Genomic DNA, 72,089 nt, shown 5'->3' with positions numbered 1-72,089 from the left:
ATGTTGGGATTAATTTTAACCTTTACGGGTTGTATTTTGTGGCCTTGTGTTTTCCTTTTATGGTATGGGTAAGTGATAAAGGTATGGTTGAGTAGCTACTCATCAGTTTTTGCCAGAATGTTCTTTGTCCGGAGGCTCTTTGTGGTGAACTCACATCTCTGGTCCGTGGAGTTCTGTATCAGGAAGCACATAGCTGGCCCCTGACTTAGTTCTGTTTGACTGTGTTTCATCTGTACAGTTCTCATGTCCCTCCCTATATCACCACAGCCTGACCCTGTCTGATACACCTCTGCAGTTGTTCCTTGGTGGTAAACTATTTGTATTCTTTCACATGGTTTGTAATTATTGCTATGCATTTATTTTTAAACTATGAATAAATTTGGTACTTATTTTGTGTTTTCACTTATAAAGCCAGATGCCACTTAAGTGACTTTTCAGTGTTTTTATTTTTTCCTGTAATGCCCTACTGCATTGTTGCCAGTTCGACTCTGCAAATTACACATCTCCTGTCAACTTACGTATTTGGCGAAAACCAGTTCACTGCTCTATTCAAACAAGCAGGAAGCTATGGAGAGACATTTTTACATTTTCTAATATCGGAACAAAATATTTTCTGGAATTCAGCCATTCATTTTATCTGCGTAATGTGTGTTGTCACTTTACTGATACTCTTTTTTTGAAATATAAATGCTTTCAGTTTATCTGTTGATTATTTAGCAACTCAAGTCAAAGGAATGCAAATTCCCAGTACTAAAATTATGAGTTGGACTGACAGATTCCTTCACTCATTCTTTATTCAATTTTATTCACATGGCAATAATTATCCCCCAAGCCGTATTTCTCTAATTATTATTTAAATGTTGTTTCAGTGAAAGGATACTTGCATTTAAATCATTTATGCATACTATTCAAATCAAATTATTTCAGCCCAAGTGATTATACCATGAGCAATAAATCACACTTGGAAGAGAAATGACACAAAAAATATGTCAGGACAGATTCAAACACTTTATAAAATATTGAAAGAAAGATTATGCCCTTCACTTAGTCATTTACTCAAAATTCACTAAGAATTTAAACTAGAGTTACTTTAACAAATGCAAAGCCATCTGTATTTTTCCTTCATGATGTCCCATTTTTTTATTCATACAAACCAATTTGTAAGTAAATATATTTTAATTTAAATAGGAAAAAAACCCTGAAAATTGAAAATTATCTTATATGACCCCCCCAGTACAAAACTATTTTAAATGAATTTCAATCACTGTAAATTATGTTTTGAATAACTCTAATAGAATAGCCTGGCAAAAACAATAAATATAATATAATATTCGAAAATAAATATATACACAGCCATTTAAATTTTTTAAGAGGTGATAGTAAAATAACTGTAATAGAAATTATTGAAAATATAAGTTAAATAGTATCCCTACATTAAGAACCCACATACCACAGATTGTGATTGTTGCTTACTTAGTATATAAATATGATGCTTAGAAAAGGAAAATATTAATATACTTTTTCGCTGTAAATCATTTAATAACTGTTTCTGCATTTAGTTTGAAAATGGTTAGTATTTACAAAATTTTCCAAAAATATCTACTTGGAAAATTTTAGCACAGTATGAAAATATCACACTGACGTGATCATTATTGTACTTCCTATGATTTTCAAAATGAAATTTAGAATGCATTGTTTGCTAATTTCCTGATGGAATTTCCATCAGTAAAAATTAACATTATGTCTCGGAGAGGCTGGTTGCTACTTATTTTGGGAATCAGTGTAAAGGGATTTGGCGAATTTCTAATATGAACTAATGGTGCTTTTTCTATGCATCTCACTAGAGTCATGAAGGGAGCTCAAAGTAAAATAAAGGGTAAATAACAGAACAAAATACAGACGGCTCATTGAAATTAAGGACTGGCTCCCCCCCACACACACACAATTTTAAGTGCTTGTAAATAGAAAAATGGACATCTAAATTTAATGATCTTATAGTCAATACAATAAAAGGCCTATCCACAAAATATCCAGCCATGCACTACAACAAATGGAGACATTTATTGAAGACTTCATTGACATTATTCAGTTGGGTCTCTAGCCCTAGTATATTGCTTAGAACTATGTTTGTTTTACCAATTTATAATGCAGTGGTCCCTCTCTATACCGCGGATCACTTATCACGGCCTCACTGTATCGCGGGATTTAAAAAATATTATATTTAATTATTTATCGCGGATTTTTCACTATATCGGGCGATTTTGCGGTATTGTATACGTATGTTGTTAAAGTTACGTAGGTTTAAGAGTGTAGAGTAAATGTAAGGCTCCTACTTCGCGGGGCGGTCTGCAACGTCGTCGGCCGTCGTCGGCCGCCGTCGGCAGCCGTCCGTCTCGAGAGACGATGGCGTAGCTTCCTGAGAGTCTATCTGCACCGCCGAGAATGGCTGTGCAGTCCGATTCGGGAGTGACAATCCCTGCCGCACTTGGTACAGGTGAAGGCAGATGGCTGTTGTTGCTGCTGTTGATGCTGCTTCCGCCTCGATCTTTTCTGGGCCGCCTCCTCGTTGCGCGCAGCCTCCGCGCGTGACGTACCTTGCCTGACCGCGAGCCTCCAGGCTAGGCGGTCGTCTGCTTGAACTTCCCATGTGTTGAGATTGATGGAGCATTGTGTCATGTCCTTTTTGCAGATGTCTTTGAACCGCAGTTTTGGGCGCCCTGTCATCCTCTTGCCTTCTGCTAGCTCGCCGTAGAGGAGGTCTTTGGGGATACGGCCTGCATCCATTCTTTTGACATGGCCGAGCCACCTGAGGCGTCTCTCGCTAAGAACTGCACGCAAACTGCTCATATTGGCTCGCTTCAGCACCTCGGTGTTGGGGACCTTATCCTGCCAGGCGACATGCAGGACGCGTCGCAGGCACCTCATGTGGAAGCTGTTGAGTTTCCTTTCGTGCCTTGCGTAGGTGGTCCACGTCTCACTGCCATAGAGTAGAGTGCTGAGTACGCAGGCTTGGTAGATGCGCAGTCTGGTTTTCTCAGTGAGGCTGGAATTGTTCCACGCTCGCCGGTTCAGTCTGGCCATAACTGTGGCTGCCCTGGCGATTCTCCGGTTGACCTCCAAGTCGACTGACAGAGAGCTCGAGATGGTGGACCCGAGGTAAGTGAAGTCGTTGACAACCTCCAGGGTGTATCCGTCGATGGTGATGCATGGGGGAGTCCCCGTACCTTGAGCCATAACATTCGTCTTCGTCAGGCTGATGGCTAGTCCGAACTCCTTGCATGCGTGGGAAAGGCAAGTGACTAGCTGCTGGAGTCCCTCTTCGGAGTGTGATGTCAAAGCTGCGTCGTCGGCGAAGAGCATCTCACGGATGAGCACCTCTTTGACTTTGGTCTTGGCTCGTAGACGGGCCAGGTTGTAGAGCTTGCCATCGGATCTGGTGTGAATGAAGACACCCTCGCTGCAGTCCTTAAAGGCGTATTGGAGGAGCATGGAGAAGAAGATTCCGAACAGCGTAGGCGCGAGGACGCAGCCCTGCTTTACTCCGCTGCTGACTGGGAAGGCCTCAGAGGTTGCGCCGTTGTAGGACACCGTGCTGTGCATGTTGTCGTGAAAGGACATGACCACAGCAAGCAGATGTGGTGGACAGCCAATCTTCCGTAGCAAGCTGAAGAGTCCGCTTCGACTGACCAGATCAAACGCCTTCGTGAGGTCGATAAAGGCGAGGTAGAGTGGTTTATGCTGCTCGTGACACTTCTCCTGCAGCTGGCGTAGGGAGAAGATCATGTCCACTGTTGATCGGCCAGCTCTGAAGCCACACTGGGACTCTGGGTAGACGCGGGAAGCAAGGGTCTGCAGGCGGGCAAGAGCGACCCGGGCGAATACTTTGCCGACGACGCTGAGGAGAGAGATGCCCCGGTAGTTGTTGCAGTCGCTGCGGTCTCCTTTGTTCTTGTACATGGTGATAATGTTGGCGTCTCTCATATCCTGGGGGATGTAACCCTCCTTCCAGCAGAGACAGAGTAGATGGTGGAGCGGCTGTAGCAGGACTGGTTTCCCGCTCTTTAGGATTTCTGGAGGGATTCCGTCGCTTCCTGGTGCTTTCCCGCAAGCGAGGCGGTCGATGGCTTTGCCGAGCTCTGCCGCAGTAGGTGGGGTGTCTAGCTCCTCCATGACTGGTAGGTCTGGGATGGCGTTAAGAGCAGTGTCTGTTACGGTGTTCTTCGTTGCGTACAGCTCGAGGTAGTGCTCGGTCCACCGCCGCATTTGCTGTTCCTGGTCAGTGATGACCTCACCTGTCTTGGACTTAAGGGGGGCGATCTTGGAGGGGATTGGGCCTGTTGCCTTCTTGATACCCTCATACATTCCTCGTGCGTTGCCTATATCAGCGGCTTCCTGAATGCTTCTGCACAGGTTTAGCCAATAGGTGTTGGCACAGTGGCGGGCGGTCTTCTGGACTTTGTTCCTGGCAGCCCGTAGAGCTTGAAGTGTACTGGGAGTGGGCGTGACCTTGTAAGCCAGTAGGGCCTTCCTCTTAGCCTCGATCACGGGTTCCATTTGTTCCCAGTGAGCCTCGTACCAGTCAGCGTTCTTCCGCTCTTTCTTCCCGTAAGCAATAATGGCGGAGTTGTATATGGCGTCGCGGAGACGTGGCCAATTGGATTCGATAATGTCATCTGCCGCCACTCCCTCGCCGAGTGCATCTTCCATCTTGTTGATGAATTGCTGGGTCTTAACTGGGTTGCTGGCACAACTGGTGTTGATGCGTGGGCGACCCTTCATCTTGGAGTGGTGCAACCTCTTCGGCATTATGCGCACCTTGCTTACCACGAGGGCATGGTCCGTGTCGCAGTCTGCACTGTGGTAGCTGCGGGTGAGGAGGGTGCTGCCAATATCCGTTCTTCTGGTGATGACGAGGTCAAGCTGGTGCCAATGGCGGGAGCGGGGGTGCCTCCATGACACCTGGTGGATCTCTTTGCACTTGAAGAATGTGTTTGTCACGCACAGGCCATGGTGACACAAAAGCTCAAGCAGTCGCTGACCATTCTCATTGATCTTTCCTCTCCCAAAGTTTCCAAGGCAGGTGGGCCAGGCCATGTGGTCGGCTCCTACTCTTGCGTTGAAGTCTCCAAGGAGATAGAGAGCGTTACTTCTGGGAATCTTGGATAACGCTTCGTCCAGTGCATGGTAGAACTGTTCTTTCTCTTCGGTGGTGGCGCAGAGGGTTGGGGCATACGCGCTAAGAATGCTGACTGGGCCGAAAGTTGTTGACAATCGGAGGGTCTGCAACGTAATACCTGCGATAAGTGAGGGGATACTGTATTTGTTAGGTAAATAAACAAACTTGAATTCATGTTTCCTAGTTTTTAAAAAAGAAAAAAGAAAAAAAATGAGGAGGTTCCCTAAATAGATATTGTGACAGGTAATTTCTCACTAATCCATTCATCTTGGGCATGCAGGAGACAGTACAGTACTTCCCATACTTGTCCCTAATTGCAGTCCCCTGGGAATTCTTTACTTGCTGTGTGACTTGGGGGTTGTGGGTGGAAAGGGTTTACCTCATAGACTGGGTCACAGCACAGTTTTTACTGTATGTCATAGGATGTCATTGCTTTTTTGCCAACTGGACGTATTTGATCTAGTGGAGAATTTAGAAGGAGACACCAGGGATGATGGGACCACAGATGCAGAGAGCCTGATCTCTGCATCCTTCTCACAGGAGATCAGTATTGTAGACACACTTCGACTGTGTGAAACTGGGATGGAAATGACAAGTAGACTTCTTGTGCTCAACCACTATGATTTGTTACTAGTCTTAGCAGCAGCTAGGAATTATTGTCCTGGCTAATAAATATGCAATCATTTAGAAAGTTTTTCTGATTAAGGTTGTTCAAATTAAGTGACAAATATTTAATAATGCTATTTTATCTATTCTGTGAGTCATCAATGTATAAAAAAAGATGTATTAATATATATGAGTTTTGTTTCTTAGATTTCAAATGCTAAAGCAGTTCCTGAAAGCATTAAAAATAAAAGATTTTACAGATTTTTCAAAGCTGGTTGCCAATTACAGATAATATAAAATTAAAGCATAGAAAATAACCATTATACTTTCAGTATTTTGGCTTAAATGTCATTACAATCTTGGCATGCTCTTGCCTGTCTAAAATGAGGATTAATAACATATGAATGTGACCATCATTAATGCATTTCAGAAACCCATACAGAGTGATTAAAGCAACTGGAATCACCCTTGATCATATTTCTGACCACTTACCAGAAGTGTCTTTATACTGTCATTAGTTGAGCCGCTTTCTCCTTTATGATTTTCTATGCCCTTGTTAAGTAATTGCTTCAGAACCAGATCAATGGGAATTTATAAAAAGAATTAAGATCAAACTCTGCTCAAGTATCCTTTGCAATGTGGAACTGTCCTCTTTGACATTAGCATTGAAGTTAAGATACATATATGTTCACCACTGCCCCGCCCCCCCCCCCCCCCCCAGTTCCCTCTACTGGGCAAAAGAATTGCAAGGCTTTAAGACTTTTTACAGGATTCAACGTAACCACCAGATAAAGAAAGAAAAGACTATTATGACATCTCAAACTCCACCAGTTCAAGGCATTTTCTCAGATAGATTTTCCAGTGTTTTATGGTTGATGTGCCTGAAGAAAATGTTCTGTGTGACGAGAAAAAGTTAATAAATCTAGTAGCAGTTTCTTTTGCAAGCTGTCAAGGTGAAAGGCAGAACTTAAAAAACGTGAACGGCTGCCGATCGAATATCTAGTACAATTTCTTCAGAATTAGTAGTCAATATAGTCAATTATATTTTTCGATATAACAGTTATTGGCTGAGAATTTAGGGTGAGCAGGTAAACACTGGAGGTTGTGCAGTCACTGTGTTAAACGCAATTATGTTCTAGTAAGTATAGTCTGCAAATAAGAAAATATAAGAACAATGTGTAAATGTTATAAATGTGTATTATGATCAATTGAAGAATGTCAATAATTCATGAAAAATATTTGAGTTTTTAAATTTAATGCCCCATGAATTTCTTTAGTTAAAAAGGTGGGTGTTTGTATAGATTGCATAGATTGATATAATCTTTCATTTGCATGTTCCACATTGAGTTATTTTATTTTTAATATTTTTTATAAGCTCACTTCTTTGAAACAAATTGCTGTGGTTTTCATAAGCCAACCAAAACCACCAACAAGTTTTCCTCATTAGACAAAGCTGCGTCTTGACCTCTGCAGTGTATCCACATTGGCTCAGTCGGAGCATGGAATGTTCCAGGAAGCTGTCAATTATATTGTGCTTTGAAAAGGTCAGATATTTGATTAACAAACAAATTGTCAAAATTGTTTTGGAAACATGATTTTTTGCCACTGTATATGCATAGTTTAAAAACGCTAAAAAGTCGTTCTATAACAAGGGTCTTGTCTACCTTTGATTGATGTGTCTAGAGTGCATGACAAATTGCAAATACTTGAAAACCAACTATTCGAGTGAATGAATGAATCTGCCCAATCCTATTCCCACTACTTAGCAACATAAGCAAGTTATCCCTATTTACTTGGGCTACTGAAATAACCTTCTAAAATATCTCATTGCATTTAGTTTGGTCTTTTACTAATTCATTTCTCATTTGCATTTAATTTCAAAAAAATAACATTGTATATAGAGTAAATTATTATAGTCACATCTCCTGTTTAAAATATGTCCTTGTTTTCCCCTGTATTAAATAGAGAGGCAATATATATTTCATTATAATTCCACTGTAATTATTAATGTATAAAGATACCCAACACGATGTACAAAATCCTACATTACAGGCTCCCAAATCATGTTTCTCTGCATACTTCCTACACCATGAGGCGAGAGTCACACAAAACTTATTTCCATTCGCACGCCTTGTTTTCTATGCTTGAACCACAACTTCAGCCTTTAACATGAATAATGCTTATAACATAAATCATCCTTGAAGTATATTTTTTATGTCCTTAATGAGGCTTTCTTGATGAAATAAAATGTGTTATCTTATTATATGAGCATTGATAACTAACAATATAATAATTTATTTAACATACTTTCCCCTCAAGATTGTAAGCTCTCTGAAGACAGGTCAGGGCTCACCAACACAGCATAGTGGTCCAATGAGCAATCGATACATATTTTTAGTAAATAAGTAAATTAATAATCAAAAATAACATCCACAATATGTTGGGAGACCTTTAAAAGCTAATTGAATGATTCATTCACTTATTTAATAAATACATAAGATATTTAACCATAAAATAATCATCGTAAATTATCATACTAATATGTTAATATTTAGAAATACCTACTATATGTTAGGCACTGTTCTAGGTGCATGAAATGCAACAAAGGAAAAGAAAAACAGACAAAAGTCCTGGTTCTTGGAGAGCTCATACTCAGGTCAGGATTATACATAATAAACAGAATAAATTATAACATATACAGTGTGTTGAAAGACAAGTATGAAGAAGAAAAAATACATAGAGAAAGTGACAGGTGTTGAGTCATGTTCATGAGCTGGAAAAAGTGGGGCCAATTCTATTGAGGATAAGAACATGCATAACTGGGAGGTGTTATGGCCTTGAACTAAATGGTTCTTCCTCTTACTCATTGAGGACACTCATTGTTGAGCCTCATTGGAGACTATATGGTGTCTTCTTCCCACTATTAATGTGGCTTTATATATTTCCCTTTCCCTTAACCTTGAGAAGTTCACCATGAACCCCTGAAAGGTGATGTAAGATTTCATGCAATGGATACCTCTGAGGCAGGTGTAAGAGTTATTTAGGGTAACTCTGCTAAGCTCCCATAATATCCCTGTTAGTTTTTGCTGGATGCTGCATATTTGATAGAGATGCATGAAAAATAATATACTGGGCTCATTTTACCCAGATAATTTGATTTGCTAAGTTGTACCTAGAAGATACAATGTGTGGAGAAAATAATTAGGTTAAGAATCAGAGGATATGCTCTCATTTCAGCTGTTCAACTTTTTGCAATGTAGCATCCTTTCTGAGTCTTGATTTCTGCTGTGTTAGATTGCCCTAACTAGTCCTGCCTATCCCACACAACAATTGTGAGCATCCAAAGAGGCTATGTGTTTTAAACTCAGTAACCAATTATGAAGTACTACATAAGTGTAAAGTGATGCTTATTAAACCCTTTAAGGATACATAACTAAACTATATTTATGGAAAATAGGCAATAGGAAGTATGTCTCTGAACTCATGCCTATACATCTAATTTTTTCCTTGAGGGTTTCTCTTAGCCTATTTGTAGTAAGTTAGGATTAATGACGTGAATTCTATGCATATGTAATGTGCCCCTTTGATTTTGTATTAGTCCTTATTTTACGTTGCCAATCTATTGATTTTATTAAACTGAGAGATACTTGAGATAAAAATCAAATAATATGTTTTTATTCCTCCACAGAAATTTTCACATTCATGTTCTAAAAAAAGGCTAGAATGAGCAAAATTAACAATAACTTTTTGTGTTAAATTAAGTGAATTATAAACACCTTGCATTTCGCCCAGGTATTAGTGAAAGAATGCATGAGTTTGTCATCTCTGGGGATGTTTAATGTTTGTCAGATTCAGGTTATTACTTGAAACTTTCCAGCGATTAGACAATACAGATTTTATTCTTTAAAACATTATTACATTTCCTAGAAGCTGCATTTTAGAGAAGGAAAATAATACCTGAAGATTTACTGGAACACCAATATTTCCTTATATTGAATTCTGAAATTGTTTCTATAAGATGCATATGTTTAGTCAATATCTCATTGCCAGTGTAGTTTTCAAGATTCTGTAGAATTTCATACCTATTCACTCGATCGTTATATCGTTAGCTTGACTCTGAGACCATAGAAACTACCGGAGTTCCTGTTATCCTGTCTTCCTACTGTGTGTTTGTAAAGCTCTGTTAAGTGTGAAAGCACATTGTTTACTATCAATCTGATTTATAGTTTTGGATGTCTTACTACTAAGTAAGAACTAAGTGGCACAATTATTTTAAATAGAATGATTTCATATAAAAGTATATAAATAATATGTTAACATAATTTTCCTTCACTCAAGAAAATTCTACTATTGTTTGCACTTTGTGCCTGGGGATTTTCTTCCCCTCTATTAGAAGGTTCATATTGACCATCCTGAACTTAGCATGATAGCATCAATCCCAACCCGCACCATTCTCCCAAGAGGAAAAGGCAAAGTAAATAATTTTCCCGATTGGGTTATTTCTGTTCAAACAGAAAGTACATATCTATTGAAGTTCTGCTCAACACTGACAATGATTAATATTTATTAAAGCAACCGACTGAGTTTGGGAGAGCTCCTATCAGGCTGACTGCCGCAAGGTGGTCATATCGGTTTAATTAACTCGTCCTTTGGTTCTTTTCGTGAACATTGTAGGAGCTGTATTACATGACAGCCCTTCCACCCTGTGCTCAATAGTCACTCGAATGTGTCCCTCCCTGCGCTCTCGTTGGCTGGTGCCCTTGCTCATGCCATCTCCTCCGGGGCGAATGCTATCATTTTACAGCTTGTGAAAGCTGGTGATGCGCTCGAATGTGGTAGGGTAGCATAGTGGGTTAGTGCTTGGATGGCCGTCAGGGACTGCGGCAGCTTGGGTCCCAGCTTCGCTGAGAATTCGGCGTTGCTGTTGGGCGAGTCACCCCGCCTCTCTCAGGCCTGGTTCCCTCCTACGGTGACAGAGTAAGATGGAAACTAACTCTATGGGCCCAATGGCCTCGAATGTCTTACGTTGTGAAAAGGAGGCCTCTCAGCAAAGACAAAGCATTAAAAGGTCTGCTCTAAGGCCACGGGAAACTCTTCCCTTTCATGTTGAAGTGTTGGCTGTTGTTATCTTTCCTCCTTTTAGCTTTTCATTTAAATACCAGTGCAGATAGTCTCCTTTTTGTTAACCTTCTTACAGCATTTTCTAAAGGAATTAGTACTTTGTTCACCTACTTTTCCACAGCATTTATAGTGTGCAGTCTTGACACTTAATGCAATGAGTCAGAATAAGTTTTATTTTTTTTATTTCTTCTCATATGAGCGCTTCTATTAAGTTATTCATTACGTTATTTATTTCCATTTTTTACTGAATTTAGTACAGAGCTTTAATGTGTTTATGGTAACATATTAAAAGGTTTGTTGAAAAATAAATTAAAAATAAACACCTGTCTGAAGGATTTGTCAAGTGAATAATTTAGTTCTTAAGTACAATCCATGTTTTGTTTCATTTGTTCATTTAATGAGTAATTAACCGTATGTACAACACTGCTTTAAGTATACAAAACTATAAAGAAGCTTAATTTCAACTTCAGATCTGTTCTCAAAACATATTTCAAATTTGTATTTTTATTAATTTAATTCTTTGTCATGTAGGTAATTTTACATGTATTTTTTTTTTTTCATTCAAGATTCATAAACTGTGTTTGACAGGACAAATATTGCTAGTCCTAATTTTTATTTTTTATATTTCTAAAAACTTGTTACTTGTATATTTTTCCATTCCCATTTAGTCCACCTGCAGTCCCCTCTAGGTTGTCCTAACTTTAGAAATGAACGCGATCGTTCAGAGAAGTTAAATGACAGGTCAGAGTAGAAACCTGAGGAAGATACTGAGGGCCCAGAGCAACGCGTTCTGGGTATTCACTGCCCTCGTCCCACTTGGCCAGCTGTGCCCCAGTATGAACCACGTGTGCACAACTCACACACCACTTTTACTAAGTTCAGCCGAAATGATGCCGTGCTTCTTACTGTGACATTGCCTCAAATGCGGGGCTCCTTGAAGGAAGTTAAAAATGCAAAGAACTGGGGACTCCGAGTTCAAGTTGTGATTTTGATAATGGCAGTTCTTATGATTCCTATTTCATGACTTTTAAAGTGCCCTTGTATGTATTTTAATGTAAAATCTAGCAATCCCTCAAGGAGGTAGAACCAATTTTCAGCTATATCATTGAACTGTGCTTTTATCAGATAACTTTGGCTCTCCTTCTGATTCCTATTTTGAGAACGGTATAATTTCTGCAAATATTTTCTTGTAGAGATGCATGAATCTTCATGGAGATCAACAAAAATATTAGATACATCAGTGATCTGAGCTTTTTTTCATATAACTTCTGAGCCAATTTAGAGGAGAGATTTTTTTATTGCATTCAAATGAAAAGTAAATATATATTATTTTGTATTAGAAAAATAGCAAGGCCAATGTTTTTGAAATTTATCAAACATTTTGATTTTTATTTACATAAATTTTTCCTTCATCCCTGAGCAGATTTGTTACTGGAAAATGTAAGTAATTTTTCTCAACAAAAGAACTAAAAATTGAATCCTTTCTTCTCAACCAAATATATGTATAATTTTGATGAAACACAATAAGAACTAGCCCTTTTTCTCCTGTACTCCTGTTGAGTTTTAGTTTTTTTTTTTTTTTTTCTGATATAGAATACTTGCATTTAAAAAAAAAGGTAATAGCAGCAAGGAGATATAAGTATATTAAGTGTGTCTCATTTAAAATTATATCCATGTAAATATAGATAATAAATATTGCCTTCTTTGGCCAGTACAATGACACAGGGGAACAATTTTTAACATAATTACTGTTGAGTTCAATTTTTCCAACTGTTTTAGACATAAATAGGCATGCTGATTTCAAAACTGCAGTTAGTTTTCTTCTATCATGTCAAGGTTTTTCTGTATGGCTTATCTTAATGCGACAACTCTAGGCTGGATTGAGCCTGGATTGAAGGAAGCACGAGTGCTCTCCTATTGGCTGAGAGCAAACCTTCCTCGAGTGGGGAGGGCCTTGGAGACCAGCGACAGGTTCATACTTGTCTAGTCTATTCAGTTACACATGAGACAGTGTGGTGAGAGGTTGTGTGCCGCTCTATATAGTGAATCGTATTCCAAAGTATATATAGTCCAAGTTCTTGTCTGTATACAAGCAGTTAGCAGAATTTACTCTTTTATTTAGATACATACTTATTTCCTTTCCTTCAGATCACGTGTGCTTCTGCTATTTCTCATCATAAGTGCCTAAACAACCCTGATTTGTTTTGTTATATCTGTGGCAGTTTCACCATTCCCAGTCATTTGTCAGGCAAGCCTATTTTTCATAATTTAAAGTAAAACTTGGTGATCAAGATAAGTCTTGGGCCCCTCACAAGGTGTGCAAGCAGTGTGTTGAGAGTTCACAGATGTGGATGAAGGGAACACGTGATAAAATTGTCATTTGGTATACCTATGGTTTGGCGAGAGCCCAGAGATCATTCAAGTGACTGTTACTTTTGTATAGTGAAAACGTCAGGATATAACAAGAAAAATAAATGTAAGATAGAGTATCCTAGTCTACCATCAGCTATACGCCCAGTGCCTCATGCAGCTAAAATCCCAGTGCCAGTTTTCATTGAACTATCCTCTTTCAAAAAACAGGAGTATGGTGAAGAACTAAGTGACAGCAATGATGAAGATTTTGAAATTGAAGATGACTCAGTTGATAAAGGATTTGATCAGCCTGAGTTGAATGGTTTGGCATGAGATTTGGGACTATCCATAAAGGCTTCAGAACTCCTAGCATCAAGATTGTACGAGAAAAACTTGCTTGAAAAAGGAGCAAAGGTATCCTACTTTTGATCAAGAGAAAGTGCATTTCTGTAGTACTTTCGAAGTGATGGTGGCTTTGTGTATTGCCATAACATACATGGTTTAATGGAGGAATCGGGAATTCCAATCTATAACGCAACTGAATGACGACTGTTCATGGATAGCTCAAAGCAGAGCTTGAAGTGTGTCCTCCTCCACAATGGCAGTTTATTTGGTGCAGTCACAATTGGCCATTCGTTTTGTTTTTATGAAGAATATGAAGACATAAAGAGAGTAATTGATCTGTTGCAATATCACAAGCACGATTGCATCATCTGTGTTCACCTTAAAATGGTCTGCTTCCTTCTTGGTCAGCAATGTGGATACACCAAGTATCCTTGTTCTCTGTGTATGTGGGACAGCGGAGCGCCTGAGAAGCATAGGGTGGAGTCGAATTGGCCTCCAAGATCTGACCTCAAACCTGGTGATCCAGACATTCTACATGAGCCATTTGTTGACAGAAAGAACATTATATTCCCACCTCTGCACATAAAACTGGGTCTCATGAAGCAATTTGTTCAAGCTTTGCCAACTGAAGGAGACTGTTTCAAGTATCTCATTTTGGCATTTCCCAGTCTGACATTTGAAAAGATAAAATACCTTAATATATATATGTTCGGTAGCAGAACTTTACTACTTGTTCACAAGTTGACTTACAGTAACAATATATAGCCTTTATATGAATAAAATAACTCTAAACAAACAGTATATTCAGGTAATGTTTTCTTTATTTTGTTTTGTATGTATATTTTGTATGATTTTTGAGACAAAGGGAGGGTATCCTATACCTTAAAAAGTTGACATGATAGAGAAAAAATGTCATCATTTTTGGATTCAGATACCAAAAATTAGTCAAAAACAAGTGTCGGATCTAACTCAATGAAAATTTTGTTCCCAGGTGTAATAGATGATGTATTTGTGAAATCTACTGATAAAATTTACTTATATATAGGAAATATTATAAAATATCTACATTATGTTACAGATGAGTTTCCAAAAACCAGAAAACAAACAAGGCCAAAAAGCAAACAAACAAAAATACAATAACTGAAAAACAAAAGGAAGCACAATCCCAAAGTCAAGGCTGTATTGGAGTCAAATAACAAAGCTAGCATTAGCCTCGATGCAGCAAGCTTGCTTCTGGTATAATACAGCTATGTAAGTTTCCATTGGATAGATCTTCTTGCTGATAACAACTATAAATTTAGAACAAACACACAGAAACTACACACATTAAATACCTGAATATATGGAAGAGCAACTAAGAGCAGATACAGTTGACAGTTGAACAACGTGGGGGTCAGGAACACCAACCCCTGCAGTCAAAATACACATAGAATTTAAATCATCTTTCTGTAGATACGCATTCCCAAGCAGGGATGAAATCCACAGTTAGTTGAATCCGAGGATTTGAAACCCTGGAATTGGATTGGGGTAGATTGTCAGTTTATTGAAAACAATATCTGCATATGTGGACCCATGCAGTTCAAATCTGTCTTGTTCAAACATCACCTGTGCTTAAAATAAAGAAATGACTGGGGATCAATTTTCATAACTGCTAACCCTGGTCATCAATGTAGGACTAGCTAGATCTTTGAGTGATAAGCCACCATCTTCGTGATTTAAAGACCACCACCCCAGAATGCCACAAACCAGAGCTATTGGGTAGTATGCAGGGCCTACAAGGAAAAGTCATACATAGAAGGGGAACCCCATATTCTAAGAATAACCTCTGATTGAATTGCTCACTGAATACTAAATTATGTACAGGGTGGGGCAGAAGTAAGTTTACAGTTGTCTTGATAGAAAATAATACAATGATTAATACACAATAATGCAAGAATAAACTCTTTTGCACACTATAAACCTACTTTTGCCTCTCCCTGTGTGGGGCAGACTCTAAGTAACACAGCTAAGAATAAAAGAATTGAACCCAGGGCGGACCTGTCCCTCAAAATACAGAGATTATACTTCATGACAAATAAGTTTACTACCTCAGAAAAAAACAAGAATTTAATAAAAACCCAATATTCTTTGGAGTAATATAACAGTTCACAATGTGTATGTATGTCAAATTATCACAATGTATAATTTTAATATCTTGCAATGTTATCAGTTATACTTTAATAAAGCTGAGTAAAGAAATATGAGAGAATATCAAATGAACTCTTGTGATAAATATATTATTTTTGGGGGTCCATAAGTTTTTTTAAGCATTCTTATTGAGCATTTATCATGGATAAGGAGAAAAAATACAAATATATAATTTCTGTATAATAAACAGCAAAATAGTTTCTTTCAAAACTTATAATGTTAAGCTATCAGATGTTTCATTTTACTTAATTTATCTTCGGTTTAATCTTTTGCCACATTTTGCTATGTCAATAACAAAATGACAGTTTCAAAGTTTTCAGTGGGTCATTTTGTTAGGAAAGATGTAAAATAATATGGCTTAGGTTATATGTAGAAAACTCAAATGGTAATAAATATGCTTTCATTACTAGATAAGCACCATAATTCCTGTTACCTGAGCAAGAGAATATTAATATCCAAAGTTTTAATTATTAAAACTTAAATATGTTTATTCTTGGGAAGTAGGTGTTTTTCTTACAGCAAAAGAATAAATGAGATTTTGAGCTGGGCCTAATAAACATTTAATAATGATTATATTAGACTTGATTTTCCTTTGAGTATTCTCTCGATGTGTACAATGTAAAACAGGTGCCAGATTATTGTATAGATATCAGAGTTTAATAATTTTTATGAGCTTGACATTATTCATCTAGAATCAAGCCGCTTGCATTGCTATTGCTTTGAAAAACTTAATTAGGAGTTAGGGAATTTGAAACACAAGTAATAAAATATGGTTCATGCATAATGAGAAATTACTTAGATGCATTATATTGAAATTTGAATATTATACATTCAATGCTTTGTGATTTAAAAATAATTTATTAGAACAGGGAGAGGTAAAGGTGGCCAAGGAAAACCAAACCAACTAAAAACTTTCGCCTCAAGAAGTTTTACTAACTAGACAATTTGATCTTCTATTTTGTCTGTTGAAATCCCTAGAATAGGAACTGGATCTGCTACATTACCTCTGTCCCTGACATGTGAGGAGACAGTGAGAAGATGGCTGTTTGCAAGTATGCAAAGAGCGCTCTGTAGACATTGGGCCTGCTGCTGCCTTGACCTTGTACTTCCAGGGCTCCAGAAATGGGAGAAATCAAACGATTGTTTCAGCCACCCAGCCTATGGCAATTTGTTACGGCTGTCCCAAGTGACTAAGACAAACACTTGCTCTAAAGTGGACACTGCATTTATTACACCAGGAGTTAGATTATTATGCACACTCAGCCATTGTAGAACAACAATTGCACCTTAAGTGCATTAGGGGCTTAATTAGATTTCAAGTAGGCAATTATTTCTCAACCTTTTCTTGGTGTATAAAACATGTCCCAGACAATAGCAGAATTGATGGAAGATCTGAACATGAATTTTGACAGTATTAGTTGACTGCTTACTAAAGACTAAGGTCATCAGGAATAGATTTTTTGCCTATACCACTATGACACATATGAGGGGGACCCCCCCAAAATATGAATTTATTTGTAACATATTGTATATTTATTCTTACAGGTTTAAATTTCAGTAACATCCATAGTACTCTCCATTTGATGCAATACACCCGTCAAGATGTTTTTTCCACTGTTCCAAACAGTTTGTGAAATTGTCAGTTTTGGTATCTCTTAGTGTTTCTGCTGTTTTGTTTCATATCTTCCACATCGGCAAAGGATTTCCCTTTGAGAACTTTTTCTTAAATCTGGGGAGACAAAAAATGTCTCTTGGGGTGAGGTTGGGTTAATGGGGTGGTCAAAAACTGCTGGAACATTCAGCACAGTGTGGGCAGGTATCCTCGTAAATCACCCATCATGAAATGGGCAAACACTTTGAAAGAGTCTTCAAAAAAAATTAACTGAAGCTGAATGCAGCCTCTCACAACAACACCAGCTGGTACACAGATATAGATGGGTTCCTAGAAAACCCACCTAGCAGAATAAGTCTGTGCTACTAGGGGCTCACCCTCCAGAAGACAATTTCAGGGTTTTTTTGGGGTCCCCCTAAAAAAAAACAAGTAAGATAATAAAATTTATATACATAATTTGTGCAAAGGAATTTTAAAAATTAGCTACCTGCCTCAATTTAGTTAAAAAAGCCTTAATATCTTGGAAAAAGTTTTTGCCTTTCTATTACATTTTTGTGGGGAAATAGTTCAAAAATAAAGGAATTTCTATATTAAAGTTTTGATCACAAAGAAAAATCAATTTCTTCAATAATATTAGGAACTTTGATATTGAAAAAGTCATTAAGTCATGATTATGAATTTTATGTCTTATTCAGTCATGTATCCTATATATATGTGTAAATGTGCAAACAATATAATATATATTTATATAAATTATAATAATTTTAAAACTTTCCAAATTTATTATAGTAATTGCATAATTAAATATTATGCTTCTTTTTATTTCCTTTGTAATATTTAAGAGGCTAATGTTACTAAGATTTGAGTTAAATGAAAGTAATAAGTAGTCACAGGACATTAATGAAAAGCATCATCAATCTGAAAGATGTGTATTTGAATTTTGTCCTCTCAATCACATTGAATTAGTGTTCATTTATGAGTTCTAAATATCAAGAAATGCACATAATTTCTTTTGCCTCTATAATTATTTTCCAACTCAAATTATGCTAAAATAATTGATTGAGTGTCATTGTAAAATAAAAAAAACAATGAGTCAAATATTCAACAGACCAGGTTATCATAATGAAAAGACTATTTTTTCCTGTTAAGCTAAATTGCTTAATTCTGCTAACTTATTAAGTTAAAATCTGAGGCAGAATTACATTAGTAATATGATTTACACTTAACCATTTTTAAAAATATTATTATTCTCACTGTGTTTTTATATGGGTTAGAGAAGATTGAAGCTGTACATGTGTACTGACAATCAGTATCAAGTGTAAATTTATATTATATTTTTGAACATACTGAAGTCTGTCCAGAAAGTATCCAGACATGTACTATGAAAAATAGAGGCTTTTACTGAAGAAGATACAAGATACAGGAAACATTGTACAAAAGACAATAATGCCTCAGTCATCTTCAAAGGATGCACCTTAGGACCTCACACAGTTCTCTCAATTGCCATTAGCTGCCCCATCATTTTTTCCTGAATCATATCAACAGTCTGAAATCTCTTCCCTTTCAAAGGTGATTGTAGCTTTGGGAAAAGCCAGAAGTCACAGGGCATCAAATCTGCCTCTAAGGGGGCTGAGTCACTTGGGTGATTTGATGTTTCAGCAAAAACCTCTGCAGGAGATGTGATGTATAAGCAGGTACTTTGTTGTGATGAAGCTGCCAGTCACTCGTTGTTCATAGCTGCAACCTTCTGAATCATCCGAATAGCTTCTGTGGGGGAGTGTTTAAGCTTAATGGAAATTTCGATGCAGATTTATTGCTCTACTTGCTCAGTAATTTTTAATGCAATGGCCACACAGTACACATGCTCACTCAAAAGCATGTACAGCCCTACTGACTAGTGAAGTCATCATTGTTCACACATGTGCATTTGAGTCCACTCTCCTGGGCTGCCATGTTACATCAGTGTTGTGCAAATTGTTCTCATTATATTAACAATGGTTGGACTTTTTCCAGACAGACCTCATATTTTCTTTCTTATTAATACAAAGGTTTAATTTATACAATTCAGTACTAAGTCTTATAAAGCTTACTTGAGGGTTACTGAAAAGCATTTCACTAATAAGCATGCCAAAACATGTTACCTTTATAGAACAGCGTGATGGATCTTGATAACACTGGTTAACTGTTCTTAGTGATTTTTAAAGAGGCAAGAACAACAGCTATTTACTGATTGAATAAGCACATTTTAATTACTTTCTCTTCATCTCATTGTTAAGGAGCAATTTCCACCCTCGTGTATAAGGGTGACCAGATACGTGACTACATGACGCACAACAGTGGACAGATGAGATTGACATCAGATTCCTACTCACCTGTACTCCCAGCTCAGGTGAAGAAAACACTGTCTGCTAATAAGGCTGTAAGGGTTTGACCTGAGAACAGAGTAAACCAGGGGCTGTGAGGTGGAGACTTTGTAGTATCAAGGCTGTGGGGCCTCATGTTTCCCATGGAACATTGTAATTAACTTGTCTGAACAATCCCATAGGTTGTGTACTTGTGGGGAAGCAGGACTGGCATCCAGCTCCTTAGATAAGGAGGGTTGTTTTTCTAGGGGACATGACCCATGATAGCAAGGTAGGCAGATCTCCTTGCAGTTAGGCCATGTGATGCCGTCATGATTTTACTAAATGTCAGAGCAGCACATAATATTGACCTTGATTTTAGGCCTTGCGCCACAGAAAGCCAGATATATAAACTGGGTTAATGTTACTTCATGCAGAGATAAGCAGGATTTTAGTTTCTAGTTTTGGTTAGAATTTTCACTGACCACAGACCAAAAACATACAGCATTTTATTGAAATATTGCTCACATGAAGGGAGTTTATTCCCACATATTAAAATAATTCATAACTGATTTTTTTTGCCCTTAAACTTTATAAATCCTAATGAAGCACTCCTGAGTGTACCGAATATTGCTCTCTGACAGCTGTTCAAAGCTGTCCATCAAGGCGAAGATTATACACAAGCTAAAATAATAATCCCGGATGCACAGTAGTTATCAAAACAAATTTTATATAAGCACTGAAGGAGAGGTTCCTAATGTTCACAACTGTTCTCTGAACTGTGGTCAATGAATAAAAGTACTCGTGAAATTGCTGACCGTCTAGTGGAAGTGGACAGAAATAAAAGCTTTATGTCATTTCCAGCGCACTCAGAAACACCGTGGGAACAGAAGTTTGCGTATTTCAAATTGGGATGGTGCAAGAGGATTCAGGGCTGTAGTATGAAGTCTTTGTGCTTGTTACGTGATAAAACAATGTCACAACAATAAATAGGTATTGGAAATGCATGAGTAAAAGCCACTAGGAATAGTGCTGAAACATTTAGTTCAATTTTATTTTTGTTGTACTCAGAAGGTGAGGACTCTTTAGGCAAAATGGATTGCTGTTTTGATGAATTAACATTTACGAGGTTAGATAATGGGCAAATGTATCTAGTGTTTCCTCACTTATCACGGGTATTATGTTCTAGACCCCCCCATGAAGTAGGAACCTTACATTTATTCTACACTCTTAAACCTACATAATTTTAACAACATACATATACAGTACCGCAAAATCCCGCGATATAGCAAAAAATCTGTGATAAATAATTAAATATAATATCTTTAAAAATCCCGTGATACTGTGAGGCTGCGGTAAGTGAACCACAATACAGAGAGGGACTACTGTAACAAAAAATTAGTATATTCATTGGGAAATTAATTTGGTGATATAGAGTACTCTAATAAATCTCACATGATGAGAGGAACGCAAAACATATATGGCATTATTATCTCTATGGAAGGGGCAGAGTACATGACAAGCTACTTAAAGTCATACACTAGCTCAGACATTGAATAATTACCTTCCATAGAAATGCTAGATATGTAATTAGCTTTAAGTCATTTGTCATAATTTTTTAATTCACTCAACCAGTCGTTCCTTCTACAACTAATTCATGAGTGGCATACTATATGCATAAACATCCTGCTGAAAAATATTTGCAAACATAATAAAGATAGCTGCCATAGGCCTAAAATGTGCAATATAACATGGAATTCTGATTGTAGTTCGCGAGTCAGACATTCTGTGCTTGTAGGCGTGGTTTAGGATTACTCGCTATTTCTGTCTCTCTAAGCAGACAAATAGAGTTGTCTATGATAATGAAATGTTCTAAATCTGTTCTGTCCATTAGTTTAGAGCATTTGAAATGTTACTAGTACGAATGAAATTTAATTTTGTTTAATTTTAACAAATTTAATTTTAAATTGCTTCATGTGGCTAATGGCTGCCATCTTGGACTGGGTTGTAGAACTACTGTATTAATAAATATCAAACATCGATAAGCAGTTACTATAGGGCTTAGCACCGAGTAATTCAAAGTGAAGTAGTTACTAGGATCCATGGTGATGATGATGATATAGATATCTTGGGAAAGTGATTGAATGGTTTCAAAATGAGAAGAAAAGTTCCTACAAAACCATATTGATCATAAAGTTCAGTGAAGGTGACTGATTTCTGAGTAACCATAGATAAATATTATTACTCTGATGCCGTAGTAATGGTATTAAAATATAACATACATGTAACAAGCATTAAACAAACTCCCATATCTAGACACAATCTCTGAGTTGCCTCAAGTTCTGACCAACATGAAATCAGATACAAGTAGCTGAGGCAGATTATGACAGCCACAGGTAGGAGTCCTAAAGGCTCTTTCCCCTTTCAGAGAAAAAAAAAACTATCTACAGAAACACTGTAAGTAAAGTAACAGAGTCACTCACCTCTGTCAAGTCTTACTCCTGCAGACGCAATGATTCAGACTTCTCCCATCTCGTGAATATGTTCAATAATTACTCAGAATGGGTCACAGTGTGGCGCCCTGTGGCATGTGCTAGTTTTTCAACATTTGGAAATTACTTATCTTTGGTAATGATACTGTTTCTTAGAGTAAAAATATCCCATGAGGTAAACAGATATTCAAAAAAGTATGATGTCTAGACAGGCTCAGACTCTGGAGCCAGACCGTGTGGTTTACGTTCCAACTCCATAGTTGCTACCTCATACTATCTGAAGTACATGAGATCTCTACTTTCCTATTTATAAACCAGAGTTTCCAGTAGTCCTAAATTCTAGTATTGTTATGGGCATTAGAAAAGTTACCTCTTATAAAGCCAGTCTAAATATTTGCTATTGTTGTCATTTTGGTACAATCACAAAGGACTGAGTTTCTAGATTCACATGATACATAAGCTTTATTCAGTCCCGAGCTTTACTAATAATTAGCAAAGTACAGTAAAAGGGAACCACAGCAAAGCCACATCAGTAATCAAGGAGCCCTGAAATTGGCATATGCAACTTCCTAAAATGACTCTCCTCCTTAGGACATGGTTTGGGTTCACAGAGGTGAGCACCAAGTCTGCATTGTCCGGGTTAGCACGGGGAGCCTGTTAGGCTTGGAGTTTCTGGTCTTTAATGTAGTGTAGTTATTGCTAGAAAGATACATGATTGTCTTCTATTCTCCAACTCAGCTATGGCTCTTAGTCCATAAACTACAGGATTATTTATAATTAACAATCCTGATAGACAAGTATGCCTTGCAAAAAAGGTTATGGAGGTATGTAGTCAGTTCACAACAAAACTTGGAAGATGTCCTTTCCATTTCATTCTTAGATATATATCTAGCAGAATTCTATGCCAAGTTTCCCTGAAACATTCAAATGCACAACAGCCTCAAACAGACAATGCATTGAATGTCTACCAATAATTGAATAGATAAATGAGATATGGTATATTCTTTTAATAGAATGCTAATGCGGCATGGAAAATGAACTATAGCAATATATGTCTTCAGTGGAAGAATACCATAAATATGAATTAAAGAATAAAGAGACAAAAGTATATTTCCTGTATAGTTCATTTTATAAACAAACTGGAAACAGGCCAAATACAATTCTAATGAACAGAAATGCATATTCAGATAGATGTGATCACTTAAACCAAGATAGAACTTTTCTTCAGGGAGAGTGATGGAATTATGTTTGGTGGGAGGAAATAGAATGCTCTGGAATTATCAAAGTGTTCCGCTTCTTAGATCAGGTGATACTGGTATGGGAGGGTATTTTTCATAATTTTGGGAGTGCATGATTTCAAGTAATTTGTTAAATTGATCTTTTACATTTTCTAAGTTTCTCTACATGGATTTTACTTCTCAAAAAAAAAGAACCACAGATATTAGAGTAAATTTACAAAAGTAAACAAGAGAGGAGACTTTTCACAAAAATGGATGTATATTACATGGTCAGCTGGGTATGATTTTCAGTCACATATCTCTGATTGGTGTGGAAGGTTGTTTTTGAAATATTGCTTGGCTTAATGGATAAAGGTTTGCATTAGAGAAAATATGCATGTAAGCTGTCTGCATTAGTGCGGTGATTGGTTTTGATCCAATAGCCATTATTGCTTTTGTAGTTTGACAGTAGCCTATAATAACATATTTAGAGAGAGGTTCTGATTGGTCGTTATTTCAGAATTTTCCAATTACTTGTCTGTAAAGAAAGGTCTCCCCCTTATAGGAAGTCAGTGGGCATCCCTGTTGCCTCGCCACATACCCCCACATCATCGTTCTGCAGCCTCGTGGTGTGAGTGCCTTTAATCCCATCTCCTACCGCCAGGAAGGGCCATGATCGGTACTCCCTCTTGCAGCGTGGTTGCTCCAGAATCTGACCTTAAATTCTTCTAACTGGAATCAAACCACTAATGGCTAGAAAAATGAAGTTTTCTGTTCTTCCCAGTGTGGGGAAAGAATGCGAGATCTTAAGTTGCAGCATCGATTTTACTTCTGAAAGGCAAGGCAGCCGGTGGGTGAAGATGGTGCCCGCAAGAGTGCGGAGGCGAGAGCAGGTCGACGACACTGAGCGGTCACGTGGTCTGAATTAATCTGGGCCCGTGAGTGCTTTGTGAGAGAGAGAGGACTGTCCCTGTAGACTTTGCAGTTGACATGGATGCGATGCAAGTACCGAACGCCCCTCTGCCACTTGTCAGTGTGAGCTGGACATTCTGATGTTTGCCCCTGATCACAATGAATCCAATGTAGTGAAGACCTAGATACTGACCAAAGCAGCGTTCATTATGTTTTCATATATTTTAAACTTTAGATTTGCGGATCTTTTGGTTATTTGAGAAATAATCAAATTGTCAATATGCAAACAGTGTCTTTTATTCACAGTGGTGTAGAATACATGATAAGTAAACAAAGGCTAATCTAAAAACTGTTTGCTGTAGGAGAAATTCAGTTCTGTAACCTGCAGATTTTAACTTGTTTTGTTTTTAAGTTATATTGGAATTTTTTTGGGGGGGGGAAGTCTCTGAAAATTAAATATAAAATCCTTGATAATTCCAAATGAATATAAAAGTTTCCTATAAAACTAAATGATATGTAGCCTCTGTGCTATTGTTTATTGCAACTTTATAAAATGGTGTCTGTATTATGTAAAACATAAATGCATTATTTATGGCTGCAATATAACCATATTTTCCTGCCTTAAATCCATTTCCCACATTCCCTCACAGCTCCACCCCCATTCATATGCCTCAGGAGAAGACTTTCTCATCTGAACTCACAATTTCTATAAAAATCTGCTCAGGAAATATTAGAGATTGCCTTCTGGGACAATGCTTCACAAGAGTGTTTTGCGATTGTGTCATTAAATCCCAGTCCTTAAAACTTGGCCATCCAGGGAAGCCAGAGATCAAGAAAGTAAATAACTCTGGCATAACCTTGTTCCAAAATGCAGGTAAGTAAATAATGGAAGCTAAACTATTAAGAAATGACTAAAATATTTCAGCAGAGTATGTGCCTCCATCTGAATTGAAAAATTAATTCCAGGATTTGTTAGATGTGTTAATTGGTTCAGATCACAATTAACATATGAAAAGGAAAGGAAAAGACACTGAAAGGAGACTGTGAATTAAAGCAGCAAAAGAAGTAATAGAAATCAACCTTACATGTGACAGCCTGTCACCTCCCTGAAATTGGGTTGTGTAGCAAAAAGGCAGCCGTGGCAAAGCACCATGACACTGATATTCAAGAGCAGCACCAATGTTGCTCACAAAGACATTTCCTTTGCAAATATTCACGTCATTAATCTTCTTTCAAGAATCACCGAGGTATAAACATGAGGCAGACTTGCATCTGTGCACAAAGAATGTATGAAAAAATGAGTGCACTGCACTTTATGTTACTGTCTGTTTCTGTTCACACGCATCACAACCGGTAGGTGGGGTAAGAGAGCCCCGCCAGGTGTACCGAAGGCTCGGTTTACCTACCCTAGGCTAGAGTCACAATGGGTCTTAAGAAATATGGCCCTTGACGGTGGTGACCCCAGAATGAACATCACGACCAGCAGTCGTGTGCAGACCCTTAACTACAGTCTTTCAGAGCAGGGAGGAAGTGAAGGAACGTATCTCTTTGTTACCTACCATCCATGTAAATGGTGGTGTTTGCCTAAGGCTGGATGTTGAAATAATTGAGACATGTATTTCAAATACAGAGCTTGGCTAATAAACATAAAGGTAATTTGTAATCAGAAAGCATGTAAATATAATGTAATATATTAGACTATTTTAAAAGCTCTATAATCAATTAAATGGATACAAAAATAATATAGAGGGAGTAACACTCATTCATGATATAAAACCCTTGTAAACTAGGAAGAGAAGAGCTACTTCAGCATCATGGAGTGTAGAGCACACATCATTCGTAGCGTAAAACTTGAGAAGCACATTAAAATTAAAAAGAAGGAAAGGATGTCCAGTATCACATTTTTATTGAATATATTACTGGCCCTAGATTATATAAGAAAGCAATGAAAATAAATGAAATATATTAATTGTAAAGTTAGTCACTTAAAGAGAAAACAATTGTGAACATATATAATCTAATGGAATCTGGAAGCAGTAATATTAATCAGAAATTTTAGCAAGGTTGCCAGATATAAGCTCAAAATCCAGAAATCAATACCATTTTTATACAACAGCAACAACCAATTTAAAAATATAATAGCAGCAAAAATTAAAAGTTACCTAAGTAATAAACTTAATAAAAGATATTTTTAAGATGCTTATGAAGAAAAGTATAAAATGTTATTAAATGATACTAAAAAAGACCTAAACACATGAAGAAAGCGTACCTCTTTCGTAGATGAAAATCCTTTGTATTTATAGATGTTATCCTGTGACAGATGATCTACATATTCTTGTTGCTGGTGTAAAAATAGTCTGCTGTCATCTAATCATCATGGTTTTATAGACAATTTATTGACTTTTTCTCTGCAAGCTTTTAAGGATTTTCTTTTTGCTTTTGATGTTTTATAGCTTTATTACCAAGTACCTAGTTATGGGTTTGTTGGTTATAGTCTTCTGAACTCAAAAGAAACTTGAAACTGAGAACTTATTTCTTCAATTCTGAAAGGTTTTAGTCATTATGTCTTTGTAAACTGTGATTCTTGTTTTATCACTGAGTCTGAAATTACTATGTTGTTCTTTGTGAAATATTTTTATTTTTCTTATCTTCCTCTGAACCATCTGCTTATTCTGAATCAGCTTGGACTTCATGGACCTTTTACATAATTAATTATTTTTTTTCACAAAAGTATTTTATATTTTTACATTGCCAGTGTTTTCTTTTATATATATATAATCTTTTCATTGCTATTTATTTGAGACCGAGAAAGAGCTCAATGGATGAATTTATCAAATTATTTCAACGGGAAGTCCCTCATTTGCATATTAAAGTCAGTGGAGAAAATTGCATAAAGGACATGTTTACTGAGTTTGAAACTGGTAAAAATTTATAGCAGCTATTACATATATTGGCGATAAAGTTCAAATTTTAAAATTATTCACACATTTTATTATTGGGCTGAAAATAAATGTTTACCAGAGATAGCTATAGTTTTGATATTATTAATATAACTAAAAATTTGGCAACCTATTCAACATTTAATCAATAAGACATCTCAGTGTATTAGTTGTTTAAAACATAATGTAGCTTAGTTACATGTGATTGCTAATTTCTTATAATTTACCAGAAATTATGCCAGGCTCCAAAAAATACAGTAGTGAGTAAAACAGACTGGCAGAAGAATATTAAACAAATGAACTGATAAACAGAAGTAAAAATCATGATAAAAGCTACAGATATAAAACAGGGTTATGACTGGGAGGAGGAGACTAGTGAAGGCTAGGATATGGGGCAACCACGTGCCCTTTGAACCAGGACTGAACCCATGAGAAGGTGCTCACTTGTAAGGAGTGCTGCTATGTACCTAGGCAAAAGAAACAATTTTTTCAAAGGTGCTGAGTTAAAAAAATATATATTGTCTTCTAGAAATTAGTGGATACAGGCATCAAAGAGAGAAGCGGCAAGAAATAAATTTGAAAGATGATAAGGTTCAGATCCCCAAAGGACTTTATGGGCTTTGAGTTTGGATCATAACTGAAGTTGAAAGGGGAGCTAAAACACACATTCAAGCAAAGTTAATGATCCTGTTCACAAAATACATTTGTTAATATAGTGTCTGCACTTATTGATGGCAAAATAGCATTAGCCTGGGCGTATTGTGGTAGAAACAATAACAAATATACTCCCTAGACCCACCCATTAAATTTGGACTTTGTTGCCATCAGCTGGCTACTAGAACTCGAGCTCTTGTGGATCCCTTTCTGGTCTCTTACTTCAAAACATTTAATGTTGTTTGGCTGAAAAAAAAAATAAAAATAGGACTTAAAATTCCTTGAAGTACATGGCTTATTCTGTCTAGAACCAACTAGTCCAGCGTTGATGGTTCATTTTCTGTGCCAGCTTGGTGGGGCATGGTGCTCAGACATGTGGGCAAGCATTACTCTGGATGCTTCTGTGAGGGCATTGTTGAGTGAGGTGAACTACTAAATCGGTAGGCTTTGATCGACAGTGTGGTGATTGCCAGGGGACAGGGGGCTGTGGAGGAGGGTACTGGGTGACGCGAGCTGGGTGGTGAATGCACAGTGCAGTGTACAGATGGTGTGCTGTGCAGTTGTGCACCTAGAGCCTGTATCATTTTTGTTGACCAATGTCACCCCAATAAACTTAATCAGAAGAAAAATAAAAAAGTAGACTTTGAGTAAAGCACATCGCTCTTCATAATGTGGGTGAGACTCATTCAATCAGTTGAAGTCCTTAACAGAACAAGTCTGACCTTTCCAGAACAGGAAGGAATTCTGCCAGTAGGCAGCCTTCAGACTTGATTGCAACATTGATCTTTCTAGCCCCCCCACCCTACAGGTTTTGGGCTTGCTAGACTCCATCATCACGTGAGCCGATTTGTTAAAAATAAATCTCTCTCTACATTTATACATATATCCTACTGGATCTATTTCTCTGGAGAATTCTGGCTTATACACCCGGTGGCCTTTTGTCTCTGCATATTGACTCTTTCATTGGTGCTACTGGCAACAGTGCTGTGTATTCTGGTGTTTGTGTTCACAGTTAAATTCTGCTGCCTTCATCCTCTATGAGGAGAGGAACAATCTTCTAGAATAATCTGTTCATGTTCGTTGTTTGCCCCTTTATGAATTTAAATTCATCCCTTAGAAGATCGACAATACTTTACCTTCCTCAAATGCATTGGGGGACCTTGACTGAGAGGCCCTTAGCAACCAAGCTCTCACACTGCTCTGTCTGAGGCCTTCCCATGTGCGCGTCTGTAACAACAAGTCCCTTCATTCATGCTGTCACTGGAGAGTCAGCCTCACTGGGCAAGGTTTGAAGCCTGTGTTCTATTTTTAAAAAAGTGATAATGTTCAATTTACAGGACTGTTGTTGGAACAACTCTTGTTTTTTTGCGTTGATTATTAAATTATAATATAATATTTAAATTATAGGATTTTTATCAAAGCAAGGTCTGCCACCAGAGGAAACTTTTACTCAGTATGATATTACTAATATTATACCAGATATTACTCTAGTAAAATTTGATTTTTATAAGGCTATTCATTAAAGATTAATTTGAGTATCACTTTAATATTTCTTCCTAATAAACACTTGAGACTAATGAATTATTTCCATTTTTAGTTACATGGGAGGGTATAACTCAGTAATATAATTGTTTTTATATTTTAAACTGAATACATTTTTGGACTACATATTTTTGTTTATTAATCCTACCTTTGTCATAGTATGCACTTTTATAAAACACCAGTTAATGTAAAAAACATTACCTGCATATTTCATATTTATGTTTCCCTGTTTGTTTAATAACTGATATCTGGCCTTTTTCCAAAATGGAGAAAGGTCAGTTTGAAAAATGCATAAAATATAACAGTGAAAGCTATTGGTCCAGCTAAAACAAAAATGAAATGATAAAATAAGACAAAACAACCTGAACTTAATAACAGACCCTACAAACTTGCAGAGTTTGCCCACACATTGTGCCTCAGTTTACTAACAGAGCAAAAATATAAGCAGTCTTCATTTCAGAAAAAAAATTACTTGCAGAGGGGAAAAGGCTCCATTCTCGCACACTGAAACTGAGGCTTAGGGAAATACATACCCAGTTATGAATAAAGACTTCTTCTGTCACTTAATTTCAGAAATGTGAAATAAAGTTCCAAAAGGCATGTAATGTTGTAGATTCTTTCTAGCAGCACCTCCTCTTTCACTTTTTATATTGATATGGTACTGAGTTTCATAAAATAATAAGGTCCATAAACTTAAACATTGTTTCGGATGCTGCTATTCCCATTAGCTAATCAGAAGATGGTGTGTGTGTGTGTGTGTGTGTGTGTGCGCGTGTGTGCGTGTGTGTGTGTGTGTGTGTATTTTGAGTGTACTTAATAATGATTCAAATATTTCTCAATTTCATTAGAATTCATGAGCTTATATCCTAATATTACTTGACAAAATTTTTGCAATGTGTTTATTATATTTATGAGAAATATAATCTCCAGGAATAATAAATATGTTGATACAAATATTTTTCTATTGAATAATTACAATTATTTATGTCAAGTAAATATCATAAAAAGAGTAACATTTCCTAGGGAGTAAATACAAGGATACTCAAGAATGCCATTTTCTGTGCAAGGCATCTCTATGTAGTTAAATATTATTATATTCAGGGAGCACATATTGAGAACCTAGACTGGGAGCTTTTATGGTGCCTCTACTGCTAGATGATATGCTCCATGAGTGTTTTCCTAGCTTCTCTTTCTTGTTCACTGTTCTATTCTTTCCACTTACAAGAGTGTGTGGCACTATTAATGCTTGACAAATATTTCCTAACTGAAATTTTGTAAAGAATGATTAAATTCTGAGAATTCAGACAAAACAGTGTCATTAAAATGTTGTACTCAAAAATAAAATGTTGTACTCTAAGAAGATAGTATTTTAGGTAGTTGAGCATCCTTCACAGGATACAAAAATGTAATGACATCTGTTAAATTGGAACAGGAAGTCTTGAACACCTGCTTAAAACACCACAAACATAAGTTAAAAGGGAAAATATTGAGAGAAAGATACCATGAATATATAGATGTGTAACTATTTCCTGAAAAGACTAACATCATAAGGTAAGCTTATACCTATTAGCATTTATTGGGATTTCTATTGCCTTTTCTAGCTGTGCTTAACAGATTTCATTAGACACTAATGCTATACAGACTTTCAAAAAGCAGCCTATTCATAATGATTACCAGAATATGAAACAATAGTTCAAGAAACAGCTCCTTCCCCTGAGCTTGCTCCTAATGACAAGCTTGTCATGTAGACACATCTGAAGATATTTGGTTGATTCTGTATCTCTGAGGCAGAGGTGGTGATTATGATGCTTCTGATATATCTAAAAATAAATGGCAGTTCAAGCCTCTTGCAGACTCTGATGGGTTGTTTTTGGTCTTCTTGTACTGAGAAGGTGGATCTTCAGGATCAATAGAGAACACCTAGAAAAATTGTTTAGTGCAATCGTCTTCATACTGAAACTTACACTCTGGATAATTTTCTCTTTATTATGTCTGTCTTACATGAGACTTATAAATGATAGTCTGGAGTTAGACATACAATAGCAGTTGTATGCTACATTTATATGAAAGATTGTATTATTTCAGCTGAGGGACCTAATTATATCAATTAACAAAAACTTCAGTAGAGGATAGAACATATCTGTAATAAGGCATATCAACACATATAAGGCTTAAATTATTTTATCTTATTTTAATTACCAGAATAAAATTCATATTGGATCTGTTTATAATAAGATACTATTAGACATATAATAAGATGCAACACAAACAATAAAATAATACCGGAAAGCAAACTGATCAACCCATCAACCAATGACTGCGTGTTAATAAACAAGATTTACTCCTGTTGATGGAGGCGCAAAGCATTAACATCTAAAGAGTGAGCAAGTCATGGTACAATATAACCTTTCTTTTGGGTTGAACTATCAATGTAGGGATGCTGAAGCATTTTTATGTTCCCAATCCATAGTGAATGCTAGACCTGCTTCTCAAAGCCATTCCTGGTCTGGTCAATTTTCTTGGGATTAGGAAACATATGCGTCGCATCATATCTTTCAATCAGTAATTCAGAATGAATTTATTTCCAGGATTAGTAACATCTAAAAACAATAATGAATCTTCCCTCACTTGTTAAAAGTGATTAAACCACTGACTTGCTGGGGGGAAAACTATACTAAGAGAATTACTGAACAAAAGACCCAGGTGCTAGGACAATTAATGAACAAAAGTTATTTGCATCCCCTGAAATGCAGCAGTGCATAGAGCAGCATAATTGCCTTCTGCGTTTCCAAGGAACTTGAAAATGATTTCCCCACATTTACAACTCTTATCGAGGATGCAATTATTGGATTAAAAATAAGTGAAATGACAGCTACCCAGTGGCAGGTACGCTCTGCCCTCAACTGTTCTGTTATAGCGATTTTCATCTTCTAATTTGAAGGAAAAGTGTTCATTGTACTGGTAATTTTGTAAAGAAACAACATTAGAAAGAGTTCCTAAAATTTTAATCTCAATTTCAAAATTATATAAAGAAGTTATAAAAATGATGTTCAAATATGCAAATTTCCAATGCCCTGCACATTATAAAATATATATTTTAAAAAATCCATATATGCCTGGAAGTTAGAGGAGACTATTTCTGTTTTAGTTATTATTCAAAGGTATATTTTGGGGGTAGTTATGTGTGTGTGTGTATGTGTGCGCACGCATGCACATGTATTGCTTCTCCTAGTTAAATGTTCAAGTAGAATTATCCTCACGAAAGAGTGTCTCCTGCTGACTCACAAAAGCTTGAGCCATCTAGTTTGGTGGCTAAAAGAGGGTGAGCCTTACTTATTTCCTGTACGGAATCTAAACAAATGCTGGCCCGTCAATAGGGACAGCGCTCTTTTACGTGAAAAGTAAAGCAACGCAGGGAAGTTTTAAAACAAAATAAAATCTGAATTCCAATGCTAATATGTTGAGGTTTGCAGCCCCATGGGTTGTATTTCAGAATAAAGGTTTGAATATTGCACAAAAAAATTCAATAAATTATGTCAATGTTAATGTGCAATTCTTAATGTTTATAAACATCGCTACCCTTTTACAGGAGAGCAGGCGCTGCTCACAGTTCAGTCCTCATAATGAGGTTATGAAGAGGCATTACCCCTCCCCCCATTGTATAAACGAGGAAACCAATGTTCATAGGGGCGGCTGAACCGAGGTTACATAGAGAGAGTAAGCAGCGGCGGGCTAAGGTCTGGCTCCAGACGCTGCCTCAGCTCAGTGCCGTTCTGTATGCATTCAACAGCACCGTCCACATTCCACTCATCAGTCAGTTTGAAATGTCAGTTTTTCAGCGAAAATGCCATGCCTTAACTGATGAAGCAACACGCTACTGAGGAGCTAAGTTTCTAAACTCCAAGGCATCTCAGTAGCTTCCCAGGTAAACCCGAACACCAGAGCCCAGAATTCAAGTTGCCGTGATATGGAACCTGACTCTGCCCCTCATATCTCTGTAAATTCGTCCCGTTTGCTTGTGTGCCTCTATACCTTTTTATTTAAAGTACAAATTAATAATCATTCAGTGAGGAGGTTGTGGAAATAGTTAAATACAAGGGGGGGGTGCAAAAAGCTGGAATTATCTTCTGGAGGGCGGGCCCCTTCTAGTCCAGGCTTCCCCCACTAGGTGAGCGTTCTGGGGGTGCATCTGTCAGTGCGCCAGCTGGCATTGTGGTGAGGGGCTGTGCTCAGCTTCAGTGAAAAAAAATTTAAGACTCTCAGTGTGTTTGCCTGTTTCATGAGGGGTGATTTATGAGCGCACCTGCCCACACCTTGCTGAGTGTTCAGCAGTTTTTGACCAAAAATGGCATGACCCCCATTCCCTACCCTCTCTATTCACCTGATCTTGCCCTGAGAGACTTTTATTTGTTTCCCTGGATAAAAAAAATTCCATAAAGGGAAACATTTTGCTGATGTGGAAGAGGTGAAACAAAAAATGGCAGAAGCACTAAAAGGCATCAAAATCAGTGAGCTCAAAAACTGTTTAGAGCAGTGGAAGAAATGTCTGGAGCGGTGTATTGCATCAGATGAAAAGTATTTGGTAGGTGACTGAAGTTTAAACGTGTAAGAATCAAAACACAATATTTTTATAAATAAATTCTGGGTTTTATTGGGCACCCACTTGTAATTTAATACATATAAAGAGTTGACAAACTCCTCTGGTGTATGAGAAATGTTCAACACAGGTATATTAGTATTAAAATAATGTTTTATTGTATATATTACTTTTTCTGTGTATTATGGTCTTTTTGGAAGGAGTCACTAAATTATATCCAATCAACTATCAATACACATATGGAACTTCTATTCAGTACCAGGGACCGTAATCTGTTATATTGTTTTCAGTAGAAAAATTTTATATTAGTACAATTTTCTTCTTTCTAATATTAACCATAGCTATTAATATAGAACATTTTAAAATTTATGTTGTCATAATCAGCCTTTATAAGTAAATCATGTAATCCCAGATAATGAGATCTAGGTATGTATACATTTGTAGCTCTTACATTACAGCCTATTCCTCCCACATGTTATATCAACATAAGAAAATGACTCCATGCCAGACAACCTGCAGGTGATAAATGCATGTTTGCTAAATTATAGTGAGATATTGAACTATATTCTGTCACTATCTAATTCTAAATGGCAGGGAATTGTTCACACGAGCATTTTAACAAAATGCGCATGCTTCCAGAAAACATTAGCCAGATGCTCTGTGCCCTTATAATCTACACAGTGAAGATGCGTGTGACCTGCTGCTACTCTCAAAGGACTTTGCCAGAGTTGGGAGCAGAGATTATTATTATTAATCCATGTGCCTGCTAGGGGGGGATGTGTTCTTTATGTCTTTGACTGTGATTGTGCGGAAGGAATATGACAAGTTAAATAATTATGTGGCTGAAGCACCCCAAGTCCTTGTTCTGTTACATGATTTTCATGGCCACCACACAGAGTCGATGAATGGACTAGAGTTCTGACAATTTTTCCTGAGGGAGTGCCAAAACTTGTGCTTTGGGGCAACTAAAGCAAACAGAAAAGCCCTGGCTGAACTGATGGTATCTATTTTTAATTATGTTTTTGATATTGGTTCTTATCTCTAATTTTCATGTCTATGACTTCCAAAAAACAGTCCATGTTTTTCTTTTAGCAGAAGGATTTTGTCATTTGAATCAAGTGTGTCCAGATGATATATTCATTGCTTTATACAAACTGCTTTTTCCTAAATTGCAACAAATCATAAAATATATATATTGAATGAAGTATTTAAGAAACTGGTAAATTAAAATTAAAAAGCTAAGGGTAATTCAAATGAGGAAGAAAGTTCATAACTATAAAAATAAAGTCCTAAAATAAAGTTTATCTTAAATTCTAATTTTAGAAATAGAGACTTTTGTTGATAGAAATATATTGCTACACTAAGAAGACAAGATTTGATATAAAATAAAATAAATCATTTTCTAATTCTCCACACAGTTTAACTGTGAACACTCAACAAAAGTTTAAGTAGTAAATTAGAAAGCTATATTTTGTTGTTCTTGAGCCAATAAAAATTTAATACATAATTAAAATAAGTAATTACCCAAAATATTGGAGGACCTATTGGCCTCGAAAATATATAACAAAAATAAACTTCCAATTATATACTGTCAACCTTTATCAAAATACAGAGCTATAGTAATTTCAGTTACATTATACTACTAGTGTTTATAGGATTTTATATCCTTACTCAGGAATTCAGATAACAGTTTTATTAACACATTTTAAAAACTAGGTTTTTGATATTTTTTCAGAAATAATCTGGAAAAGGCATGTATTGTTTTCAACTGCACTAAGGCAAAGTGCTTATTTCTTTTTTCCTTTTCTTTATCTTTTTTTTTTTTTTTTTTGATAAATGACTTGGAGAAAGCCTCAGCAAAAAGATACCAAATCTTAAAATTTATTATTGTCAATAGTCTGCATGACCTTTACTTTAACTTCATCTTGGCTGTCAGTAATAATCCAAGGTTGTACTTTCAGTGATAAAATGAAAGACTTTGCATATTGAATCTCTGGGTCTCCTTGAAAGTGTTCAGATATCACAGTCATTTATTCCCATTGTCAGAGCAAGGTCCATTATGAAAGCCCATTCGTCTTCCCTTGAAGATGAAGAGTGGAGGGACTCCACTTCTGCCTCAAATCAAGTACTAACTACTGCAGGGCCCTTGGATATATCAATATGCTCACTTGCTGCAGGTTCAAGATCTCTCTCTCTCTCTCTCTCTCTCTCAGCTCTAGGAACTGGTTCCCCATGAGTTTGCTTTATCTTTGTAATACAAAATTTTGTTGGCACATAACATAATGCTTTATCACATACCTGAGAGTCTCTTTTCAACTGGGCTTTTTGTCTGTTTTATTCTTTTTCCAGTTAAAACCAACAGGCTGGATTACTAGTGGAACTTAGAAAAAAAACCTGTTTTACAACTAGGTAAAGTAATAATATTTATAGGAATCATAATAATACTTTAGTATAAATATCCAGCTTCAAAATTTTACTTTGAAGTGGTAAGTAACATTTTATTTATGATTAAATATTGTTAAATAATAATTGGCAAGAAGATAGAAACTTGCCTAAAAGCTGCATTGAGCTAGTCATTCCAACTTATAATGTAGGAAATACAAACTGTACAGAGTAAAGATACTACATAGCATGATAAACATAGTATTAGTTGAATGCTTTTGCCCTAAACTCTAATTCAGATAAATGTAGGGGACTACTCTGTCTGGTTTTGGGAATTGTACCCCAAGTCGAGGACCAAGCCCCTGAGAGCCTTGCAAGACTTGACCGGAACACTGGGAAGGCCAGAGGCAGGCATGACTTGAAGGCCACTCAGGATTCCCATGGGAATTGGATTTAAAGAATGCATATTATGCTTTGAAGCTTGCTCTGTTTCTCTTATCTCTTAGTTAACTATAAACAGTGTGTAGCAAAAAATGTGTAAAGCCTTGCAACTGATATCAGTGTAGTGCCAGGATGTTTAACAGACCCTGACACAGACTGGTCACTGTATTCTTCACATCGATAGCTATGATCAGTAGCTGCCAACTGTAACCCAAGCATCTAAAGCTTACTGATGATTCATGAGTCTTGACTTTGTATCTCCCAAATCCCCTCCTTAATGTCCCTTAGGAGGAAACATCTAATGCTCTTTTCCACTAGAGAGATCTGCCATCTCTCCGCCTCCCAGGCAAAAGGCAGTGTCGGGGTAGTTTTGTTCTCTCTCATCCATGACCCTGAAATCTCTGCTGGATAGGGAGTTCCCACCGAGCCAGGGTGTTAGAGGCTGCCTGCCTCAGGTAAATATGATAAATAGTCCGACATGTAGAATTCTGTTTTCCTAATTGGTCCCCTCTAAATAACACTAGAGCCAGAACTCTATTTGGGGTACTTTATACCCTACTCCAACAGAGGCACGTGAGTCTCAGATTTTTGTCTCAGATTAATTTGCACTGGGGAAAATAAGATTGAAAGGTTTTAAAGTCAACACCCCTGAACTGTACCAAGCCAAACACGTGACACTCAGAAGTGCCATAAGGAGAGTGATGTCTGGGTCTTTGAGAGAGGAAATAGCCTGGGAGGAGCCCGAGTTTCCCAGGGATGCTACAACAAATGACCAACATCTTAGTGGCTTAACATGACAGAAATTATTCTTTCCCAGTTCTATGATCCAGAATTCCAGAGTCAAGATGTCCAAAGGGCTGTGCTATCTCTGGAGGCTCTGGGAGAGAATCCTTCCCTTGGTAGCTTGTGGCTGCTGGTAGTACTGGCTGGTGGCCTTCACTCCCATCAGTCCCTTGGCTTCACAACGCCTTCTGCTCTCTGTATGTCTAAGCTCCATCCGGCCCTCTCCAGTACGGACACTAGGATGGCAGTCGGGGACCACCCTGACTATCTAGGATGAACCCCCCCTCTCTAGATGTTTAACTCAATCATATGTGCAATAGCCATTACTGCGAAATTAGGCCACATTTACAAGTCCCAGAGGTTAGTGCTTAGACACATCTTTGTGGTGTGGGTGGTGTCGTTTACCATTGCTGATATGAAGGAGGAGGAGAGAGCCTGCTCTAAATTATCTTTGTATGCAGCTGCAGATATGATGAAATATATATACTCAAATAGGACCAGTCCTAGAGGTGGAAAAAAGGTTTTGCAAAGCACTGGCAAAGAGGTGTTTTTTCTTATGCTACTAAAACTAACTAAATAAATAAATAAATAAAATGAAAGCAAATTTTGATCATGTTCAAAGTACCAACTGATTTAGAAAAATATTGAAATTTTTGGACAATTTCCAGATCCCTCATTTGAAATATGTACATTTTTGTTGGTTCTGGTGGATGCAAAATAAAAACTGATAAAACCATGATTTTTACTTTATTTATATTTGATATAAAATAATACAAAGTAAACAAGATTAAAATTTGGTGTATTAATATAGAATACTATTGATTGACCAGCATATGTCAATGGTAGGAGTGGATAAGAAGGGGATTCTTTCGAATGACTTCAATTATGTTTGAATTGACTCCTGACAAAGGAAGCACTTACATTCATTTTTTATATGTAATGATAGAGCCCTTTAAAATGGGAATTAATTTAATTAGCCAGCAGTCTTTGGTTGTACCTTTTTTAAAAGGCACTTTCTGTAATGCTTTTGTATTTCTTTCAGAAGCGGAACTAACATTCCTTGATGCAAAAATCAGTAAGGAGAACTCATCTGCTAGAATGCAAACTTGGGACGTTTGCTATATCTATTCTCGGGCACACTCAAATCAAGCTTTTTGTGTCCTAGATTGGCGGCCTCGAACACCCCCTTATTTACATAAACTCGGGGGCTTTTCAGCCAACTCCATTGTGCAGGGGAGTCTTCCCGCATGCATTCCGATTAGACTTGTGCAAACATGCATAAATTTCTCATCCAATCAAAGGCTGACCTGGGGGAAACTGGCAGGCAGTGGGCAGAGTGGGCGATTACTAAATTGGCAATTCTTTTTTAACTCCAGTAGTCATTTGGGTGAAACGAACCGGATCTTAAAGAGGGCAGCGTTACTGGTCTAAACAGAAATAGAATAGAATTCCTTTGACTCATGGAAAGCTACTGCCACAAGAAACATACAAAGTATCATCAGGAATAGAAAATAAAAGGTCAATCTGGGTATTTTTCTAGAATACAAAACAGGTAAAATGGCCCAAACAGTATGTGAATTCTTTATATCCTATGCCAACACATTTCCTATCTAGTAACTTACCGAGACAAATAACAGATTCATTATAATTTGTTTACTACTTTAATTTTTATCAAATGACATTGGAAAGGGAAAAGTTTGACAAGGAGGATAAGTAGCACAGGTCATTTACACCTGCAGTTACCATGTCAGGGGTTCGGACCCACTGGGTAATAAAGCACATTTCATTGCCCGCGCATGTCTCTGTGTTCTGTTCCAAATAAATACTGAATATATTGTAAGGCACTTCAAACTTGCAATATAAAGAAGAATGATAATATATAAAATGTATTGAGAATAAAATCACTTCTATAATTACTAGGACAATTAATGAAGTATTCTAAAATTACTATATTATTAGCTCCTTTATCAATAGAAAATACACGTATTATAAAACAGAGTTTTTTTCATAAACTAATAGTAAAGGATGCCCTTTATTGATGATAATTTTATGAACTATAAGGAAGAATAATTTTTAATTTCAAATTTTACCAAAGCTAGAAATATCTAAAGCCAAAATCAATATATATTTTCAGTGAAAGAGGTGGAAGTCATTACAAATGAAAAGAGCAGAGAAAATGATAAATATTTTGGAGGCAAATATGTATCAGAAAGAAAAGTTATTGAATAATACAATTATTATTAATTGAAAGGTGGGAAATATTAAGTTATACTTAAAGTTATTCTGTTGGTTATGCAATAAGCATATATAAGCATTTGTATGTATGAATTAGCCTTACTTTAGATTAGGTTAGAATCAGATGTTAAAGAAAACCAGAGCTGGACAATAGTTAAGAGGTAAAAATGGATTTCATTTAGCAATTACTTCAATAGGGGAAAAGAGATCTCAGTATAGAACTAGGCTCAATTCAGAATATGACAAAGAAACATGGATATTTATAGTCAAGGAACAGGTTTGTGGGGGGGGGGTCAGTGGATGAGAAATTACTAAGAGGAGATGTCAAAAGGCGGGGAATTCTTGTTAGACTGATCAAACAGAATTCTTGCTGAAGGCTGGCCAGGGAGGTCGAATATCACCTGGGTAGGTGGTAGAGGATGAGGAAAGTGATTAGATATTGATTATGACCAGATGTCAGTGGTGGGTGATTCTCTCTAAACCAATAAGCAGAACTCTTGCTAAGACTGGGCTGTCCTAGCCCTGCATAGCCCGGTCGGGAAGAGGGTTCAGAGGAGCCTGACTAAGTGTAAGTTAAGGAGAAGGTCTTTGTCAGAGGTCGTCCTTGCTGACCTTATTAGAGCTGACCTTTGGGTGAGATGAGGGAAGAGAGAGAAAAGAAGAAGGAGGAGGAGGAGGTGGAGGAAGAAAACTGTTTTATATATAAATTAGATGCAAAAGTTCTTTAATTTTCAAGTGGAGTCAGTCAAAGTACAAAGCAAGTTTTCTAAATAGGGACCCTACATTAAAATTGGAAACACTGCAGACGAAACAATGGAACAATAAAACCAGCTTCCCTGAAGGACTAATTGGGCCATTAGATGCTCATACATAACCTGAGGCTCTAATTGCCCATGCTTTATATAGAAATTTCTGCCTGAGAAGGCATCAGCGAATACCTCATCTAGAGGTATTATTACAAAATATTTAACCTGTATGTAAAAAGTACTTGTCTTTTTCAGAAAAAAAGAGGAGATGGCAGGCAGAATACATTGTGCCCTCTGCCTGTGCGCCTCTGCTGTGATTCAGTCTTCCTCGTTTTTCTCAATTTTTTTTTTGCATTTTTGTTATATTGTTTCTTGTTTTCTTCTTCTTTTTTCTTTTTTAATTTTTTTTTTTAAAGCTTTTTCGCATGAAGGCCAACAGCAGAGACGTAGACACGGGAGAGGGAGCTAATGCTGGCAAACTGGATTTCACTCAAGGGAGGGTTTGTTTGCATATCATTTGTAAGTTTGTTTTACGTTGATAGTTGCATACGACCGCCAGGCTGTAGGAATTTGTGCCTGGTTGTATGGTTGTACGTTATTTAAGTCACATAATAATGAAGGTAATTTAAGTCTTTTGTTTTTTTCTTTTGAAATCTTTTAAGTTGAGGGGAGAAACCAAAACGGGGCAACATGACATGAGGTCTTTACCATCGTTCAGTTTCAAGTGTCCATTCTCAGCCACCTCTTTGGAAAATGCCCTCGCCCATGACTTCGATCCCAGAGCCACACTGTCCTTCCTATTAGCCTATCACCGCATTAATGTTGCTCTCAAATAAATATTCAGGGGACTGAGCAACAAAGCCTCCTTCTTTCTAGTCACCATTGATCTCTCCTTTCTCTGACAGTACAAATAAAAACTTTTTTTTTTTTTGTTTCTTGCCTTCAACTCATCATTTCCCACTATTCTTTAAACTCCAATGATCAACTTCTATTCCAAGCTTCCACTGAACGAATGGGCATCAAATACCTCCTAGATCAGCTTCAGTGACTGGTCACAGTGCTATCCCCTGCAGTAGCTTTCCACTGGTCACCTAATCTCTCTTCTGAAACTGACTCTCTTTTTTTTTAATTTTCTGAACACAGCTCATTCTCAGTTCTTCTGCTGTGTCGACTCTCTTCTCATTCTGCCATATGAGCTACCGTGTCTCTCATATGTTTGAGTGGTACTGAGCCTTACTATTCAGCAGTGTTTCCTTTACTTAATCTGGATTTATTCCCTGGGCGATCAGAGCTATTGCTATTGTTTGATGCCCAGGGGGCTAAAGGTCGAAAACCCTGAATCTCTATTTGAGGCTCCAAAGTCACACAGGTTCCTAGGTAGGTGGAACCTTCCATAGAGGTTTCTTACCTCGTTTCCTCTCCATAGAACACATTTGTTATTTTACTTATTGTTGTATTTTCAGCCATCTAACATCTGAAATCATGTTTTACTAGAGCAGAACACCCTAGACGTTCTCTTGGGTGGCCAGGCAGGACATTGTCTTTTAGGAGGAAAGTCAAAATGCTCTCCCTGATGCCACACTGCGACCTGTGACGTAGGTTTGGCTACTTACTTAGCTTTCGTCTGAGGCTTGAATCAATGGGAAAGAGCAGAAAACTCAGTACAATATTGGAAATTGTTAACAGTGCAGGAGGCTGTAGCTGTGCCAAGCAGCCCCCAGGAGGCAGGCCGCAGTGTCCGCTGGGGAACAGCATTGATTTTGATCCAATAAACAATAGGTAGCCATCGACAAGTCTTTGGAAAGGTAATGACTAGCATGATTACATGGGTAAGAATTCTCACTGCCTGACATGCCAAGGCTTCTGCCGATTTCTGGAGCTTCTTAGTTCCGTAGACCTCATGAATATGGTAACCTACTTAATCCCATTCAATAGTTTAATTTTCTGTTCAAAATGACAGTTTCTATTGTTTGGGGGGAAAAAAACTATAATAGATGCCATCCCTGAACCTCCCTCCCAGGCTACCCATGTGCTGGACATTCTACTTCTTTAGTGTCTGTGATAGTACAGTTCCACTTTTATCCAAAAGTCACCTCTACCAGAAATATGAGGACAATGGCTGCTCTTCTCTCTCTCCATCTCATTATTTGCTGGGTTCTCTGAATTCCATAGATCTTACACATCTTTTATGGCTGGCACCTGCTGGAAAGCCAGCCTAACTGCCAATTTCTTACTTAAGGCCTGGTAATGTTTCAACTAGAATGTTTTAAAGCTTGTAACTGTATTATATGTGTTACCCATCCAGAACCCCTATTATGTCAATGTTAGAATACTATTAACATTAATAACAGAGAAATATGTCTAAATCTCAGATCTAAGTATGTTAGTCATCACCTTTCTGTGAAATTGCCAATGGTTAACCATTGCTTATTGGATAAAATCAAAACCAGAATAAGAACCATTAATAACTGTGGCAATTATTTCAGTACAATACATAGACCTTTGCTCTCTCAAGAACACACAGGGTATATAACATGTCTTTATGGGAAGATTTTCTTAAATATAGGCCTCAGGTAATCCTTCCATGGATAATCATATATGATAATATTTGAATGGGTTTTTGTACCTCGCAACTTAGTTATCTAGAGATTAGAGGCTATAACTAAATCAGTGTTTTCCTAAGTTTAAGGCATGTTCATTTTTTCTTTTCTTGACCCACTCAAAACATTACAGATATAACAACATTATATTTCTCTTTTCTTCTGGGTTTGTAAATATTAAAGATTGATTTTAATATCAAATTTGACTTCAAATATAAACCTGTATTTGTATGTGTGCTGTTTATATTATTTAAGCACACTGTCCAATGAATGTATTTGTGTTAATTATTTTAAATTAAAAGACTATTCTAATATTCTCTCAGTATGCTGCATCAGTTAGGAAAACTTTTCTCGACTTGCTGCTCTTATAATTTTTTTTTCTTCTGTCTTGACCCTTTTGAAATAACATAGTCATGTTTGCTGCTTTCAAATCCTCTAGAATCTCTCCCAAGTCTAGTGAACTTTAAAAAATGTCAGTTAAAGGTTCACTGGATTTCGTGTTCGCTTCCTTTAAAATTCATGGGTAGCCTCCATCAAGATCACTGCTCTGTCTCCTTGAGCATAACTCCTTTAGCAATTTTGCTTTTCACCTGGATCTGTCTAACTCTTTTTCTTGCAATCATGAAATGTAGTCTTGGTTAAAACAATCTTATTTCTCATTTTTTTCTGAACACAAATTTAAATATTTTCACTTAATATGACTAAAGTGATAATAATATAATTTTGTTACTAGGAAAAAATAATTTTTAATGTATTGAAATTAAATTAAGAGCCAATACATGTAGTTTATAAGTAATGCTTATGCAGTTTATAAAATGTGTTTTAAATAATTTATTAAAGGTTTGCTTATGTGAAAAGATTCAGGGAACTTAAAAACCTATTTTCTTATTCCTTATAAATCATATGCAAACATTACTGCATACCTTATGATAATGGAGTTTAGTGAAGCACTAGGCAGACATAAGTATGTATGAACATTTATCCAAATTGAGACTATTTAAAAATGAGATTTCTGTAATACATCTAGTCATGTAGGGTACGACTAACCCCAAATTATATAAGTACATATAGAGGACAATGTTAAGATGGTATTTTACGATAATAAACATAAGTGTATTTATAGACAAAAGAATAAAATATTAATTCTCTGAATAAATCTTTAATACATACCAGCTTTCTATTCAGAAAGTTACCATGTAGGTCTTAATAAATTGTTCAGAACTTGGAAAATTAAGTAGTAGGCAATCCACACAAATATTTTAATTCCACAGGTTATTAGAAATATTTTATTTTTCATAATGTTTTATAGTTGTATGTTCATAGAATAATACATCAAATTGTATCATGAAATGTCCCAAACTCTTAAACCTTTATAATCAGACAACACAGGCCTCTTAAACAAATCTGGTGTTTATTTAAATATTCTAGTACTAAATCAAATAAACATTTGCTCTTCCGTTTTCTATGACAATTCAGTTTAAAACTCCTCTATCCTCTTCTGGAAATGGTTATATCCTCTTTATGTTTGTGTGTTTCATATAATTATCAAAAAAGAGAGCTAATATTGTATTTTGTATTGTGAACTCATCTGCCTGAAAATAAATTGTCACTGGAAAATGTCTTTTGGGCCCTGAGACATTAGAGCACTCTATTTTATAAAAGATTATATGACTCATGTTGCCAAGAATAGAGTTTGCAGTCAAATGACAGTAGCTTAATACTGTATGTACTGAAAAAAAAAAACAAAAAAAAAAACAAATGTGCATGAAGCCATGTTTATGCAGCATGATAAAGACTCCAGCCATTTTTTTAAAGTATGGAATCTTTAGATAACCCATTTTGTGATTTTATTATATTAAAAGAATGACATTCAAGATTTTTTCCTCACCCCCTGGAAAGGTTTTGAAATTAAACTTTTGTTGTTTGTGAAGAAAGCTCAACTAAAATTTGCCATGGCCAATGATTTAAATTCTGAGTTTCATAGGCATTGAGGAGAACAGGGGAAACACTCCCTAGATTGAGGCTGAAGAAAAGGTAGGAGAAAGGAAGACTGTGGGGAACAAGGATGCTTCGCTATAGTAATAAATCGAGGTCAATGAGAAGCAGAAAGAGAATGTTTCCGAAGCTCGGAGCTGTTGCAGGAGGTGGAACCTGGGGAGGAGCCCTGGAGAGGAAGGCCAGCGAGGGGGCGGCCAGGTGAGGATGTGGCCCGGGGCCTGTCCGGGGTCACACCCACTCACAGAAGTGGAACCTGGCGCCTGGGGCTGGGAACAAGATCGGCTGTTCCTTCGCTGGACATGCCCTTTCCCGGCACTGAGCAGCACCTCCAGCGGGATTAAAGCCCTCCGTGATGCAGAAATTTTCCACGTCGCACTCTGCCTCCACTCCTGCGTGGCCCGCCACGCGTGCTAAGGGAAGTAGACACTGAGCTTAATAAACTGGGAAACGTAAGCCTGCTTGCCTAGACAGGAAGCTATTGCCCTTACACACGCAGTGACACACTCCAGTGGACGGCAGCAGAGGACACGGCCCTGTGAGCGTGGAGGATCTCAGGAGCGCTGTCCACCCTCTGGTGCTGGATTGTTGGGAGTTGTGGGGAAGTGGTTCAACCGCAGAGGCCTGTCAGTCTAACTAGGAGGTGGATACTTTGGTTATTTTAAGAAAGCACATGGTCCTTTCTAAGATGACATAATCCCGGGGGAACAAAGAAACACACACACACACACACACAGTCTCTCTCTCTCTCTCTCTCTCTCTCTCTCTCTCTCGGTTACCTTCACTAGTCTCATTCATTTGTGTGTTTTCTCTCTCGCAGGGGAATACACCCAACTATGTGTGTGTAGCAGCTGTGTGAGCCCACAGAAGGCCTTGTGGGCTCCAATGGGCTGATTTAATCTGAGACAGGAACTCTCAATGCTGGCCTTTGTTTTGCTCTTGCTGAAGACATGGTTGGAATTTTCCAATGGCAGGACAGGCAGAAATGAGACGTTGGAAATCCAGGGGCAGATTTCCACCTACACAAGCCTTGCCACACCACAGTCTCTCATGTGTGGGTCCATGAAATGCTTTTCTCATGATTCCATTGAAGAATTTGATTTCCACTGGCCACAATATGACTCCCCTCCATGGAGTCCTTAATCCTCTCTGCTCCTTTTGTTGGTAGGCCACAAGTGGTGAGGGAGGGAAATGCTTCCATCACTTTGTTTGAACCCTCTGTGGGGTCTCTAATCTGACCCACAGAGGGAATTTAGCCAGGACTTGGGGGCCAAAGAGAATGACCAAACGTTCTTCTTGAAAGCAAACATTTATATAAGCAACATGGTGCATCTTCTAGGAAGACTACCCTGCCTCTGCCAGCACAGCCCATGACCGGCTGGCATGGTGGGTGAGGCTCTACTCCTCCAGCACACCCCAGACGCACTGATGGGGTGCTCGTGGGACCCTCAAACTCATGCAAATGACTCACTGGCACCTGTGTAGAATGTCCACCAGACTTGTGAAGACAGCCTGCAGGATTTTCAGGCCTTTTGTTCTTCACGGTGATATTTTGCTTAATCAACTACCTTGATGGTCTCCATTCTACTAAAGACTAAAAGCAATGAGCGTTTTTCAGTAACTGCCTTACTTTCAAACTGAAGAATCCAACCACATGCGTGAATCCCCCTGTTGCTGGTTCAATGGTACTTCAAATTCAACATATTTGAAGTTTAACCTTTATGATCATTTTAAAACCCAGCTGTTTTTCTTTTTCTTTTCCTCTCAAGTGAAGACTGCACCTTCCAGTCTATTGTAGAAATCAGTAATAAGAGGCTTTGCTTTAATGTCCCACATTTTACATAGAGCACCAGCCCTGTTGATTTTAACTTTCATCATTAATTTGCTGTCTACTGAAACTCTTCACCACACCATCCTTTTCTAATTGACCTTCAACTTCTGCCACTGGAACAGCCTCCTAATTCTAGCTTTCCTCTAGTTCATAACCATGCTGCATGCAGCAAATACTTTAACAAGATACAAATCTGATAATGCAGCTCCATTTCTTTCTGATAAATTCACTTCAGTATATTACAGTTTCTCTTTGAACTGAAGAACACAAACATTAAAGCAGCCACCAAGGGCCTAAAGCCAGCCCCTTATCTGCTTCTCCTTCCTGCTTCCCTGCCGTTCTTCACCCTAACATGTGCATCTTTGTCACTCAGACCTTCTTGCAATTCCTCTTCAGGCCATAATTGTTTGCTCTGCTTTTGCCCAGGTGGTCTTACTCATTACGTTAGCTCAAAACATCTCACATTTTCTTTTTTCTCATTTAAAATATCTGTGGAGGACATAAGTATGATGAATACCTTAAAATATAGCTCTGTAGGAAGAGTACTAGAGTTCAAAAGTGAAGCCAAGTTGTGAATCAATAGAAAAAAGAAAAAGAATAATTGGATATTGGAGTTTACATTCAGGGAGAGTGAAGGACGTAGCTGAACAAGGGCCTGGGATATGGGGAGGTGATGGATCATTTAAGAAGCCATAAACATTGCATCCACAGCATTTTGTATTTTTCATCTAGAGCCCAATATATAATACACACACACACACACACACACACACACACACACACACACATATATATATATATATATATATATATATATATATATATATATATATAGCCCTGGCTGGTTTGGCTCAGTGGATTGAGCGTCGGCCTGCGAGCTAAGTGTCGCTGGTTCGATCTTCCAGTCAGGGCACATCAGAGAAGGAAAACTCTGATTCCAAAAAACCTCCGCTGCCTTGCGGCATACCTCTTCAGGGGAAAGGCTAAGGGAGTAAACCCCGACAGAAAATCCGGAGCCGGAGTCCCTAAGGCGGTTTGACATTGTAGTCAACACCAGCAATTCCTGCGGCGCACCTGAAGCCAAGCTGTATTGACTCCGTCTTTCCCTTGGACCCTTCAGCTGCGAAGAGAGGGGGGGTCTGCTGCATGGGCAACAGCAAACCCTCCATATCACCCTGCCCAGGCTCTGTAGCTTCAGCTTCACTGGAGAGGACACTCCAGCGTCATCGCAAGATGTCGATTCAACACGGGAGGAGACAAATACCGTGTCACTCCCGAGTCGAACTGCACAGCCATTCTCAGCGGTGCAGATAGACTCTTAAGAAGCTACACCATCGTCTCTCGAGACGGAAGGCTGCCGACGATATATATATAGTTAGGAATCCCATTTATCATAAACTTCCTTATGTTATTGTTCTATTTCCAAATTTACTTCTTCAAACACACATTTCATCCTTTCAGTATGATTATTCAACTATTCAATTACCATTGATAATCATTCATCGTTGGATAAGAACTAGACATGCTATCATTTCAACTTGCTTGAAAGATTTTCTTACCCGTTGACCAAATTTTTGTTTCTTAAATGTCAAGGAAGAGATTTACTCTTCAATGTATGTAATAATTCATATTAGTAGCTTATACCAACACTTGAAGCTCATATGCAGTGTGATAAGATCTGTATAAAGTGAAATATAGTGTATCTAGTGAAACTGTAGCTTATTTCAAAAAAAAATATCTGGAATTTTTATAAATACTAGAAAAATTTATAGTGGAAATTTTTCATGCTTTTCACCCAGGGTGCTATCAGAAAAATTACCTTGTTCTCTTACATACAGGAAACAGGCCTAATATCAGAGTATTAGGAAGTAGAACATATATATTCTAAGCTGTAAAAATATTAAATGAAGTGGAAAATGAAGCTGCATGTGTTTACTTGTTCTGATTTTATAATACATATTTTCTTATTCAGATGATTGGGAGTTTTGAAGATATGTTAATCACTGTTATAAATCCAATACAAATAAAAGTGAGTGTGATAAAACTTACAAGTGAATTGATCTGGTGAATATTATTGAAAAACTGGAAAATGTTTTAACCCTAAACAGGCACTGTTATATCATTTCACCCCAAAATGTGCATTATTTGTACATGCTTTATAGAGATCCCTTATTTTTTTAGTAGAAACAAAAAATATGTATTTTTACTAAGTTTTCTGAATATAAATGCTGGCAACAATTTAAATGCATGATGGTTCTATGTATGGATGCCAAAGTTTTATCATATATAATAATTAAGTATGTTACAATATACATACAAATATTATATAAAATGCTATGAGAATATATGTGAAACACACATGATAACAATTTTAAAACGCCTGTATCTTCACTTAGTTAAGGACTAGAACATTATCAGAATATCTGAAGCCTCCAGTGTGCTGGTCTCAATGTGTACATTGCCTTTCTTTCCCAGTTCCTTATCCCAAGTAAATATTAACTTGAATTGTGAGATTATTATTCCCTTGATTTATATACAGGTTGAAATAAATTTTTTAAAGATAAATATTTATAAGCTATGTGAAGAGCATGAATAGTAATAGTAAGATGAAGACAAATAATCACAACAAAGCTTAAGAGAAACAATTTTGCTATTGAAACTTTGAGGTGCATCCAGGGCCCCTCCCAGAGCCTATTTCTTACTGATACCAACACTTAGTGTGGGTTTATCAGAGATTATTTTATGACTCAATGTCAGTTTTTATTAGAATTCATCAAGAGTTTCTCCTGGGACGTCTAGAGTTTCATGTGACCTCCTCCTGATACTCATGTTTGGAAAAGGCTTAACCCTCTGAGTAAAAAAGAAAAAAAAAAGATGGTGGTGTCGCTAAATGTTGGGTCATCACACTCACTGGTTATTACTGTAAAGCCACCTGTAGGCGATGTGAACCCAGGTAGTGTTTCTTCTCTCACTTAGAGCATATTTCTAACTCCTAAATGAAATAGGTTTGAAATTATAGCCATCAAACAGCATGTGTTATGAAATATATTATTTCTATTTAAATAGATTTTATCTCATATAGTTTGGTCCAAAATGGTATTACCATTTTTATGCTATCAATAATAATTATACCACTAACAATATTGTTTTGGGTTACTAAAATATGGAGATAACATTTATATAAATATAAATATTCAATAGTGCATTTATTAACATATACTTCCAATTAAATTTTTCATGCAAAATATACCTTTATAGAACTAAAGTATTGAGATGAAATAGCTTATAAACAAATTTTAGGGTCAATCTTTGCCATGTACATCAACATAGGCAAGTATAAGTATATGTCAAAATAGCAGGCAATAGGGTTTATAATATAGTACAAAAATAAGGGAGCTTTTATTATAGGAAGTGTATATATTTCAAATAGAATGCATATTTATTTGCAATAAACTGTATGTTACAGAATGGGTTGAAATTTATTTCCATTGTTTTCAGAGGTCTTGTGCTATTTAAAGACAGTAATTTTACAAGCACAGTATAAAAAATAAGTGGCAGGGAATATAAGTACTGACTTTTCAAATAAGTTTGAGAGACTATGTCTATACCCTAGCCTAATAAAATGTTTAAAAAATCGATAAAACTGGGAAAATTGCTTCATTCATTGATTGAATTGCCATAAAACCGTCCAATTCCACTGATTTTTCCATTCTGCTGAACAGACTGCCCATTGGGATTTCCTATTTGCTCCAGGCCAGGCTTGATGAACAGGCGCTTTCAGAGAGATTGCAGCTGACAAGGCCTTGGAGAGGGGGCTCTTCAGGGCCCCAGATTGAACTCCTGCCTGGCTTTTACACCTGGCCTGAGAGCCTGAAGACGTCTTTCGGGGCCATGCAGCAGCAACTGCAGCAGCAGCATTAGTGGCATTGTCCCGGTGGGTAGTAATCCATCCGCCGACCATTATGGAGAAGCAGGAATGAAGAAGGGGCTTAGAAGGCCAGTGCGATGCTATGGTTGCTCAGTTTCCCTTTGGGGAGCCATGCGCTGTAGCACCCTTGGCTTTGGAACTTCCCGTTTTGTCGGCTTCAACTATTTCATCATTGCTGTCGTTATCTGAAAATTTATGCCTAAAATCAATACCAGACAATACTGTTTCTGCAGCAAATTTATTAGGTGTGCATACCCATTTGCATGCCCACTTTCAGAAAGGGAGTATTCAGTGAAATCAGGAAACTGTATTTTTAATACCAATGTTATATTTTTCCTTCTTTCTTTTTTCTGGGGGTGGGTGGGGTTATTAATGCAATGTCAATAATAAATATGCCCAATATTTGCTTTAAAATTAAATTGCATAGAGAAGCTAGACTTAACTTCCTAAAACATGGTTTAAGTATTATAATCAGACAAAAATTACCCATATCCTTGATTTTTCGGTAATATTTGGTATCTATATAATTCAACTACAATTCACCACTGCTGTAAGTGCAGTTGTTCTATGTTTTATTTGTAAAGCCTTGTCTCAACAATTGAACGTTGAGATAAAGACCATAAACAATTTACAGAAGAATACAAAGCAGTAGAATATTATGCATTAAGAACACTTCTAGTTTTAAATAAAATCTAAAATTTCTAGTCACTCAAAACAGTGTCAGGAAGCAGCCTGAAACCTTCTTCATCATGTTGTAATGCTTTATGAAGAATTTTATATCCAATGTGTTGAATAGGCATATCCTTTTAATACTAGTTTGGATGGAATGCGAGGAACAGCTCATGAATTTAAAGTGTGTCCTAATATAGTCCCAAGGTGATATCTCATGAAACTCCCTCTTATGTCAGAAAGGAAGTGAGTTCTGTTTAATTTTATATTTCAAAGTTATACCAAAATCTGTTGCATAATTCATATTCTTTGCCCAAAAGTTTTAGAACTTCACTGTACACAATTTATCAATGTATCATATACTACTCATTAATTGTTTCCTGATTGCTTTAGTAAATGTAAAATTTATAATTAGGCACTGGGAACTAATGTTTTTTGGTGTATATAACTATCAAACATTGTAGAACTTCTAGAAGACTTAAATATTTGTGTTGAGTTAAAATGGATGGAAGAATAAGTCATGGCTTAAAATGACAGTCCATATTATTTATTAAGTGAAAGTGAAAGACATATAGTTACAAATATTTGTTTTTGTATACCTTTTAAAAAATGTGTAATTATATTTCAAGGGAAGCAGTCCATCAAACCAAACCATTCTGGCAAAGAATGGTAAAAGTCAAGAAGTAGAATAAGTCCTCAGATTATTGACTTAATCATATAAAATATAAAATATGTTGCAAAAATTAGTGTACTTCCGAATTATACATTTTACACATTTTTAATATTCCTGCTTGAATCTAGGCAGCTCCCTTATCATTTCTCAGTAAAAAAAAAAAAGAATATTCATTCCAAAGGGGAGTAAAGAAGTCTATAAGTAGCATGTTAGTTTGTATTGACATAGATTTTGCCAGAATTTGCTGCCAAATATATTACAAACTCTTGATTTTAAACTTTTTTCATTTCATATTTACAAGTAACACTATTAGGATTAAATTGGGTTGTGTGGAAAAGAAATCATCTCAAAATAACTTATATAAAAACAGAATGTATTGTAATAAATACAACAGGATTATGGAAACTAAAGCGCTTGCTCCAAAGGCTGCAAGGAGAGACTTACTTAAGCATACTTTAAGTATCTTTCTGATGCAGTGTGAAATAATTTTCCCTAGTGCCTTTTAATTAGAAATCCAGAAATAAAATTCAGTTTTATTAGATAAAACAAATGGCTTTCCAAAAAGATGTTCTGGCTCTGGATGATCTACCAGACCCAAAGGTACCTCCGTTTTACTTACAACTATTATATTTTGGGGGTTTAAAGTATATTAATTTCTAAAAGGAAGCATTAGTCATTGTTAATTTCAGAAGCAGAATCAGAATCTGGTAATGCATCATTGCTCTTCTTAAAAAATGAGATTTATTTCTGTATGACATTTGCAGAGAAGAAACCTACTTAGGAAAAAAGGGTGGTATGCATAAACAAACAACCTGTTGTGGTATAACCTTGTGTGATGTGGTAGCTTAAAATAATTTTTTTCTTAATGACTAATCTTGAGGGAACTAAATTTTATATTTATGGTGGACTAAAATATATACTATGTGTAAAAGGCCAAAGACATAATCACTAGTCTAAGCAAGTAATAGAAATAGCAATATAACTACTAGCTATAATATAAAGACTGTCCCATCATGTTTACTGTAACAAAATATTTGAAGTATTATCTGTGTATGAGTTCAGAATAACAAATGGAAAAACATATTTCAGAGAGAACCCTGTCACTTTGTACATAAGGATGTGAAGATAGATGTTTCATGAGGAGTCATTTCAACCAGTGATATGTGAAAGAATTCATCAGGATAAAGACCATAACTAACTAGACAGTTCATATTTCCTGACAATAATTGATAATTTTTAAGATTGAGAAGCTAGATCAAAGAGAAGAATAATTTTGTATAAAATGTAATTTAATTGTAAATGTATTCATTTACATGTACTTTATAGTATGCCCCAAATTTCATATGAAGAGATTAATAGTAGGATTAATAAGTGATTTTCCCATTGTCACATAAGTCAAAGTTGTAGAGATGATGGCTAAACCCAGCTACAAGTCATTCCTCATTCCATAAAACAACAGGAGCCAGTATAAAATACAAATGATTATGCTTTCTTCAGGAAGAGACCAGGTTAATATTTCCTATAATATCATGGAGATTGAACAGAAAAAAATTATAGTAAAGCAGTAACTGATATTCACAGACTACATCCTCAATAAAGTCTATAACTACAGAAGAGTTCTTCATTCAGGAGTCAGAAAAGAAAGGACCTGTATTTAATTTAATAAAGGGGTTTTGGGCAAAGGTATTTTAAAGTGTCAACATTATTAGTAGTCTACAAAGTACTTTACATAGAATAATAATTAATGATCACATGAGATAATTTTTTCTATTTTTCACATAAGAAAATGAGTCAGAGTTATTTTGTTTTAAGAAATAGAGTAATCATGATTAAAACCCAAGCTTGTTTGACTACAAAATCCAGAGCTTTCAGTTTTGTTTTATATCAATAACTATTCATTTTATTATATTAAACACCAATTTTTGATGACTTGAAAATAAGTATTTCTATAACAAAATTTAGATTTTTTTTCTTTAGAATTGTGGTCAGTCTTGAATTTTTTCTAGTGCTCTCGTGTAAGCATTAATGTATAAATGTAAATTGTGGTATTATATTCTAACAGTGGTTTGATCATGAGATCAGCAGGAAATGAACACAAATATGCTGCCACTCACATTCAGATAAAATGGAAGAGAATTTCCAATCCCAGTTTCATTGGCTTCTGTTTACACATGGCTTACCCGACTTTATACTAAATAAAATACATACAATTCATTAGTCCTTCCTCTAAATTCACAGTTAGGATTGAAGTGTGTTTTAGAATACTAACCGGCTGTCAGGTTTTTCATTAATCAAAACAACCATTTCTAAGTCACTTCTGTGATGACATGAAATCGTATTACATTGAAATTTTCAGTTTGCGAACTATTTCTGTAGAGTCAAGTGGCTATGCATTTACATTCAGCAGAGTCGGCTGTACTCATTCCTGAATGTAAACTAGCACATTCTGATGAATATATTATTGTTTCTCACATTTGTCACAGGTAACTCTTAAACTTATGATGTTGGATCTATGTTTTAACCATCTCAAAAAGCACAGAGCGGTCAATCATGTAGTACTCCAATGAAATGCTATTTGTAAATTGAATAATGCACAAGTTGACAAAAATCCTTCTGATATTGTGGGGGTCAACAAGTCCTCCTTTGGCTAGGTCTGACAAGTCCCTTGTTCTTTAAGAATAGACCTATGCTCTCAATCATTTCAAGTGTGTGCAGTTCTAGAGTCTATTGTTGAATAAATATGTGTGAATGTGAGAATATGAAACAATACAAATTCAGCTTGAGTGAATCCCCGATTGTGTTGTCCCACTTATATCAATAATTTGCATATTAAAATGTCTCCAGTAATTCATTTAACTAACTTTATTTTATGAATAGAAATTCAGCACCCTCTAACAATTGACTTCTTAATAAGGTTATGAAAGTATACCTGGAGAGATGTTTTGAAAGAATTCTTGTCATTAATTTGTCTGACCCTAAAATATATATACTACTAGCTTAGTGGAGGGAACAAATGATTGAAAAAGTAATCAATATTTTAACAAATGAATAAAAGAATAAAAGGTAGGGCACCACTGATTTATATTCAATATTCTTCATTGAAGCCTTTTTCTACATAGCTCTCATAAATGTATTAGTAAATGTTATAGGTGGTGACTTGAAATATGTCTTGCCTCAAAAGGATTAAATAGCAAATTGTCTATTTATATACTAAATTTACTACACAAAAGGCATATGATAATTTTCCTGTAATCCTTGATCTATAATCAGAAGTAGTTTCAAGGAGCATTTCATATATTGTTCATTTTCCTTAAATGGCTACTAGCATTCGGGTTTTAATTATAAAATTCTTAAAAGACAATATTAATTTAGTGTCAAGTATTTTCAATACCCATGCTGTTAAATTTATTTTCCCCCAGAAGATACATTTTCTTTTAAATCACACATGTTTAAGGAATAAATGTAAAGAAAAATTATCACAATAAGAATCTTATTTTCTTCAAGCACATTATCAAACTTTAATAATTTTATCATAATATAAATTAAAAAGAGTTAAAACTGAATATCAACTTTCTACCAAAAAAAACCTGAAAATTTAAACAAAAATATTTAAAAATTTGGAAAATTTTATTGATAAGTAAATATGGATACTAATGAGGTTCTCTCTAGATGGAAAAAATATTCCTGGTAAGGGGTAAAAATTGAAAACTGTTTATTCCAATCACACAGATGTAGCCACCCCTACATTTTACCGGATGCATGACCTTAGACAACCTGCTTCACATTTCTAACCTTCAATTTCTTCTTCATGTCTAATTGGGCATAACATTCACCTTACAGAATACAGATTCTATTTAATAATGTGTGGAAATTACCTAGCATAAAGCTGGGGACATTGTAGGCTCTCATTAAGTGTTAATAACTATGGAAATAGACTAAAATAGTTTTTTGACTAATTGGTGTCATAGGTCCTTTATCATCAAAAATACATTTGAGCTAATTTTCCACAGTATACCAACAGATTCATGTTGACCACTATAAATAAAATGTTCACAGGGTGATTTATCTATAAGAGAATCATTAAAACTATTTATCATTAAAACTATTTTTGAAAACCACATTGTTTGGATTTTTTATGGATCAAAGCTATAGATGACTCATGGGATATATAAAACAAAGAAAATAAGCAATTTAATTCAGCCACTAATGCTGAATTAAAGTGATCAAGTACTTTTAATCCTAAAATGGAATAACCTTTATAATACATTTTGGTATTCCATATGGTATAACTATTGGGCTTATTGGATTGTATTTTAATGTACTTTCATACATAGGCCTGTCTGGCATATAAGTATGTGAGTTTTCTCCTAGATATGGATATCTCCTAAATGGCTGTTGACCACCTAGAAGAGAATTACCCACATACAAGAAAATGTATATACATACCCATTTCATGAATATCTAACTCATATATTTACTGTAATTAATTCTTAGTAGAAACAAAAAATTAAAACTACCTAAACTTGTGGGAATTATTTAAAATATATTTTTGAATTATATTTATAAAATAACTATCTAATACTTTTCCTCTCTAATCAGTATTTTTAAAAGATAAAATGTGCAGTTAATATTTCCAGGTATTATATTTCAGTGGTATATTGTAGAAACAAATTATTTTGTGCTAATCTATTTTCATTTCAGGTGCCTAATTAGTCAAAGAAAAATTAAAAATTAGATAAAAGCTTTGGAAAACTGAAAATTCAGTGTCTGGGAACTATGAACAAGGCAGGTAGGAACAAGTTGTAATCATATAACACGTAATCATTATCAGTTCACATAAATCAGAATTTTAGGCTAAGAAATCATAGATATCATTAAGCAGCAGTCTTATAAATGTCATAATATGACACCCTGAAAGATTAAATAACATGCTCATGAACTTTCCATGATTGGATGCAATTCTTTATTTATTTTTACTGACTTCCTTCACAATTTTCTTTAATCATGATAGCTTAATACCTCCATATGTTAATAAATTACTCTGAAATTTCTTTTAATCACTTTCTTGGGGACAGCTGGTATACACTCAAATGACAAATTAAGATTATTTTTGACATTCTCTACTTTCAGGCAATACACAGGGACATTTTAAAAATAAAATTTAAAATAAAAAATAACAAGTGTTTGAAAAAATCTGTGTCCTAATATTCACATTTAGCAGCAAAGACTAGGGGCTCATTATTATATAGAGCCAGTTTAAAAAATACATACAAATACATTTTTAAAACTGAAAACATCAAAGTTGTATTTCACCTTACCAGCACATGGTAGGTTGGCACGGCCTTACACCTTTTCTAGTAAAATATGTTCATGTGACATTTTTAGCCAAAAATATATAAGTAGGTGTCAAGTGCCAATTCTAGGAAAAACTACATTCACCAGTGATATCCCAGATGTCATATTCGGTCTTCTTGTAATTCTCGGTAAAACTCAAATGTATCAGCACCCTCAGACAACCATCCATGGATGTGAGTAAGAAATGAATCTTAACTAGTTAAAGATATTGAGAATCCAGGATGGCTTGAATCTGTAATGTAAATTAGCCTGTCTTAGCTGAATATTAACCTTTTAATATTTTTAAAAAAGTAAATTAACAAATATCTAAGCCCAAATTAGGCTTAGTAAATCTATATCAAAATAAACTTTTAATAAAATTATTTCTTATTTTTCATTCCATTATTCCATTCCTAAACCATTTACCAAAATCAAACAGAGTTAATTTCTAGTGTTGGAAACATGTAGAACATGTAATAACCACTGTCAAAACAAATAATAGTCAACAAGAAAATATAATAAATACACAATTGTATTAAAATTAATGTAGATAATTATTGTAGCAACAGACAGCTTTCTAAGATCATATACATTTACATGTATTAATATAGAAAATTAAGACACCAAAAACATGGTTACTTCCAGTTTCTGATTGAGCATGTGACTAATTTCAAAGCCATTACTGTACCCTAAAAAAAAGAGAAAAAAGCTGAACAAATGGAAAATGAACAACTACTCTTCAATTTGTCAAGGAATTGAGGTTACCAACAAATTGTGGCCCCCCAAATTAGAAGAAAGTCAGATGGGAACATGCAGAAAATAACAACTTATTACCACAGTGGAGAACTAGCAGGAGAAAACCTCTGTAGGAATCAGTGCAGTGTTCATTTTAGCCAGTATATGATGTCTCGCCTTCAATGAAAAATTATAAGGTGTACTAAAAGATAAAAAATTTGTGTTAAAAAAAAACACAGAACAAGTGTCAAAACCAGAGTCAGATATGGCAGAATGTTGGAATTATTAGACCAGGATTTTAAAATAACTGCGATAAATATGCTAAGTTTTCTAGAGAAAAAAAGTAGACAACGTGCAAGAACAGATGGATAATAGAAGCAGAGAGATGAGAATATTAAGAAAGAACCAAAATAGATATAATAGAGGTCAGAAACACTCTAACATCAACAAAGAATGTTGTTTATACCTCCTTCAAAGACTGACACATCTAGCCAAGAATAACTGAACTTGAGGATATGTCAATAGAAACACCTAAAACTGAAAATAACCAAGAAAAAAAGATGGAAAATAGAAGAAAATGGCAACAGAATATTTAAGACCTATTGGACAACTGGAAAAGACGATAGGAAAACTGATGGCCATAGGAATACCAGAAAAAGAAGAAAAAGAGAAAGAGAAAGGAAGGTAAGGAATATGTGAAGCAATAATGACAGAATTTCCCCCAAGTTAATGTCAGACAACAAACCATAGATCCAGACAGTTGAGCATAATGAATGCCTAAAACTACTCCTAGGCATATCATTTTTAAACTGCAAAAAATCAAAGATATATACAAATCTTTAAAGAAAAGACAAGCATTTAATCATATTTAGTGTATCAAGCAAGATGTCCTAGAAGGGAGATGCTTATTTTGCAATGGAGAATGAATACGCTACACTTATATAAAGTTACCCACACAAATCATAGTAAATGTCAATCCCAGCTTGTTACTCTACCCTGATTATTCTCTCAAAACTAGAACATGCATGTGTAAAGTTTTTTTTTTCCTAGTATACTTGATTATAATCAGAATTTTCAGTTCCTGTGTGAACTAAGGAACAGCCTGACCTCAAGCCCCCAGACACAGGAATTCAACCAGATAGCCAATTCAAGGACATTGACCACGAAAATCCATATTGTGACCAGCAAGAATGGTGCCTACCTGGCTTTCGCCCTTTCCTGATCTCTTTGTTCTGCTTTCCCTCGTCCTCCTTATAAAAACCTCTGCCTGCACGGATATGTTAAGATAAGTTTTTGAGAACATGAGCCCCCCATCTTCTCAGGTGGCCAGCCCTTGAATGAACCTCTTTCCTTCTCACCAGCACCTGTCTTGGGGGTGTGGCTTTCCCTGGGGCAGACAGCTGAACTTGGGTTCGTTTCAGTTTGAGTTAGAAAGAATGACAGGAAAACTGTACTGTGAAAGGGCACGTGGAAGAGCATCCGGACATCCGCGAGGGTGAGAGCGGGGAGGCAGACCTGTGCTGCCCAGAGAACAGGGTGAGCGCGGTGAGCACATGCATGGATTCAACGCAGTGCCACTGAGGTCATGGAAAAGGGGAGGGACACGTTTAAATTTGCCCTTTAAAAAGTACACTCGGATAGCAGTAAAGAGGATGATGTACTACATATGACAGTGAAAGCAGGAAGACGTCTTAAGAAGCTCTCAACTTGAGCTTTTTGTCAAATTGAGATGAGTATGCAATTACAAGGTGTGGAGAGCCATAGGAATAACAGATAGAATGTGAGGAGAGGAAATATCTTGTATTATTTAAAAAGGCTGGGCTTTGAGATTATATATATATATACATATATATATATATCCGTCGGCAGCCGTCCGTCTCGAGAGACGATGGTGTAGCTTCTTAAGAGTCTATCTGCACCGCCGAGAATGGCTGTGCAGTCCGACTCGGGAGTGACACGGTATCTGTCTCCTCCCGTGTTGAATCGACATCTTGCGATGACGCTGGAGTGTCCTCTCCAGTGAAGCTGAAGCTACAGAGCCTGGGCAGGGTGATATGGAGGGTCTGCTGTTGCCCATGCAGCAGACCCCCCCCCCCCCCTCTTCGCAGCTGAAGGATCCAAGGGAAAGACGGAGTCAATACAGCTTGGCTTCAGGTGCGCCGCAGGAGTTGCCGGTGTTGACTACAATGTCAAACCGCCTTAGGGACTCCGGCTCCGGATTTTCTGTCGGGGTTTACTCCCTTAGCCTTTCAGAGTTTTCCTTCTCTGATGTGCCCTGACTGGAAGATCGAACCAGCGACACTTAGCTCGCAGGCCGACGCTCAATCCACTGAGCCAAACCAGCCAGGGCTGTGAGATTATATATATATATATATATATATATATATATATATATATATATATATATATATATATATACACATATACATGTATATATATATATATATGTGTGTGTGTGTGTGTGTGTATTCAAATATATATTCAAATATAAAAACAGAAAAATATAAAAACAAGAAAATGAGGCTGTTTATGCTAAGCCCCACATCACCAAACCAGACTTACAGTTGAATCTCTCCTAGACACGGAATCTTACTTCAGCCAGTCAGGAGTCACCTGACCACCACTACTTAGGTTATCTTCCTGACAGACTCTGCTGTCCCATAAAAGACAGTGACCTTGCTATGACCAGCCAGATTTTTTTTGTCTAGTCCAACCTCTTTGTCCCCACTCCCTTTTTCCTATAACAGTCTTAGAATATGAATAACTCCTCAGAGCCCCTTTCCATCTGTTAGAGTAGATGTTGTCTGTATCAAAAGGATTTTTGCTCAAATAAACTCAAAAATTTTTAATACACCTCAGTTTATCTTTTAACAATATATTTTTGGTATATATAGTCCAGCAATTTGCAACCTTTTCCACCTCATGTCAGATATAAACTAATTACAAAAGTTCTGTGGCACACCGAAAAATATATTATACATTTTGATGATCTGAAAAAAAAAAAGTATGATTTTGATTCATTTACACCAGATGGCTATTTGATGTCTTGGCCATTGTCATTTTTTTATTTGACAACCTAATGGAAAAGAAGTTAGTGCTACAGACCAAATAGTCAGGTATTGCATGTATTAAAATTTCTTGTGGCACACTGGTTGAAAGTCACTGGTCTAGTCTATCTAGATATATATATAGAGAGAGATATATACACAGAAAGACAGAGAAACAGAATGAGAGCCAGAAAGGGAGAGAATTTTCAGTTGTAAATTTGGTACCAAAAAGTTCATTGGGCTGTGAAGACTCAGAGATATTTTATTTAAGGATAACTAATTGGTCCTTAAAATGTGAGTTTAATAAATTTTACCTACTCACATGGAAAAAATATTTAAACATTTTTAACATATCAGCTATATTTACTAATTCAAGATGTTTTATCTTAGCAGAGTACAGTTATTTAGGCTTCATATTTTTGTTTTATTTTACTTTGTTCTAATACCTAAAATTTTTAAATAAGTTGTATCAAATTAATGGGATATTCCAAATCTCTAATTTATCAACAGTAAAAGTTTACGTATCACTTTTTTTTTACAGAAGACTCTGAAAAAAAAGGAAATAACATTGTATAATGCTTAAACTGTATGTACTCCATTGTTTAAAAATTTTTAACCCAATAGTAGCTTCCTTAAAATTACAAAAGAGAAGAAACTTTCACATAAAATAATTTTAAAATAGTGGATTTTGATCATTGCATCATTTTAAAAAATAATTAGCAATAAAATTTATCACCATATAATTTTCTATACTCTTTTCAAAATTATTATTTGTGAACAATTAGAAGAGCTGAGTTTTGTTTCATATTCCACATCTCCTATTATATAGGGGCTTTCTAATTTTTAGGTAATATATTGCAAGTTTAGAATTTACATCAGATGATTATATTTAATAATCAGGAATAATTAATAAAGTAGAACATTTTGTAGTGAATGAAATTAAATATTCAGAATAATTGATATTTAATTAATTTTAAATACCAAATAGATGTATATACATTAAAATTTTTTGTATTTTGCTTTTGCATTAGATATTAACATTTAATTTCATGCTTCTAAACTTGTAAAAAACAAATATTTCCATAATTTTTAAGCCCTTGAAGGTATTTTGCCTACATTTCTATTTTATACTTTTAGCAGATATTAAAATTTTGAAAATAGACAAGAATGTCACTTATGAAGGAAATATCACCTCTATGATAAGAAAGAAAATTAATTTAGCATGTTCAAAAGGTGTTTTTCTCACATATTTAAAGGAGATTGTATTTTTCTTTTTTTAAAGTACAATTGTAGTGACAATAATTGTATACCTAATGTGTTTAACTGAAGTACCGCACAAGGTTAATATTTTGTTTTTATTTTGTATGCATGGTTCCATACATCATTATTATAAATAATACACCAGGGTAAAATTTGAAGAGGGATTTATTATAATCTTTGGCAGAATGTCTGTATAGTACATTTATAATGCAAAATTTTCATCTAAGGTCCAGGACATTATTTTATGAAGAAAGCATATTATTTCTAGGAGAAGTCAAGCTCTATTTTTATAGTGATTTAGTACTTTGATACTGGAAATATAAGCAAATGCTGCTATACTTCAATATGTAAATCACTATTAGGTATACAGTAAATCCACATATTAATTATGAAATTGTTTTTGTCCTTTTCTTTTCCCTAGGACCTGCATTTATTTATTTAGTACATTGGCTATCTCTTCCTTTAAAATTAAGATCTAAACATAACTTTGAAATACTTCAATCACATTCATATGTCACATAAAAAGGAAAATAAGACTTCTTGTCTTCTGTTACAGTTTTCTCAAGTACTTTTATTAAACCTGAAAATGGGATCATAAAAGCATGTGCACTGATTTCAAAACAAACACATTTATTCTTATAAGTGTTCTTATATTGGTTAAAACATAAAAGATTTTCTAATACTATTAAGGGCCTTTTAAAAGAAAAAAAAAAAACAAAACAGACTCCTCTATATGATGATGTCTTTAAAAAAATTTATTTTTAAATAACAGTTTACAATCAATATGATTTTGTATTAGTTTCAAGTATACAACATAGTGCTTAGATAATTATATACTTTACAAAATAGTCTCCATGATATTTCCCGTACCCACCTGGCACCATACATAGTTATCAGAATACTATTCTCTATGTTCCCTGTCCTGAACTTGTAACTGTCCATCTGTACTATTCAGTCCCTTCACTTTTTTCACCCAATCCCCCAACCAACCATCCCTGACAGCCATCAGTCTGTTTCATATATCTGTGAGTCTGTTTATATTGTGTTTCTTCATTCATTGTTCTCTGTAGATTCCACATATAAATGAAATCATATGGTATTGGTCTTTCTTTGTCTGACTTATTTCACTTACCATAATGTTCTCCAGGTCCATCCATGCTGTCAACAAGAGTAAGATTTTGGTCTTTCTTACAGCTGAGTAGTATTCCATTGTGTAAATGTACCATAGCTTTTTATCCACTTGTCTATTGGTAGCAATTGGGTTGCTCCATTTCTTAGCTATTGTAAATAATGCTTCAATGAACATAGGGGAGTGCATATTCTTTTAAATTAATGTTTTGGGTTTCTTTGGATATATACTCAGAATTAGAATCGCTGTGTTGTACGTCACTTCTATTTTTAATTTTTTGAGGTAACTCCATACTGTTTTTCATAGCAACTGAACCAATCTGTATTTCCACCAACAAAGCAAAAGCTTTCCCCTTTCTCCACATCCTCAATAGCACTTGTTGCTTGTTGGTTTATTAGTGATAGCCATTCTGACCATGTGAGGTGATCTCATTGTGATTTTAATGAGCACTTCTCCATTGATGAGTAACTTTAGCATATTTTCATATGCCTATCAGCCATCTGTACATCCTCTTTGGAGAAGTGTCTAGTCAAATCTTCTGCTTATTTCTAATTAGATTATTTGATTGTTGGTATTGAGTTGTATGAGTTCTTTATAAATTTTGAATATTAACTCCTCATCAGATATATCATTGGCAAATGATTCTATCATTTAGTAAATTATCTTTCATTGTGTTAGTGGTTTTCTTTGTTGTGCAAAAACTTTTTAGTTTGATGTATTCCAATTTGTTTATTTTTCCTTTTGTTTTCTTGCCCAAGGATATATAGCAAAAAAAAGCATTACCAAAATAAATGTCAGAGATTTTATTAGCTATATTTCTTTTTAGGGGTTTCTTGGTTTCAGGTCTTACATTTAAGTTTTTAATTAATTTTGAGTTTATTCTTGTGTGTGGTGTAAGAGGTAGTCTAGTTTCATTCTTTTGCATGTACCTGTCTAAGTTTTCCAGCACCATTTATTGATTAGACTGTACTTACCCAATTCTATATTCTTGTCTTTTTTGTCATATGCAGGGTGGGACAAAAGTAGGTTTATGATAGGTTTACAGCAATACAAATAAGTAATAGTACAAGAATAAACTCTGTTTTACATACTCAAAACTGTAAACCTACTTTTGTTCCATCCTGTATTAATTGACCATATTAGGATTGGTTTATTTCTGGATTTTCTATTCTGTCCCGTTGATATATTTCTTTGTTTTTTTATACCATTACTATGCTCCTTTGATTACTATGGCCTTGTAGTATAGTTTGATATCAGGTAACATGATACCTCCAACTTTGCTCTTTTCTTTTAAGATTGATATCTTTTGTTGTTCTACATGTGCATTTGGATTATTTGTTCTAGTCTTTTGAAAGATGCCATTGGTGTTTTGATAGCTATTCATTGAATCTATAGATTGTTTTAAGTGGTATGGACATTGTAATGATGTTAATTCTTTCCATCTGGGTGTCCAGTATATGCTTCCATTTATTTGTAACTATGGTGAGAAATCTTAAGTGCTTTTTTTTTTTTTTTTTTTTTTTAAGAAAACTGCGGAGTAAACAAAAAATGTGCTTGCAATTTGGGAAGTTTAGTAAACAAAACTGTTTATATACCAAACATTTGCTCTTTATTGGAACATGGAATTTAAACATAAAAAAAATCATAAAGATATATGTGATGCTGGAGTAAATAAGATGTTTAAACAATCAAAAATTTTAAGCAATTCAGCCATGTTTTGGCTTCACTTTGAAATATGCTTTTTAAAAGAAATTATAGGATATGTGTGCACATATTCTAATATAACGAAGATGCATAGATCTTTTCTATATCTAAAAGATCTAAACCAGGGGGAAAAAGGCAGTCGCTGTTCAATTTTATCTTTTATAGTTCTTCTTCAACTGTTTTATGTATATATTCAGTATATTCAAGAAACTATGTCAACATTAAATTTTTGAAAACTCTAGTAGACTATTGTTGAACAGTTTTAGGGTGATTTGTGGGGTTTGGAGGGATCTTAAATATACTATTTGATGTATATATCTCTTTTGGGCCTCTTCTGAGTACAAGTGTAATAAAATTAGAAGAGGATAAGATATGGCAAGCCAAGAAGTATGGAATTTCAACTTGAAAGTGACATTTGATGTGCAAATAAACTTCATTTTATATGTGTAGTTAATTTAGTGATCACAATGAATGCTAAAGGGGTACCTGTGTTAAAAATAAACAAGTGAAAAGGGAAATTGGAGCTTAGGGAAATTTTATTTATTTTAAAACATTAAATTTTAAAAATTTAAACATGATAAGGTAGATTTCAAAACAAAAAAATGACTAGGGCTTCAGAGGAATATTACATAATATAGAGTAAATGTAACTGAAAGACTTAACAAATACAAGAACCCCAAACTACGTAAAACAAAAACCAATAGAGTTAAAAGGAGATCTAGACCAGTCCACAACTGCAGTCGGGGACTTCAGTACTTTCCACTCAGTAATGAATAGAACTATCATACTTACAGAAATTCAGCAAGGATATAATATGTATGAATAAAAGAATTAACCAATAAGATTCAGTTGCCATGCATAACACTTCATCCAAAAAAATAACATTTGTATTTGCTTAAAAAATCAAAATTGGCATTTTATTTTTTAAATGTCTAGAGAATATTCCACAAGAGGGACCATAGTTAGGACCTTAAAACGGACCTCGACACTGTGTTCTTCAACGAAATGGAATAAAACTAGGAATCAATTTCAGAAAGACAACAAGACAATACCTAACTATGTATAAATAAAATTATTTCTAGAGAATCTATAGGTCAAATGGTAACTCTCTAAGGAAATAAAAATACATGAACTGAATGAAAATAGAAACACAACGCATCAAAAACTTTCCATACAAATAAGTGCAGTTAAAGCAGTGCTGAGAGGGAATTCTAATAAGCAGCAAAGGCACGAACTATTGAATGCATGCAAACATTTGACTAAATCTCAGAGAAAGTATGCTGAGCAAAAAAGCAACTCCAAAAGCTTACACGCGATCATTTCATCTATATAATAGTTTTGACTGAGAAAACTTTGAAAGTAGGGGACAGATTTGTGGTTGGCAGGAGATAAGGGAAGAGGTGGTAACAACAATGATTCATGTGATGTTGGAATTAACTGTCCAGGGTCTCAGCTCTGATGGAGACAGAACAACTCCGAATGGGACATTTGTGTAGGTCTTCATGCACACGCACAAATGAATGCAGGCAATACTAGGCAAATATGCATAAGATTAGGGAGAAAAAGAGCAAAGTGTACAAGAGAGCTCTCTCTGTGTTGTTTTTGCAACTGCATGTGAGTCTATAATTATCACACACAGAAAAGTTAATTCGATGTATTATTTTTATCTGGAGTTGTAGGGGGAAAACAGCCCGTTTCCGTAACATCAATTCTCGTGCATGACTGCTAAACAGGAAAACATTGGGAAAATGTAGAAGTCACCGAGTTTCATTCACGGTCATTCTTAAGCAAGAAAAGTTAAAATAATAGGGGGGTAAAGTTAACATTTCCAACAGGAAAAGGAAAGTTCGCCTTACTGAAGCCCGACCTTTTGGGCTGTATTTCAACAAAACTAAAATTGAGCACCTGGCCCTGGGCTTTCTTCCGCCCAGAGGAGGACTCAACCTTGCGCGGCCCTTGGCTCCGGACGGGGTTCACAGCACCCCCGTGCTCCTGAATGGCAGCTCCACTAATGCAGGGCTCCACCTTAGCTCCATCCCCGTGGCCGCCGAGCAGCCTCGGCTCGGAGGAAACTGCTGTCAGAACTTCTTTATTGTTGCTCTCCCGCCTATTTTAATATCTCAGGGGCAGCCTCCAACCTGGCTGAGCTGCCTAAGTGGCCCAAATGATCTCCCCGAAGGACCAATTACTGTCTAACTTGCAGCTTTGGTACAGGCTCGTGTGTGCTCTGAGTTGCCTGTCCTCCCACTTGTTTTCCCATAAATAGGATGATCTTAAATCCTGGATCGCCCTGACAGTCCTGGTCTGAGGGTTTTTTTGTATGTTTGTTTTGTTTCTGGCATAATTAAGAATAACACCTTTCATTCCTAAGTGTCCTGGTTTAGTTGTTAAATCATATGGTTACTATATATATATTATAGCCATGTATTTTCAGTAAAACTTTATAGAATGTGAATTTTTCAAGAATACATACATATATATATATATATATATATATATATATTAAGTTATAAGAGGAAAGTTCATAGCTCTGCTAAGGAAATGTACTCAACTGTATGTATGGGTGTAAGATGGTAATTGTTCACCTGAAGAATGGAAGTTTTATGTATTTATTATTAGATTGGTCACTTAGCGATATTAAGTATGAGAAAAGAAAATGGAGTTCTTCTCACCCTAATACCAGGTGATATTAGAGAATGATTCAGAAAGAACCCCTTTAATAATTTACTATTCAAGTCAGTGATACAGCAGTTACCCAAAGTGATAATACAAACCAGAAAAACTATAACAATGATTTGTGTATCTTACAGATACTTAATAAGCAACTCCTCATACCCTAGGCACACATCACTCTTGCAATCTCATTTCGGAGATAGAACTTCATGGCCTGCTAGCCTGATGACTGTTCTGTAAATAAATTTTATTGAAACACAGCCACGCCCATTTGTTTAATCATCATCCATGGGTTCTTCCTCACTCTCATGGCGAAGTGGTTGCAACAAAGATGTGTGTTCTCCGCAAAGCCTAAAATATGGATCTAGCCGCTTACCGAGAAAGATTGCTGACTCCTGACCGAACTAGTCTAAAACTCTATGTAAAACTGAAACACTGACGACCTATCACTTTGTTTTCCCAAGGCTGCAAAGATGAGGTGTTAGAAACATGAGATTTTGACACACAGGCCCCGGAAGTCGCAGGATGTGACTTCTGCACACTGCCCCGTCACCACAGTAGAGGCAGGTCAGGGCTTCAAAAGGATGCCCAAGCTGCGTGCGGGAAGATACCTGTTACAGAACCTCCAAACCTCATCGCGCAAATGACGTGGTGCTTTATATTTTTGTCAAGGGAAGTTGTTTCATACTTTTGTAGCTTTAGTGACAAATAAATCAGTTTCTTACTATCAGATTCCCATATTTGTAATCTTGTCAGTGTGCTCTCTGCAAGTAGGAAGAGACTGGTATGTTTTAAGATTATATGTTTAAAAATTAAGAAAAATAATTCTCGCTCTATAATTTAGTTGATGCTATATGTTCATATACAATCTGGATACTTCTTTAGAATAATTTTCTGAAAATATTCACGTTTCTTTAATTAGCTTTAATAGATATGGTTAAAGAACTAGGTAGAAGTTGCTCATTATACTCATGCTAAGTAAAAAGTGTATTTCCTAACTGTATGAATAATATATCAATTTCAAAATTTTTAACAAATAAGAATAAAGGAAAACATAGCACCTTTATTTCCTGTTTGTATGCACTTTTAAAGGTTGTAAACTATTTAAATTAACCTTTTGCATTCCTATTGTTTTGAACTTCATAACATAACTATAATGTTTAAATTTTTAGATAAAGTTATCATAAAAAATCTTTAGTGACAATATAATTCAAAATTATGTGTGGATAAAGAAAACTTAATATGTTTTTATTATTAGATATTTGGTTATTACCAGCTTTCTATTATCCCTGTTAATTTGAAGAATGCATTCAAAGTTTTAGAATCAATAAATCTTAGTCATAATGGGCAAGCATGAACAAATTATTTTCCCTCCACAAATATATCATTAAAATGACAATGAAGGTAACAACTTTCTTTAAGATCACAATGCAATGAACTAAATGGTGTCATTGTATAGTTTGATATGTTCTGGAGACAATTAAAATAAACTACTAAACATAGTGACATGATTAAAATCTATTGTAGGCTGTGATTTTTTGACCTTTGCTTCTGAGCAAGTTCAAACAAAAAGAAAGAAGATTTAGTCTGTGTTAGTTAGTGACTGAAAATACCCACCTGACATAATTATAACAAATACCAGTGACATTCAGAAGATATTCCCACCTGCATGCTTATCCATGTATTTATTTATCTCAGACCATACACTCTGTCCTGTCCTTCCCTTGACAACACATATGACCAGCTTTGAAAGAGAAAAGGCGATAGAGGCGTGAACCTTTCACTTTCATTATAAGAAATAATACCTATTCTCCACATTAGCTTCCAGAAAAATAGGAACAGAAGGAATAATACTAAACTCATTCTATGAGGCCAGAATTACCTTAATACCAAAGCCAAAGACATTACAAAATAGGAAGGCTGCAGACCCATATCATTCATAAACATACATACAAAAATCTCCATCCAATAGTAAGGCAAGCCAGCAGCTTCTAAAAAGAATGTACACCATGATCAAGTGGGATTGATTCTAGGTAGGCAGTGCTGGTTCAACATTCAGAACTTAATCCACGTAAGGCACCAAATCAACATGCAATGTAACAACAATATAATGATACCAGTGGATGCAGAAAAAGCATTTGACAAAATCCGATACCCATTCATGATAAAATTTCCCATGCCAAATAAATACAGCTTGCAGTTTCTTACAATGTGAAATAATTTTGTTTTTACTTATTTTCTCGAAAATTTGAAAAAGTATCCAAACAAAAACTTGCACATCAATGTTCATAACAGCGTTTTTGCCAAAACCTAGAAAGAAACAAGATGTCCTTCAAAAACGGGGAGCGCATCAACAAGCAGTGTTAAAAGAATGAGCCAACAAGCCATTGAATCTTATGTGCATGTTACTAAATGAAATAGCCATTTTGAAATGGCTACATAGTGTATAATTATGACTGTACAACATTCTGAAAATGGCAAAACTATAAAAACTATAAAAATATCAGTGCTTTCCAGGGATTTGGGGCAGAGGAGGAGGGTCGAATAGGTAAAATACAGGAATAGTATAGGACAGTGACTTTATTCTGTACGATATCGTATTTGTGGATACGTATCAATATCTCACTGTCAAAGCCCATTCAAGTTTACACCACAAGGAGTGAACCTCAATGAGCCATCATCCGGGGAGACTCTCATATGAGGTTCACCTGAAACAACACACAGAAAAGCAGAGAAGGCATGCACAGAGACGTAAAAGCATCCAGTAAAAATCTGGGAGACCACCAGCATTAGAATAACAGTATGGTAGCTACCAGAGGGAAGGGGGATGGGGAGGTGATAAAGGGTAAAGGGGGTCAAATATATGGTGGCAGAAGGAGACTTGATTTTGGGTGGCAAACAATGTAATATACAGATGATAGCTGGAGAATTGTACACTTGAAAGCTATATAATTTAATTAACCAATGTCACTCCAGTAAATTTAATTTTAAAAGTATAGCAAAAACAAATAAAATAAAAAGAAAATAATTTCATTTAAATACAATCACAACCTGTACACTTTCTTTTGCTTAATTTAAAGCATATTTAAATATTAAGTTACATGAAACTATTACTTTTGTTATAAACTTGTAGCCATCTTTTTCAATTGGATATTGGTCTAATGTATTATATACAGTATTATAAAATCAAAATTTTTTTGAAACGAGGCCTTTAGACCATTGCATTTGATGTTTTTTCCTTTATAATGAGAGAAATCTGACACATTGATATATTATTTATCCTAAGTCATCTAGCAACTTACCTGTAGGCTTCAGTCTTATTCCAATGACAGGCAAAAGACTGTGCACAATCCAAATCATTTACTAAATACATTATTTTCCAAAAATAATCTCATTACAAAAATACTTTTTATTCTACCTTTCTCAACTGTTTATTGGTAAATTCACATACACTAGTTTAAGCAATTTAGACCACAAACAATTGAGTTAAGTATTTTCTTTCATTTTTAATTGACTTCACTTTAAAAATTATCAAGTAAAAAATAGCTTAATGCTATTTTCATCTTTTTTTTGTATTTTATTGTGTATGCTATTCCAGAGAAGGAAAACTCTGACTCCAAAAAACCTCCGCTGCCTTGCGGCATACCTCTTCAGGGGAAAGGCTAAGGGAGTAAACCCCGACAGAAAATCCGGAGCCGGAGTCCCTAAGGCGGTTTGACGTTGTACTCAACACCGGCAACTCCTGCGGCGCACCTGAACCCAAGCTGTATCGACTCCGTCTTTCCCTTGGACCCTTCAGCTGCGAAGAGAGGGGGGGTCTGCTGCATGGG

The sequence above is a fragment of the Furipterus horrens genome, unplaced genomic scaffold (genome assembly GCF_987537825.1).
Source record: "Furipterus horrens unplaced genomic scaffold, mFurHor1.1.pri manual_scaffold_10, whole genome shotgun sequence".
Lineage (NCBI taxonomy): Eukaryota > Metazoa > Chordata > Mammalia > Chiroptera > Furipteridae > Furipterus > Furipterus horrens.
The sequence above is the reverse complement of the archived record's forward strand: the minus strand, read 5'-3'. Positions refer to the sequence as shown.